The sequence below is a fragment of the Mustelus asterias genome, chromosome 11 (genome assembly GCF_964213995.1).
Source record: "Mustelus asterias chromosome 11, sMusAst1.hap1.1, whole genome shotgun sequence".
Lineage (NCBI taxonomy): Eukaryota > Metazoa > Chordata > Chondrichthyes > Carcharhiniformes > Triakidae > Mustelus > Mustelus asterias.
Genome location: NC_135811.1, coordinates 70,104,653 through 70,175,624, shown reverse-complemented (window position 1 = coordinate 70,175,624; position 70,972 = coordinate 70,104,653). Strand labels below are relative to the sequence as shown.

General features: G+C 47.9%; 2 protein-coding genes across 3 annotated transcripts; both read left to right on the top strand.

Moving 5' to 3' along the window:
- Positions 1-809: 809 nt before the first annotated feature.
- LOC144500576 (1-phosphatidylinositol 4,5-bisphosphate phosphodiesterase delta-3-like) lies at positions 810-4,167 on the top strand. Its single transcript, XM_078223716.1, has 2 exons — positions 810-1,044; positions 2,687-4,167. Exons 1-2 carry the CDS (start codon positions 825-827, stop codon positions 2,773-2,775), a joined length of 309 nt encoding a protein of 102 aa, XP_078079842.1. The 5' UTR covers positions 810-824; the 3' UTR covers positions 2,776-4,167.
- Positions 4,168-11,327: 7,160 nt separating this feature from the next.
- rnf113a (ring finger protein 113A) lies at positions 11,328-50,552 on the top strand. 2 transcript variants are annotated; one of them, XM_078223714.1, is made up of 10 exons: positions 11,328-11,564; positions 18,501-18,580; positions 20,184-20,279; positions 21,698-21,805; positions 27,358-27,467; positions 29,285-29,391; positions 32,808-32,897; positions 45,895-45,988; positions 48,732-48,838; positions 50,386-50,552. In XM_078223714.1, the coding sequence occupies exons 1-10, from the start codon at positions 11,429-11,431 to the stop codon at positions 50,469-50,471; spliced, it is 1,014 nt and encodes a 337-aa protein (XP_078079840.1). In that variant the 5' UTR covers positions 11,328-11,428; the 3' UTR covers positions 50,472-50,552. The 2 variants fall into 2 exon arrangements, with proteins under 2 accessions (XP_078079840.1, XP_078079841.1); XM_078223715.1 differs by having other exon boundaries at positions 11,423-11,564; positions 29,285-29,395; positions 32,812-32,897.
- The last annotated feature ends 20,420 nt before the right edge of the window (positions 50,553-70,972 follow it).

Below are 70,972 nucleotides of genomic sequence, written 5' to 3'. Positions count from 1 at the left end.
TCATGTATTGTAAATAAGGGACATCAGGAGGGTCATGTGACCCAATCACCCAATGGGAAACGAGCATGGGGATCTTGGTGCAGAGCAGGGCCTTTTGCAGCCTGATCTGCAAAGTATCAACATCCATTTGTAAATAAATCCTTATCGTTCATTAAATTCCAACTGCTGGTCGCCAATCCTTCCAGTTACTACAGGAAGCGTGGTTTCCACAGTCAGGGTGGCAGGGCGACAGACACCAAGACCGGCTCCACAGAGATCAGGGTCCCATCCTTAAAGGGTGACACCATCTGCGCTTAAACAATGCATCCCCTCCCCACAGATGTGGGGAATACCCACAAACACCAGGGCAAACCCTTGCACCACATACAGGGAACCGCTCCCACAAGCACCAGGCAACACTCACCCCCCCCGCCCCGTTACTTATCACTGGTTGTGGTGGAAGAATCACTTCAGGTTGGTCTTTTCGATTCAAGCGATTTTATTGTAAGACACTTGCTCAGTTGTACTAACCGACAGGAAGCTCTCTCCCAGTGTTCCAGCTGTCTCTGTGTATAGGGCATTCCGTGTCACCTGCTTAACCAGCAATTCCTTTAACAAGGTAATTACCATTCAATGTGATTAATAATACATTGACACACACAAACCTCTGGGCGACACGCCCTGAACCCCCAGCCATGGATACGGGGAATTTTCCCTCTCCACAAGCACTAGGGTAACCCTCCCCGCCACCATGAAATGGAGCTCGCCAAGGGCCTACCCCTCGTACTGCCCCTCACTGTTTGTGGTGAACACAGTCACAAATCCGCGCAGTTATTTCAGGGACCATGCAGGTGGTGATTAAAGGGGTAGATTGCTGTTGTCAGACATGTTCACAGTTTGTGTATATTTTTGCAGGATTTAATCCAGTGTGGAATGAGGTGCTTCGATTTACAATCAGCGTTCCCGAGCTCGCTCTTGTCCGCTTTGTGGTTGAAGATCACGATTCGACCACCAGCAATGACTTCATCGGGCAGTTCACACTCCCGTTCACCAGTCTGAAAGAAGGTAATCATCATTTTATCCCCAGCCCAACACTGCCTCTGCAACAACACTGCCCCTCCCCCTCTGACACTGCCCCGCCCCCTCTGACACTGCCCCGCCCCCTCTGACACTGCCCCACCCTGTCTGACACTGCCCCTCCCCCTGACACTGCCCCTCCCCCTCTGACACTGCCCCTCCCCCTCTGACACTGCCCCTCCCCCTCTGACACTGGCCCTCCCCCTCTGACACTGGCCCTCCCCCTCAGACACTGCCCCACCCTGTCTGACACTGCCCCTCCCCTCTGACACTGCCCCTCCCCCTCTGACACTGCCCTCCCCCTCTGACACTGCCCCTCCCCCTCTGACACTGCCCCTCCCCCTCTGACACTGCCCCACCCCGTCTGACACTGCCCCTCCCCCTCTGACACTGCCCTCCCCCTCTGACACTGCCCCTCCCCTCTGACACTGCCCCTCCCCGTCTGACACTGCCCCTCCCCCTCTGACACTGCCCCACCCCGTCTGACACTGCCCCTCCCCCTCTGACACTGCCCCTCCCCCTCTGACACTGCCCCACCCTGTCTGACACTGCCCCACCCTGTCTGACACTGCCCCTCCCCCTCTGACACTGCCCCTCCCCCTCTGACACTGCCCCTCCCCCTCTGACACTGCCCCGCCCCCTCTGACACTGCCCCACCCTGTCTGACACTGCCCCTCCCCCCTGACACTGCCCCTCCCCCTTTGACACTGCCCCTCCCCCTCTGACACTGCCCCTCCCCTCTGACACTGGCCCTCACCCTCAGACACTGCCCCACCCTGTCTGACACTGCCCTCCCCCTCTGACACTGCCCCTCCCCTCTGACACTGCCCCTCCCCTCTGACACTGCCCCTCCCCCTCTGACACTGCCCCTCCCCCTCTGACACTGCCCCACCCCGTCTGACACTGCCCCTCCCCCTCTGACACTGCCCTTGACACTGCCCCTCCCCCTCTGACACTGCCCCTCCCCCTCTGACACTGCCCCTCCCCGTCTGACACTGCCCCTCCCCCTCTGACACTGCCCCACCCCGTCTGACACTGCCCCTCCCCCTCTGACACTGCCCCTCCCCCTCTGACACTGCCCCACCCTGTCTGACACTGCCCCTCCCCCTCTGACACTGCCCCTCCCCCTCTGACACTGCCCCTCCCCCTCTGACACTGCCCCTCCCCCTCTGACACTGCCCCTCCCCCTCTGACATTGCCCCTCCCCCTGACACTGCCCCACCGTTTGCGAATGCAGGTTTGTGGGTGCAGTGAAGGGGCAGGGACAGGGGAAGGGGGGTGACTGTGGGGTGCTGTGATCTGGTCACAAAGCCCCCTGTCGGATTCTCCCTCAACCCCACATTAGCTCACAGAGCCAGATGCCCCATCCTGAGGCCATTCCCCTGGTGAATTCCTGGCACCGTGGATTTAGCAGCCTCGTCCCAACATACGTCCAGATGTGAAATTCCGTTGCCTTGGTTACGCAGTACCTCACTTTACCAGGGGGTGGCAGTGCCATCCACAGTGTTCAGCTTGAGCCATTCTGTGATGCCTGTTCCTGCTGCCACTGAGGGTGAGAAGTTGGTGAATTCCAGTCTCTCCTTGTACCCGAGTCTCCCCCTCACTGATTAACTTGTGTTTGTGTCCACAGGTTACCGACATGTCCACTTGCTGTCCAAAGATGCCGCCTCCCTCTCACCGGCAACTCTCTTCATCCGGGTGAGGATTAAGAGTGTATAGTGAGGAGTGAGCGGAGAGCCACTCTCACTCTGGCTGTGCAACGTGAACTATAACTGAGACCCACTCTGTCCCCCTGTCCAGTGCCAAGCTCAGCGAGTCAGCGGGGAGTGCAGCTGAATGAAGACGCGCCTTACACTGTGTGATTATCCATACCTCTAAAACACTTCTCTGGGACACTGATATAAGTCCCCGTTTTCAACTCAGCTCTGAAATCAGACTGTTACTGCAAAGATCAGCAATCAAGTTCCTGTCAAATCATTAACTGAATCCAAACCCTTTCGAAAACTCTAACTCACTAACTGTACATCACTGAATGTTTCTGAGTCAGTCTAACCCAGAGTGTGTGAGTGCAGAGTATGATTCAAATCTTGCAGCTTAGCTAAATTACCTCCATCTGCATAGTGCTGTTGTTTATATGATTCTGTACTCACAGCGTCGTATCAATGTATGTATATATATATATAAAATCAGCTGTTTATTTTACAAAGAACAGTACAGCACAGGAACGGGCCCTTCGGCCCTCCAAGCTTGCGCCGATCATGATGTCTGTCTAAACTAAAACCGTACGCACTTACAGAGTCCGTATCCTTCCATTCCCATCCTATTCATGTATTCATCTAGATATCCCTTAAATGTCACTATTGTACCTGCTCCCACCACCACCCCGGGCAGCGCGTTCCAGACATTCACCTCCCTCTGTGTAAAACATTCACCTCGCACATCTCCTCTAAACATTTCCCCACGCACCTTAAACCTACGTCCCCAAGTACTTGACTTTTCTACTCTAGGAAAAAGCATCTGACTATCCACTCTGTCCATGCCACTCATAACCTTGTAAACCTCTATCAGGTCACCCCCTCAACCTCCGTCGTTCCAGTGAGAATGGAGAGTTGGAGAATTTGTTCACTGGTCTGATCAACACAAAATCAGTCAAAGCAACTGAGCCAATGCAATGAGTGTGTCCCACACACATTTCCCACCCTTCTGTAAGGCTGGTGACCACTCAACTCACTATAAACTGGCCACAAAATGGACAGCAATGGCAGATCACCACCATGGAGAGCATTCATTCAAGGAGCTGTTAAAATGAAGCTGTCTATAGATGCAAAACACTTGGGTATGTTTAAAAGATTTTACATGATAAACAATATCAAATTCCTTCAGCACCTGACTCACAGCCACTGATAAAACAGGTGATTGGTTGAGGAGAGTTGTTTAAAGTTTCTCTCAGTGATTTGAAATCAGGTTCCTCATTCATGGGGGATTAGACACTCCTAATTCAAAATACATCTTTTTGCCTTCATTAATCAAACTGCACCGGATTATCACTCTTAAATATATCAATGTATATTTATTAATGCAAAAATAAACAACTACTTTCTGTAACACTGACCAATTGCAGTGCTTTATAGAAGATTTTACATTTCTGTTTATGCTAATAAGCCTGGAGGGAAATTTGAATCACAAACTCCCTTCAGAAAAATGGAGGGTGATTCCAAGCACAGTTTGTGATCAATTTCCTGGTTGTACCCAAAGGAGAAACAGCACCTTGTAATGTTCCTCAGGTTTACAAACTCATTCATCGAGTTCAGAATCAAAGGATGGAATTTAAATCTGAGAATCGCTGTGAAATACGGACAAATGATAGGACAGATCGAACAATCCAATCAAAGTCCATCGGGTTTATGTTCACAGAACAACTGAAGTGATTCCAGGAGCAAAGTGGAAGGAGGCCTCACTAAAAATTAGGGAAGTTTATTTGCAAAGTCTGGAGAAAGGTGGTTAAAGGGAAATTCATCGAGGTATATTTCTATCTCACCTTTAACATAATGAGACATCCCAAGGTGCTTCACGGGAGCGTTATAAAACTAAATCTGACAGCAAGACACATAAGGAGGTATGAGGTCAGGTGACCAAAAACCTGGCAAAAGAGTTTGGTTTTGAGGAGTGCCATAAAGGAGGAAAGCGAGGCCGAGAGGTCTAGGGGGAGAGTTCCAGAGCTTGGAGTCCAGCTGAAGGCACCAATCTACCTGTCACAGATGCATCTGTCCATGACAGTATTAGCAGGAATTTCCACCGTGCAGGGAAAGACTCTTAGTACTGTAGAGGATCAGAAGGATCTTGGGGTCCGGGTCCATAGGACTCTAAAATCGGCCCCGCAGGTGGAGGAGGTGGTTAAGAAGGTGTATGGTGTGCTGGCTCTTATCAATCGAGGGATTGAGTTTAGGAGTCCAGGGATAATGATGCAGCTATATAAGACCCTCGTCAGACCCCACTTGGAGTACTGTGCTCAGTTCTGGTCGCCTCATTACAGGAAGGATGTGGAAAAGATTGAAAGGGTGCAGAGGAGATTTACAAGGATGTTGCCTAGATTGAGTGGCATGCCTTATGAGGATAGGCTGAGGGAGCTCGGTCTTTTCTCCTTGAAGAGACGTAGGATGAGAGGAGACCTAATAGAGGTATATAAGATGTTGAGAGGCATAAATCGGGTGGACTCTCAGAGGCTTTTTCCCAGGGTGGAAATGTCTGCTACGAGAGGACACAGGTTTAAGGTGCTGGGGTGTAGGTACAGGGGAAATGTTAGGGGGAAGTTTTTCACACAGAGGGTGGTGGGCGAGTGGAATCGGCTGCCGTCAGTGGTGGTGGAGGCAAACTCAATAGGATCTTTTAAGAGACTCCTGGTTGAGTACATGGGACTTCATAGGATGGAGGGTTATAGGTAGGCCTAAAAGGTAGGGATATGTTCGGCACAACTTGTGGGGCCGAAGGGCCTGTTTTGTGCTGTAGTTTTCTATGTTTCTATGTTTCATTGTGGAAACAAAGTCCCATCTTCACACTGAAGATCCCCTCCATCATGTTGTGCTGAATGGGATACATTCAGAACAGATCGAGCAGCTTAAAACTTTGAAGTTTATTTATTGGTGTCATAAGTAGGCTTACATCAACACTACAGTGAAAATCCCCTCGTCGCCACACTCTGGTACCTGTTCGGGTACACTGAGGGAGAATTTACCATGGCCAATCCACCTAACCAGCACGTCTTTCGGACTGTGGGAGGAAACCCACGCAGACACGGGGAGAATGTGCAGACTCCACACAGACAGTGACCCAAGCCGTGAATCGAACCCGGGTCCTTGGAGCTGTGAGGCAGCCGTGCTAACCACTGTGCCGCCCCATCCATGAGGTGTTGTGAGCCATCGGCAGCAGCAGAATTGTATTCAATAACAATCTATAACCTCAGGGACTGGCCAGTCCCCCACTCTACCATTACTAACAAGCCAAGGGATCTGGTACAATGAAGAGTGCAGGAGGGCAGGTCAGGGGTAGCACCAAGCATTCCAAAAATGAGATTCGGGCCAGTTTACCCTGGCGTCATTAACAACATCAATGGAATATTAAGTGTTTTAAACATTTTTTTTCTTATTTATTGGATTTCTCATAGAAAATGGCTTCTCCCACCGTAACAACACGGACACATGACCAAATCTCTGAAATTCTGAGGGTTCTGTATGTAATGAGTTTGAAGAATAACAATTACTTTGCCCACCTTCCGAGCACTGGGCTGATGCATGGAGATAACTAAATGGCAAATTGTGAATTTGTCAACAATATGGAGGGAGCAAAACTTCATACGATCACTAAGCAAGTCGGAAAGATTGTGTGCAGGGTGTTCCTCTGGGAGCTGGACAGCTCCGTCAGTAGATAAAGGGACTCTTAATCAGATGGTTTCTATTTCAAATCCTGCGCTGGGCAACAGAAAATTTAATAACTTATCAAAAGATTAGGGCCAGATTCTCCCAAAAAAATTCTTAGTTCCCACCGTGCAGTAAAATGGGAGTAAATCCCAATGGTTTTTCAGCGTGATTTCCGGAGTGAATCTCCGGCATCCTGTGCTTCACAGAGTTCCTCAGTAGGATTCACTCCGGAAATCCGGGACAGGCCTATTCCCACCTGAGAGGCCGGCAGCATAACGGGAGCGGGCCACCGATCTGTCAGAGCCGAGATCACTGGCCAGCCTCACAACCTCCCCGTTGCTGGCCTTCCGACCACCCCCACCCCCCCAAACCCCACCCCCAGCCCCCGAACGAGGGCCTCCTGGACCTGCCTAGGCCCGTCCCAATATCCCCCCTCTCCCTGGCCAGCCCCAATCTCCCCACACAGCACAGCACAGAACCCTCCCCACAATCCCACTGATCAGCCCTGATGATTCCCACCCCCCGCCCCGCTAGCCCTAACCCCCCCCCACTCGGATGGCCAGGCCCGATCACCCTCTTCCCTCCCTCTCCCAATGCTACAAGTGCGGAGTGGCAGCAGGTTCCCCCCTGTCCCCCCACCCCCTGCCGATCGCACCCCCACCCCCAATCATTTTCTGACCTGAGTACTTAGTTTTCAGTCTACTGCCCTCTGACTCCTTCCAATAATGTCACACTAGCTTTCTGTTTTCAATAAGGAACCAATTCCCTCGTCCAGACAGGACATCCTGGCTGGGATTCTCCGACCTCGCCCGGGGCTGGCATTCTCTGGTCCTGCTGCAGTGAGTGGAGATTTAGTTGAGCGCCAAATTCTCTGTCCTTGCTGGCAGTAGCGGTGGGGTGTGTGAGACCGGAGAATTCCAGACCTGACTGCATTTGCTCAGGAGCAGGAAGTGGTTCCCCGATTGTTGCAGCAGCAAAAAACTCAGCCATTAACAAAGAACAGGAGGAGGAAGCTCCACGATTATCCCCATCCTCAACGATGGAGGAGCCCAGCACATCAGTGTGAAAGATAAGGCTGAAGCATTCTCAGCAATCTTCAGCCAGAAGTGCCGAGTGGATGATCCATCTCGGCCTCTTCCAGAGATCCCCAGCATCTCAGATGCCAGTCCTGAGGCAATTTGTGATACTCGGAACTGGCTGAAGACACTGGATACTGCAAAGGCCACAGGCCCTGACAAAATTCTGGAAATATTTGATTTGATTTATTATTGTCACATGTATTAACATACAGTGAAAAGTATTGTTGCTTGCGCGCTATACAGACAAAGCATACCATTCATAGAGAAGGAAAGGAGAGAGTGCAGAATGTAGTGTTACAGTCATAGCTAGGGTGTAGAGAAAGATCAACTTAATGCAAGGTAGGTCCATTCAAAAGTCTAACAGCAGCAGGGAAGAAGCTGTTCTTGAGTCGGTTGGTACGTGACCTCAGACTTTTCTATCTTTTTCCCGAAGGAAGAAGGTGGAAGAGAGAATGTCCGAGGTTCGTGGGGTCCTTAATTATGCTGGCTGCTTTGCCAAGGTAGCAGGAAGTGTAGACAGAGTCAGTGGATGGGAGGCTGGTTTGAGGATGGACTGGGCTTCGTTCACGAACCTTTGTGGTTTCTTGCGTTCTTGGCTAGAGCAGGAGCCATGCCAAGTACCAGATAGTACTGAAGACCTGTGCTCCAGAACTTGCCATGCCCCGAGCCGAGCTGTTCCAGTACAGCTGCAGGGAGCTCTCAATTAAAGTTGTGGTTGCACCCCTGAAAATCACAGGTGGCAACACAGGTGGAGAAGGTGGTGAAGAAGGCATATGGTATGCTTGCCTTTATAGGACGGGGTATAGAGTATAAAAGCTGGAGTCTGATGTTGCAGCTGTATAGAACGCTGGTTAGGCCACATTTGGAGCATTGCGTCCAGTTCTGGTCGCCGCACTACCAGAAGGACGTGGAGGCGTTAGAGAGAGTGCAGAGAAGGTTTACCAGGATGTTGCCTGGTATGGAGGGTCTTAGCTATGAGGAGAGATTGGGTAAACTGGGGTTGTTCTCCCTGGAAAGACGGAGAATGAGGGGAGATCTAATAGAGATGTACAAGATTATAAAGGGGATAGATAGGGTGAACGGTGGGAAGCTTTTTCCCAGATCAGAAGTGACGATCACGAGGGGTCACGGGCTCAAGGTGAGAGGGGCGAAGTATAACTCAGATATTAGAGGGATGTTTTTTACACAGATGGTGGTGGGGGCCTGGAATGCGCTGCCAAGTAGGGTGGTGGAGGCAGACACGCTGACATCATTTAAGACTTACCTGGATAGTCACATGAGCAGCCTGGGAATGGAGGGATACAAACGATTGGTCTAGTTGGACCAAGGAGCGGCACAGGCTTGGAGGGCCGAAGGGCCTGTTTCCTGTGCTGTACTGTTCTTTGTTCTTTGTTCTTTGTTCCCAGCGGGATCAAAGTTAATGCTAGAATTTGGGTTTTTTTCAGGAAAGAAATCTATGAAGAAACCTATGCACAAGTTGACATACTTTATCATACATGTGCGGTACTGTGCATTCCTAGCTGAAATAACTTCCAAAGTAAAACATATAATTCAATACAAAAGAATACACTCCATGCTATAATTTTTAAAATTACACTCACCTCAGTAATTTTAAGATTAACCAGGCTCCATCGAGGGGAAGGTGTTGGTTGGTGACGAAAACTACCGGAATCCAGGGGTTACCTAGATGGAACTAGATAGGCTGATTGGCCGTGCTATATTGCCAATTAGTGCCCCAGGATATGCGGGTTAGGGGGATTAATGGGGTAAATGTGTGGGGTTACGATGATAGGGGGCCTGGGTAAGATGCTTTGTTGGAGAGTTAGTGTAGCCTCGATGGGCCGAATGGCCTCCTTCTGCACTGTGGGGATCCAGGAGCTTTAGTTCGGAACCAGAGTCAGGAGCAAGGCAAGGCCGGTCGGTGAGGGGAGGTTTGGCTGAAGAGCAAAGGTGGGAGGCAAGGGCAGCAGTGGGGGAGGGGGGACTGAGGGACTGGGAACGTGAGTGGAAAGGCTGCAGAAAGGTTTTGTGAGCAGGAAAGCCACAGGTGAGGAAGCCCAGGACAAATGACATTAAAATGAAACTGGCCACATTGAACAGATTTACTCACACTGCTTGCTGTGGACTTTGGTGTTCAGCCTTTCAATTTGTTCCTTTCAAGTAACCAGACCAAGTCACAGAGTTCTCTTAAACACTTGGTTTAATTCAAGCTATAGCAAGGACACGGGAAACACAGGCAATGTCGGTAACTAGCCAGAACCCAGAATTCAGGAATACACAAGCAGTTATAGTTTCAAATTCGATTACAAGGTTAGCTCATTGGCATATCATAAATCATCAATTGTTTCATTAATAGTTTGATGGTTTTCAGTATTTAACACCTTTAAGCATGGCATCACAGTGGTTAGCACGGCTGCCTCACAGCGCCAGGGACCCGGGTTCGATTCCCAGCTTGGGTCACTGTCTATGGGGTGTTTGCACATTCTCTCTATGTCTGCGTGGGTTTCCTCCGGGTGCTCCAGTTTCCTCCCACACTCCAAAGATGTGCGGGTTAAGTGGATTGGCCATGCTAAATTTCCCCTTAGTGTTGGGGGACTAGCTAGGGTAAATGCATGGGATTATGGGATAGGGCCTGGGTGGCATTGTGGTCGGTGCAGACTCGATGGGCCGAATGGCCTCCTCTTGCACTGTAGGGATTCTATGATTCTAGAAGTGGAATGCATGTTTGTCCATCTTTAGGGCCATGATGTGGAGTTGCCAGCGTTGGACTGGGGTAGACACAGTAAGTAATTTCACAACAGCAGGTTAAAGTCCAACAGGTTTATTTGGTAGCACAAGCTTTCGGAGCGCTGCTCCTTCATCAGGTGAGTCTTCAGGGCAAAGGCAGACACTGATTCAGTTTCTGAATTAGTTCCTCAAACACACAGACTGGGAAACCAGACCTCCAGCATCTTGTCACACATTATCCTCTTTAAAAGAAAACATCAGTTCAAAGATTCCATGTTGAACAAAGTTTGTATTCGAAATCATGAGGGGTCTGGACAGAGTAGATCGGGAGAAACTGTTCCCACTGGTAAAAGGATCGAGAACGAGAGGGCACAGATTTAAAGGGCACAGGTTTAAAGGGCACAGATTTAAAGGGCACAGATTTAAAGGGCACAGGTTTAAAGGGCACAGATTTAAAGGGCACAGGTTTAAAGGGCACAGATTTAAAGGGCACAGATTTAAAGGGCACAGGTTTAAAGGGCACAGGTTTAAAAGGCACAGATTTAAAGGGCACAGGTTTAAAGGGCACAGGTTTAATGGGCACAGATTTAAAGTGATTTGCAAAACAAGCAAATGTGATGTGAGAAAAAAACTTTTTCGCAATGCCAGTGGTTGGGGTGTGGAACACTGCCTGGTGGTGGAGGCAGGCTCAATCGAGGCCCACGCAGATAATAATTTGAATAGAATCAATGTGCAGGGGAAAAGACAGGGGAATGGCACTAAGTTATGATGCTGATTTAGAGAGCAGGTGCAGACACGATGGGCCAAATGGCCTCCTCCTGCATTGTAACAATTGTGTGATTCTATATTTTAAAAATTAAGAATGTGACATATCTTTAGTGTACATGACACCCTTCCACCATACAAGAAAAAAGACACTTGATTACATTTTTTAACATTGTTTTTATGGTAAAGCTGTGGGATCTCCTCAACCCCCTACATCAGTCAGCAGCTACTGGGGGGTCGCTGCAGTGCGGCTCCGGGCCGCTGGCTGTCGCTGCAGCCCGAGCCGTCTGGGATCGCTGTTGCAGTGCGGCTCCAGGCCGCTGGGGGCTGGTGCCGGGTGGCGGCCGCTATGGCTCCTCATGCCGCCCGGGCTGTCTTGTTGTTAAGATGGCGGAGGCGGGGGAAGCTGCTGCCGGTCCCGGTGCGGCTCCAGGTCCCGCCGCCCCGGTTTGCACTTTCCTCTTTAAAAAATCCAGCAGGAAATTTAAGGGACGGAAGCGGACAGCGAGCGGCAGCGACAAAGGTACCGGCGCGAGTCCCGCCGCTAGGGGTTAAAATGGGGCGCAGTTCCCGCCGCCACAACAACAGGGGGTTTGCATTGATATAGCGCCTCCCCCCCCCTCCATGGGGCCACTGAGCGGAAACCCGGCAGCCAGACTGCACAGCAAGATCCCACAAACAGACTGATGGCCCAATAACCTGTTCCCACAGGGAGAAACATTGTTTATTTTGATTTGGTTTATTATTGTCACGGGTATTAACATACAGTGAAAAGTATTGTTTCTTGCAGACAAAGCATACCATTCATAGAGAAGGAAACGAGGGTGCAGAATGTCATGTTACAGTCATAGCAAGGGTGTAGAGAAAGATCAACTTAATGCGAGGTAGGTCCATTCAAAAGTCTGACAGCAGCAGGGAAGAAGCAGCAGTAAAAATATATTCCTGTGATAAAAAAGGAATGTAAGAAAAGGGATAATGATGTGGAGATGCCGGCGTTGGACTGGGGTAAACACAGTAAGAAGTTTAACAACACCAGGTTAAAGTCCAACAGGTTTATTTGGTAGCAAAAGCCACACAAGCTTTCGAGGCTCTGAGCCCCTTCTTCAGGTGAGTGGGAATTCTGTTCACAAACAGAACTTATAAGACACAGACTCAATTTACATGAATAATGGTTGGAATGCGAATACTTACAACTAATCCAGTCTTTAAGAAACAATGGCATTGTTTTGTTTCTTAAAGACTGGATTAGTTGTAAGTATTCGCATTCCAACCATTATTCATGTAAATTGAGTCTGTGTCTTATAAGTTCTGTTTGTGAACAGAATTCCCACTCACCTGAAGAAGGGGCTCAGAGCCTCGAAAGCTTGTGTGGCTTTTGCTACCAAATAAACCTGTTGGACTTTAACCTGGTGTTGTTAAACTTCTTACTGAGAAAAGGGATAACCAGCCGTGGATAACAAAGGGAATAAAGGAGAGTATTAAATTAAAAACCGATGTGTACAGAGTGGCCAAAACTAGAGGGGAATTAGAAGATTGGGAAAGCTTTAAAAAACAACAAAGAACGACTAAGAAAGCGATAAAGAAAGGAAAGATAGATTATGAAACTAAACTAGCACAAAATATAAAAACTGTTAGTAAAAGTTTTTACAAATATATAAAAAGGAAAAGAGTAGCTAAAGTAAATGTTGGACCCTTAGGAGATGAGAAGGGGGATTTAATAATAGGAAACGAGGAAATGGCCGAGGCCTTAAACAAGTTTTTTGTGTTGGTCTTCACGGTAGAGGACACAAATAGCTTACCAAAAATTGATGGTCGTGGGACTGTAGGGGGTGAGGACCTTAAAACGATTACTATTACTAAAGAGGTAGTGCTTGGTAGGCTAATGGAACCAAAGGTAGACAAGTCCCCGGGCCCGGATGGAATGCATCCCAGGGTACTGAAAGAAATGGCAGAAGTAATAGCGGATGCGTTGGTTGTAATTTATCAAAATTCGCTGGACTCTGGGGAAGTGCCGGCTGATTGGAAAACAGCTAATGTGACTCCACTGTTTAAAAAAAGGAGGTAGACAAAAGGCGGGTAACCACCGGCCGGTTAGCTTAACGTCCGTAGTTGGGAAATTGCTGGAATCAATCATTAAAGAAGAAATAGCAGGACACCTGGAAAAAAATGGTTCGATCAAGCAAACGCAGCATGGATTCATGAAGGGAAAGTTGTGTTTGACGAATTTACTGGATTTTTATGAAAATATAACGAGTGCGGTTGACAGAGGGGAACGGGTGGATGTGGTGTTTTTGGATTTCCAGAAGGCATTCGATAAGGTGTCTCACAAAAGGTTGCTGCATAAGATAAAGGTACACGGAGTTGGGGGTAAAGTGTTAGCGTGGATTGAGGATTGGCTATCTAACAGGAAGCAGAGAGTTGGAATAAATGGGTGCTTTTCTGGTTGGCAGTTGGTGACTAGTGGCGTGCCGCAGGGATCGATGCTGGGATCTCAACTGTTTACCATATACACAGACGATCTGGAGGAGGGGACCGAGTGTAGGGTAACAAAGTTTGCGAATGATACAAAGATGAGTGGGAAAGCGAATTGTGTGGAGGATGCGGAAAGTCTGCAGAGAGATTTGGATAGGCTAAGTGAGTGGGCGAGGATCTGGCAGATGGAGTATAACGTTGACAAGTGTGAGGTCATCCACTTTGGAAGGAATAATAGTAAAATGGACTATTATTTAAACGGTGAAAAATTACAACATGCTACTGTGCAGAGGGACCTGGGAGTCCTTGTGCATGAATCGCAAAAGCTCAGTTTGCAGGTGCAGCAGGTAATCAAGAAGGCAAATGGAATGTTGGCCTTTATCGCGAAGGGGATGGAGTATAAAAGCAGGAAGGTCATGCTGCAACTGTACAGGGTACTGGTGAGGCCGCACCTAGAGTACTGTGTACAATTTTGGTCCCCTTATTTGCGGAAGGATGTATTGGCCTTGGAGGGAGTGCAGAGAAGGTTCACCAGGTTGATACCAGAGATGAGGGGGTTAGCTTATGAGTGGATTGGGCCTGTACTCGTCAGAGTTTAGAAGGCTGAGGGGAGATCTTCTAGAGACATATAAGATAATGAAGGGGCTCGACAGGGTAGAGGCAGAGAGATTCTTTCCACTTAGAAAGGAAACAAGAACTAGAGGACACGGCCTCAAAATAAGGGGGAATCAGTTTAGGACAGAGTTGAGGAGGAACTACTTCTCTGAGAATCTCTGGAATTCTCTGCCCATTGAAGCAGTGGAGGCTACCTTGTTAAATATGTTTAAGCCACAGATAGATAGATTTCTGATTTCTAAGGGATTAAGGGTTATGGGGAGCGGGCGGGTAAGTGGAACTAAACCACTATCAGATCAGCCATGATCTTATTGAATGGCGGGGCAGGCTCGAGGGGCTAGATGGCCTACTCCTGCTCCTATTTCTTATGTTCTTAAGAAGCTGTTCTTGAGTCGGTTGGTACGTGACCTCAGACTTTTGTATCTTTTTCCCCACGGAAGAAGGTGGAAGAGAGAATGTCCGGGTGCGTGGGGTCCTTAATTATGCTGACTGCTTTGCCATGGCAACGGGAAGTGTAAACACAGTAAGAAGTTTAACAACACCAGGTTAAAGTCCAACAAGTTTATTTGGTAGCAAAAGTCACACAAGCTTTCGGAGCTCTAAGCCCCTTCTTCAGGTGAGTGGGAATTCTGTTCACAAACAGGGCATATAAAGACACAGACTCAATTATCATGAATAATGGTTGGAATGTGAATACTTACAGCTAATCAAGTCTTTAAGATACAAACAACGTGAGTGGAGAGAGCATCAAGACAGGCTAAAAAAGATGTGTATTGTCTCCAGACAGGGGCTGTCCTGTTGGACTTTAACCTGGTGTTGTTAAACTTCTTACTGTGTTTACCCCAGTCCAACGCCGACATCTCCACATCACGGGAAGTGTGACAGAGTCAATGGATGGGACGGGTTGGTTTGCGTGATGAACTGGGCTTCATTCACGACCTTTTGTAGTTTCTTGCAGTCTTGGAGCCATACCAAGCTGTGATACAACCAGAAAGAATGCTTTCCATGGTGCATCTGTAAAAGTTGGTGAGAGTCGTAGCTGACATGCCAAATTTCCTTAGTCTTCTGAGAAAGTAGAGGCGCTGCTGGGCTTTTTTTAACTATAGTGTTCAGGACATTTGCAGTGAAAATCCCCCAGTCGCCACACTCCGACGTCTGTTCGGGTACACTGAGGGAGAATTTAACATGACCAACGCACCTAAACTGCATGTCTTTCGGACTGTGGGAGGAAACCGGAGCACCGGAGGAAACCCACGCAGACACTGAGAACATGCAGACTCCGCACAGACAGTGACCCAAGCCGGGAATCAAACCCAGGTCCCTGGCGCTGTGAGGCATCAGTGCTCAGCACTGTACTATCCCTTTGCAAACTCTCTGTATCGTTATCTAAATTTGTTTTCCTACTATTCCTTGTATCATTGGCAAATTTGGGTACAATATATTTGGTCCCTTCATCCAAGCCATTCATATAAATTGTTAATAGTTAAGGCCCCAGCATTGATCCCTGTGACACCCCACTAGTTAGCAACCTGCAAATGACCGATTTATCCCAACTGTTTCCTGTTACTTAGCCAATCTCCTATCCATGCCAATATATCCCCAAAACCATGAACTCTTGGGCAATAGTTTTGAAGCCGGACATCCAAACTTGGAAACATTGGCTCTACTCTCTCTTCACAGATGCTGTCAGACCTGCTGAGATTTTCCAGCATTTTCTGTTTTTGTTTCCCTTTCACAAAGGCGATCTCTGCCTGATTATATTATGATTTTCTAAATGTCCTGCTATTACCTCCTTAATAATGGATTCTAAGTTTCCCAGTGACAGATATTAGACTAACTAGGCTATGTTCTCCTGTTTTCTATCTCTCACCTTTCTTGAATATAGGTGTTACATTTGTGGTTTTACAATCCACTTGGACCTTTCCAGAATCCACGGCATTTTGGAAGATTGCAACCTATTCTAATATCTTTGCCACCATTTTTACCACCTTAAAATGCAAGTTATGACATCCAGGAGACATATTGGCCTTCTAGTTCATTTTCTCTAGTGGCCATGATTGTTTTAAGTTCCTCCTTCCCTTTTGTCACTTGATCTTTCTACTATTCTTGGGATGATTTTTGTGTCTTCTACGAAGACAAATACAAAATACTTTTTCCAAGTCTCTGGCATTTGTCAAAGCTAGGAGGCTGGGAACACATGAAGCAAGTGTGGAATACAAGGAAATTAGAAAGGGACTTAAGCAAGGAGTAAGGAGGGCTAAAATGGGTCACAAAGCATTGGCCAGCAGGATTAAGGAAAATCCCAAGGCTTTTTATACATATATAAAGAGCAAGAGGGCAGCCAGGGAGAGGGTTGGCCCGCTCCAGGGCGAGGGAGGGAATCAATGTGTGGAGCCAGAGGGAATGAGCGAGATATTAAATGAGTACTTTGCATCAGTATTCACCAAAGAGAAGGACTTGGTGGATGATGAGTCTGGGAAAGGATGTGCAGATAGTTTGAGTCATGTTGAGATCAAAAAGGAGGAGGTAGTGGGGTTCTTGAGAAACATTAAGGTCGACAAGTCCCCAGGGCCTGATGGGATATACCCCAGAATACTGAGAGAGGCAAGGGAGGAAATTGCTGGGGCCTTGAGAGAAATCCTCATTGGCAACAGGGAGGTCCCAGGGGATTGGAGAATAGCCAATGTTGTTCCTTTGTTTAAGAAGGGTAGCAAGAATAATCCAGGTAATTACAGGCCGGTGAGCATTACATCAGTGGTAGGGAAATTATTGGAGAGGATTCTTCGAGACAGGATTTATTCCCACTTGGAAATAAGTGGATGTATTAGTGAGAAGCAACATGGTTTTGTGAAGGGGAGGTCGTGTCTCACTAACTTGATTGAATTTTTTGAGGAAGTGACGAAGATGATTGATGAGGGTAGGGCAGTGGATGTTGTCTACATGGACTTCAGTAAGGCCTTTGACAAGGTCCCTCATGGCAGACTGGTGCAGAAGGTGAAGTCGCATGGGATCAGAGGTGAGCTGGCAAGGTGGATACAGAACTGGCTCGGTCAAAGAAGACAGAGGGTAGCAGTGGAAGGGTGAGTTTCTGAATGGAGGGCTGTGACAAGTGGAGTTCCTCAGGGATCAGTGCTGGGACCTTTGCTGTTTGTAATATATATATAAATGATTTGGAGCAAAATGTAACTGGTTTGATTAGTAAGTTTGCGGACGACACAAAGGTTGGTGGAATTGTGTCCTTTCTCGTCACACTCTGGTTATCATCACCTGTATCACTACCCTACACTCTCTTCTTGTCCATTCTCCTTAACTTTACAAATCTTCCTGCAATTGAATCCCCCCCCCCCCCCCCCCCACCACCGGCTGTCCCGCCACCCGGTCCGCCCCCACCCCACCCCCTCGCCCCGGATCTCTCTCTCTCTCCCCCCCCCCGGCCCCTATGATTAACCAGGACACTGATCCCAGTGTTGTTCTGTGGTTCAGCTGAAGGGCACCCTAATGGTACTGCTCCCTCTCTCCCCAGTGCTGTTCAAAACAAACTAAGCTGTGGATAGTTGCCAATAATTGAAGTTTTTAAGTCTGTGATCAAGCGATTTGTATCCAGTAAGTGTATAACAAGCGATGAAGACAAGGCGGGTAACTGGGGTCAAGGTTCAGATAAACAAAGATCTGATTGAATGGTGAAACACGCTCAAAGCCCTTCGAAACGTGAAAAATAGAAGCAGGAAGCGGCCAATGGCCTCCGAGCCTGCTCCACATTCATTACGATCATCCAACTCAACAACCTGATTCTGTCTCCCGCCCCCCCACCCCCCTATATCCTTTGATCCCCTTTGCCCCAAGAGCTGTATCTAATTCCTTCCTGAAAACATTCAATGTTTTGGCCTTAACTGCTCTATGTGGTAGTGAATTCCACAGGCTGGGTGAAGAAATTTCTCCTCATCTTGGTCCTAAATGGTTCGCCCCGTATCCTTACACTGTGGCCCATGGGCCTGGACTCCCCGCCATTGGGAACATCCAGCATCTACCCTGCCTCGTCCTGTTGGAATATTATAGCTTAGTGTTCTTAAATTACAACAGTCACCACACTTAAATTACTCGAAAGCATTTGGGGGCATGAGGGTGTGAAAAGTGGTATATAAATATAAATTCTCTTTATAGATCTCTAAAACTGCTGGGTTTGATCGTCTGCTTTTGCCTCTGGGCTGAAACCTCCTGAGAATGTGTCAGGATAAACAATAGCCGTATCACTTTGTAACGGTTCCCATTGTGAGGTGTTCTCTTACTAACCTGTTACTATAATAAAGGGACTCGGGGCGGCTCTCACTGAGGGTATCTCGATACTTACTGCATTTTCCCTTCTGCTGCACAGACAGCAGTGGAGACGATGATGGGAATACTGCAGTGCGGAGACAAAAGAGAACAACCGTGTCGAACCCCATGATACAGAAGGTGGGTGAGGCAGTACATGGCCATCCTGTGGTTTTAAAATTGTGGAATCTTGCAATTGTACAGCACTACGGGGGGGGGCATGTGGCTCATGGTGCCAGCTCTGTGGAAAAGTAATTCTGTTTGCCTTGCTGTTCCCCATTTCCATCTCGATGTTTCCATTGCCAGTATACCATAGACCAGTACAGACAGACCGGATGGAACTTTCCCATCCCGCCCACCGCGGGAATCGCAGCGGGCGATGGACTATGCGAAGCACTGTTGATCTCGGCTGGGATTTTCCGGCTTTGGGGCGAGCACGTCTGGAAAATCCCGTCCAATGTGTCTGTTCCAGCTCTTTCTATAAACAACCCCAGTTAGACTTTCCCCATAATCCCGATAATTTCTTCTCCTCAAATATTTATCCGATTCCTTTTTGAAAGTTAGTTTGGAATCTTTATACACCCGCCTTTCGAGGGCAATGCTTTCCAAATCCGAACCAGCCAGTGCCTAAAAAAGATTTCCTCCTCGCCTCTGGATCTTTTTAAAATCACCTTCAACCCGTGCTCCCTGGTTATTGAGCCTTCAGCCACTGGAAACAGTTTATCTTTATTTACTTCAACCCGCCATGTTTTTAATGCAGCCAATATACATGCAATTTGAAAATTCCGGTTGAATCTGCTCCCTTTCAGACGGCACGTTCCAGGTCACAACAACTTGCAATAAAGTTACCTCACCTCTCTCTCAATTCTTTTACCAGTTACTTTAAACCTGTGTCACACTGATTACCAACCTTCCTAACACTCAGCGATAGTTTCATGATCATCATCAGCTTTCAGTTCTAGACTCTTTATTAATTCAATGTGAATGCCATGGTGGGGTTTGAACCCATGCCCCTAGAACATTACCCTGGGCTGCTGGATTATCACCACCTTCCTTGAATTACTCCATCACAAGCCCTCGTTGTTTTAAACACATCAGCTACATTTTTCTTTACCCTTCGCTGTTCCGAGGAGAACAACTCCAGCTTTTCCGCATAATTCATAGCCCTCACCCCCAGTACCATTAAATACCTTTCTGTGTCCTATCCAAGACCTCGACATTCTCCAGCTGGGGCTGAGCCAGTTCGCACAATGTCCTTGCTTTTGTACTTTATTCCTCTGTTTATAAAGTCAAGGATTCTGTATGTTGTTGGAACAAATTCCTCAACTTGTCTTGTGGCATACAAAGATTTGTGTACCCAGAGGTCTCTTACATCCCCTTTAAAACTGTTCTCTATACTTATTGGAAACTGCTACTAGCGGCTTGTCTCCCGACCAGCCACATGTCCAGGTGCTGGAGTCCAGGGAAACTTTTAGCAGTTCATGGGTCCGTGCTGATTGCAGCAAGGTTATGATTCCACCCCCCCACTGTGGTTGAATAGTCTGCTGGCGCTCACTGCTCAGCCTTTAACATGAGGAGCAGCTGCGTGAGGCTCTTGAAGGTTGGTGCCCTGCAGCGCTGCCCGAGGAGGGGAATGGTCAGTTCCTGGCCCAGTCGGTGCACTGTGATATTAGTGAACAGCCTGTCCTGTGTGGTTTTCAGACGTAGGCTGATACTTTCTGACTGTTTACCTGATTGTTTCCAGACTGCCAAACCAGCAGGAGCCAGAGAGCAGTACAGTGACAGTGACAGCGATGAAGCTGAAAAAATCACCGTGTCCTACAAATCCACACGATCAGCGGTAAGGAGCAGCATCAAACACAAAACATCAAGGCCCATCGTGTCTAGAACTATACCATAGAATCCCTACCATCCAGAAAGAGGCCATTCGGCCCATCGAGTCTGCACTGACTCTTCAAAGGAGCAGCCCATCCAGACCCTCCTCTCCCCCTATCCCCATAACCCCACTCATTTACCATGGCTAATCCCCTAACCGACACATCTTTGGACACGAAGCATCAATTTAGCATAGCCAATCCACCTAACCTCCACATCTTCAACTGTGGGAGGAAACCGACACAGACACAAGGAGAACATGCAAGCTCCATGCAGACAGTCACCCGAGGGCAGAATTGAACCCAGGTCCCTGGTGCTGTGAGGCACCAGTGCTAACTACTATTCCACCCATCAGTCACACACTGTGCCCCAATGGGCAACAGGAGGTCCGGTCTTTGTCTCTGCAGTTGGAGGGGGTTTCAGTCCCTGGAAGCACAGGGCTGGGGCTGTCCAGTCTCTGTTCCCACAGTAGGTTGGAGCAGTCTTTACCCTGCAGGGGTAGGGGTGCGTTCTCTCGGTCTGTCACTGCAGTGGGAGGGGAGTGGGCTCTCTGCATCTGTGAGGCAATAAGGGATGTCTTTGTTTTTCTGAAATGCTAAAGTCTGTCCCAGCCCCAATCGGGGAGGGCTCTGCTCACCTGGACTGGAGGGGGATTCCCTGTGTTTCCAAAGTTGTCGATTGTTGTCGAAACCCATCCGCTTCACTAATGTCCTTTTAGGGAAGGAAATCTGCCCTCCTTACCTGGCCTGGCCTACATGTGACTCCACACCCACAACAATGACTCTGAACTGCTCTCTGAAATGACCTAGCAAGCCATTCAATTCAAGGGCATTTGGGGATGGCCTTTCCAGTGACACACATCCTGTGATACAATAAAGAAAAGATGTTTAGACTAAGACAGTGTCTCTGAACTGAGAGTGAGAAAATTGACGGGACTTCCCTCTCTGCTCACTATCTGGAGGAGAATCATGCAGTGATTGTTACTCTGTGGCTGTTTGGTGGAGATTGAGTTCAGCTGGACAGTCTAAACAAAGAAAAGTACAGCACAGGAGCAGGCCCTTCGGCCCTCCAAGCCTGTGCCGATCATGATGCCCTAATTAAATTAAAGAAGTTTCACTTTAGGAAGATATTTTGCTGACACTTAGTGTCCGTTTAACATTCCATCCCTCAATGCACGTATCTCCCCACGCATGAGATATCAAGAATGACAGTGGGCATCACAATATCATAAGACACTTCTTTCAGGAGTGAGATGATTTACAGATAGTGGGATAGTGACGGGAGTGGGTTGGAGGAATGGGAGTCTGAAAGACAAATGCATGAACTGTTTAATTGTGAAATGACTATGCTGGTTAGCAGCTAATATCCATCTGTGCTTCACAGAAACCTGTTGGTCCAGAGGACATGGGAGCAACAGCTGTGTATCAACTGGACACCGAGAAAGATAAAGACATGCAAGCAATCTTCGAACGGAGTCAGAAGATCCAAGAAGTGAGAAGGCAGCGGGAGCAAGTTATTGGTGTATACACTGGAACAGGGAGGGATGGAGGCATTGGTGTACACACTGGAACAGGGAGGGATGGAGGCACTGGTGTACACACTGGGACAGGGAGGGATGGAGGCACTGGTGTACACACTGGAACAGGGAGGGATGGAGGCACTGGTGTACACACTGGGACAGGGAGGTAATTACAGGCGCATGAGGGAGGAACTGACAAAAATCGACTGGAAGCAGAGCCTAATGGGAAAGACAGTAGAACAGCAATGGCAGGAGTTTCTGGGAGTAATTGAGGACACAGTGCAGAGGTTCATCCCAAACAAAAGAAAGGTTACCAGAGGGGGGATTAGGCAGCCATGGCTGACAAAGGAAGTCAGGGAATGCATCAAGGCAAAAGAGCGAGCCTATAATGTGGCAAAGAGTAGTGGGAAGTCAGAAGATTGGGAAGGCTATAAAAACAAACAGAGGATAACAAAGAGAGAAATAAGGAAGGAGAGGATCAAATATGAAGGTAGGCTAGCCAGTAACATTAGGAATGATAGTAAAAGTTTCTTTAAATACATTAAAAACAAACGGGAGGCAAAAGTAGACATTGGGCCGCTCCAAAATGACGCTGGTAATCTAGTGATGGGAGACAAGGAAATAGCTGAGGAACTTAATAAGTACTTTGCGTCAGTCTTCACAGTAGAAGACATGAGTAATATCCCAACAATTCAGGAAAGTCAGGGGGCAGAGTTGAATATGGTTGCCATCACAAAGGAGAAAGTGCTAGAGAAACTAAAAGGTCTGAAAATTGATAAATCTCCGGGCCCAGATGGGCTACATCCTAGAGTTCTAAAGGAGATAGCTGAAGAAATAGTGGAGGCGTTAGTTATGATCTTTCAAAAGTCACTGGAGTCAGGGAAAGTCCCAGAGGATTGGAAAATCGCTGTTGTAACCCCACTGTTCAAGAAGGGAACAAGAAAAAAGATGGAAAATTATAGGCCAATTAGCCTAACCTCAGTTGTTGGCAAAATTCTAGAATCCATCGTTAAGGATGAGATTTCTAAATTCTTGGAAGTGCAGGGTCGGATTAAGACAAGTCAGCATGGATTTAGTAAGGGGAGGTCGTGCCTGACAAACCTGTTGGAGTTCTTTGAAGAGATAACAAATAGGTTAGACCAAGGAGAGCCAATGGATGTTATCTATCTTGACTTCCAAAAGGCCTTTGACAAGGTGCCTCACGGGAGACTGCTGAGTAAAATAAGGGCCCATGGTATTCGAGGCAAGGTACTAACATGGATTGACGATTGGCTGTCAGACAGAAGGCAGAGAGTTGGGATAAAAGGTTCTTTCTCAGAATGGCAACCGGTGACAAGTGGTGTCCCGCAGGGTTCAGTGTTGGGGCCACAGCTGTTCTCTTTATATATTAACGATCTAGATGACGGGACTGGGAGCATTCTGGCCAAGTTTGCCGATGATACAAAGATAGGTGGAGGGGCAGGTAGTATTGAGGAGGTGGGGAGGCTGCAGAAAGATTTAGACAGTTTAGGAGAGTGGTCCAAGAAGTGGCTGATGAAATTCAACGTGGGCAAGTGCGAGGTCGTACACTTTGGAAAAAAGAATAGAGGCATGGACTATTTTCTAAACGGTGACAAAATTCATAATGCTAAAGTGCAAAGGGACTTGGGAGTCCTAGTCCAGGATTCTCTAAAGGTAAACTTGCAGGTTGAGTCCGTAATTAAGAAAGCAAATGTAATGTTGTCATTTATCTCAAGAGGGTTGGAATACAAAAGCAGGGATGTACTTCTGAGGCTTTATAAAGCACTGGTTAGGCCCCATTTGGAGTACTGTGAGCAATTTTGGGCCCCACACCTCAGGAAGGACATACTGGCACTGGAGCGGGTCCAGCGGAGATTCACACGGATGATCCCAGGAATGGTAGGCCTGACATACGATGAACGTCTGAGGATCGTGGGATTATATTCATTGGAGTTTAGGAGGTTGAGGGGAGATCTGATAGAAACTTACAAGATAATGAACGGCTTAGATAGGATGGACGTAGGGAAGTTGTTTCCATTAACAGGGGAGACTAGGACGCGGGGGCACAGCCTTAGAATAAAAGGGAGTCACTTTAGAACAGAGATGAGGAGAAATTTCTTCAGCCAGAGAGTGGTGGGTCTGTGGAATTCATTGCCACAGAGGGCTGTGGAGGCCGAGACGTTGAGCGTCTTCAAGACAGAAATTGATAAATTCTTGATTTCTGGAGGAATTAAGGGCTATGGGGAGAGAGCGGGTAAATGGAGTTGAAATCAACCATGATTGAATGGTGGAGTGGACTCGATGGGCCGAATGGCCTTACTTCCGCTCCTATGTCTTAGGGTCTTATGGATGGAGGCACTGGTGTACACACTGGGACAGGGAGGGATGGAGGCACTGGTGTACACACTGGAACAGGGAGGGATGGAGACACTGGTGTACACACTGGGACAGGGAGGGATGGAGGCACTGGTGTACACACTGGAACAGGGAGGGATGGAGGCACTGGTGTACACACTGGAACAGGGAGGGATGGAGGCACTGGTGTACACACTGGGACAGAGGAGATGGAGACACTGGTGTACACACTGGGACAGGGGAGATGGAGGCACTGGTGTACACACTGGGACAGGGGAGATGGAGGCACTGGTGTACACACTGGGACAGGGAGGGATGGAGACACTGGTGTACACACTGGGACAGGGAGGGATGGAGACACTGGTGTACACACTGGGACAGGGGAGATGGAGGCACTGGTGTACACACTGGGACAGGGAGGGATGGAGGCACTGGTGTACACACTGGGACAGGGAGGGATGGAGACACTGGTGTACACACTGGGACAGGGGAGATGGAGACACTGGTGTACACACTGGGACAGGGAGGGATGGAGACACTGGTGTACACACTGGGACAGGGAGGGATGGAGACACTGGTGTACACACTGGGACAGGGAGGGATGGAGACACTGGTGTACACACTGGGACAGGGAGGGATGGAGACACTGGTGTACACACTGGGACAGGGGAGATGGAGACACTGGTGTACACACTGGGACAGGGGAGATGGAGACACTGGTGTACACACTGGGACAGGGAGGGATGGAGACACTGGTGTACACACTGGGACAGGGGAGATGGAGACACTGGTGTACACACTGGGACAGGGGAGATGGAGACACTGGTGTACACACTGGGACAGGGGAGATGGAGACACTGGTGTACACACTGGGACAGGGGAGATGGAGGCACTGGTGTACACACTGGGACAGGGGAGATGGAGACACTGGTGTACACACTGGGACAGGGGAGATGGAGACACTGGTGTACACACTGGGACAGGGAGGGATGGAGGCACTGGTGTACACACTGGGACAGGGGAGATGGAGACACTGGTGTACACACTGGGACAGGGAGGGATGGAGACACTGGTGTACACACTGGGACAGGGGAGATGGAGACACTGGTGTACACACTGGGACAGGGGAGATGGAGACACTGGTGTACACACTGGGACAGAGGAGATGGAGACACTGGTGTACACACTGGGACAGGGGAGATGGAGGCACTGGTGTACACACTGGGACAGGGAGGGATGGAGGCACTGGTGTACACACTGGGACAGAGGAGATGGAGACACTGGTGTACACACTGGGACAGGGAGGGATGGAGACACTGGTGTACACACTGGGACAGGGGAGATGGAGGCACTGGTGTACACACTGGGACAGGGGAGATGGAGACACTGGTGTACACACTGGGACAGGGGAGATGGAGACACTGGTGTACACACTGGGACAGGGGAGATGGAGGCACTGGTGTACACACTGGGACAGGGAGGGATGGAGACACTGGTGTACACACTGGGACAGGGAGGGATGGAGACACTGGTGTACACACTGGGACAGAGGAGATGGAGACACTGGTGTACACACTGGGACAGGGGAGATGGAGGCACTGGTGTACACACTGGGACAGGGAGGGACGGAGACACTGGTGTACACACTGGGACAGAGGAGATGGAGACACTGGTGTACACACTGGGACAGGGAGGGATGGAGACACTGGTGTACACACTGGGACAGAGGAGATGGAGACACTGGTGTACACACTGGGACAGGGAGGGATGGAGACACTGGTGTACACACTGGGACAGGGGAGATGGAGACACTGGTGTACACACTGGGACAGGGGAGATGGAGACACTGGTGTACACACTGGGACAGGGGAGATGGAGACACTGGTGTACACACTGGGACAGGGGAGATGGAGACACTGGTGTACACACTGGGACAGGGGAGATGGAGACACTGGTGTACACACTGGGACAGGGGAGATGGAGACACTGGTGTACACACTGGGACAGGGGAGATGGAGACACTGGTGTACACACTGGGACAGGGAGGGATGGAGACACTGGTGTACACACTGGGACAGAGGAGATGGAGACACTGGTGTACACACTGGGACAGGGAGGGATGGAGACACTGGTGTACACACTGGGACAGGGAGGGATGGAGACACTGGTGTACACACTGGGACAGAGGAGATGGAGACACTGGTGTACACACTGGGACAGGGGAGATGGAGACACTGGTGTACACACTGGGACAGGGAGGGATGGAGACACTGGTGTACACACTGGGACAGGGGAGATGGAGACACTGGTGTACACACTGGGACAGGGGAGATGGAGACACTGGTGTACACACTGGGACAGGGAGGGATGGAGACACTGGTGTACACACTGGGACAGAGGAGATGGAGACACTGGTGTACACACTGGGACAGGGGGAGATGGAGACACTGGTGTACACACTGGGACAGGGGAGATGGAGACACTGGTGTACACACTGGGACAGGGGAGATGGAGGCACTGGTGTACACACTGGGACAGGGGAGATGGAGACACTGGTGTACACACTGGGACAGGGGAGATGGAGACACTGGTGTACACACTGGGACAGGGGAGATGGAGACACTGGTGTACACACTGGGACAGGGGAGATGGAGGCACTGGTGTACACACTGGGACAGGGGAGATGGAGACACTGGTGTACACACTGGGACAGGGGAGATGGAGACACTGGTGTACACACTGGGACAGGGGAGATGGAGACACTGGTGTACACACTGGGACAGGGGAGATGGAGACACTGGTGTACACACTGGGACAGGGGAGAGCTTTGCGAGAAATAGTCAGCCACACACACGAGGGGAAGAGAAAGAGTAACTAAGAAGTAATGGACAATTTGTACCGGGACATAGAGATGCACACTAGCAGAAGAGGGAGAGATGGCGAGAGCAGAGGGAGAAGAGTCAGACACTGACACAGACGAAGATCATGAAGAAACTGAGTTATAGAAGCCCAAATTAAAACACATGATAAATAACAAGCAGTCCCAACATTGAAATGATTAGACCACAGTTTGTGCAGGATTTCTGAACCGTTACCAGGTTGTGCTGTCACCATGGCTGGCTGCACAAGGTGAGGGATTACGCTTAAACACCCTCTGTGTATCTGACAGGAGCTGAAAGGGAAAGACGATGAGAAAATCTACCGAGGTATCAACAACTACATCAAGTACGTCAAACCCAAAGATACATCCATGGCCAATGCAGCTTCAGGAATGGTGAGGTGAGTGAAACATTTCGCTGTCTGCAGCACAGAGACATTCACACCAACTGCTCCAGTGTGTTGTTCACGCTCCTTATTCCTCCCCTTCATCTAACCCCATCGGTATATCTTCCTATTCTCGCTGCACTCGTATTCATCTCGTTTCCCCTCAAACATATCGATGCGATTCACCTTAACTTTTCTGGATACGTTTTTAAGTTTATTTATTAGTCACAAGTAGGCTTACATTAACACTACAATGAAGTTACTGTGAAACTTCCCCTAGTCACCACACTCCGGCTCTTGTTCGGGTACACTGAGGGAGAATTTAGCATGGCCAATGCACCCTAACCAGCCCGTCTTTCGAATTGTGGGAGGAAACTGGAGCACCTGGAGGAAACCCACGCAGACACGGGGAGAGCGTGCAAACTCCGCATAGACAGTGACCCAAGCCAGGAAACGAACCAGGGACCCTGGCGCTATGAGGCAGCAGTGCTAACCACTGTGCCACCGTGTATGTACCGAGTTCCACATTTTTACAGGTTCTGGAGGTAATTTCTACTGATTTCCTTTTGGATTTCTGTGACAATCTTTTATTTGGTATTACATAGTGGGAATTACTATAGTTCTTGCAATCTGATTCATGCTTCGGAATCTGTTTGGTGAAACATTGTGAGCAGTATCTCCTCTCCCCCCCTCCCCCCCCCCCCCCCCCCCCCACATCAGAGACCTCAGCTGCAGGGAAACATTCACCCAGTCCCTCCTTGGTGGATCACATTGTGCTCCAGGCCCTCCTCAGTGGATCACATTGCTGATCCCAGCCCCTCCTTCAGTGGATCACACCGCTGATCCCAGCCCCCCCCCCCCCCTTGGTGGATTGCATCGTTGCTCTCAATCTCAGTGGATCACATTGTTGATCCCAGTCCCTCCTCAGTGGACCACATCGCTGATTCCAGTCCCTCCTCAGTGGATCACACCACTGATCCCAGCTCCCCCTCAGTGGATCTCATCGTTGATCCCAGTCCCTCCTCAGTGGATCACATCGCTGATTCCAGTCCTTCCTCAGTGGGTCACATCGCTGATTCCAGTCCCTCCTCAGTGGATCACATCGCTGATTCCAGTCCCTCCTCAGTGGATCACATCGCTGATTCCAGTCCCTCCTCAGTGGATCACACCACTGATCCCAGCTCCCCCTCAGTGGATCTCATCGTTGATCCCAGTCCCTCCTCAGTGGATCTCATTGTTGATCCCAGTCCCTCCTCAGTGGATCACATCGCCAATTCCAGTCCCTCCTCAGTGGGTCACATTGCTGATTCCACTCCCTCCTCAGTGGATCACGCCACTGATCCCAGTCCCCCCTCAGTGGATCACATTGTTGATCACAGTCCCTCCTCAGTGGATCACATTGTTGATCCCAGTCCCTCCTCAGTGGATCACATCACTGATTCCAGTCCCTCCTCAGTGGATCACATTGTTGATCCCAGTCCCTCCTCAGTGGATCACATTGTTGATCCCAGTCCCTCCTCAGTGGATCACATCGCTGATTCCAGTCCCTCCTCAGTGGATCACATCGCTGATTCCAGTCCCTCCTCAGTGGATCACATCGCTGATTCCAGTCCCTCCTCAGTGGATCACATCTCTGATCCGAGTTCCTGGGCAATGGGCTGGAGGATGATGATTTTTTAATGGAATGCTTACAAACACTGCTGTGAATTGTGGGAGCTTTCTGTGCCCCTTCCTCCCACCCAGCTCCCACTCTCCCTCCCCATTGGCTCTCAATGTGTTTTGTGATTTGCTGACTGTCACTGTAAGTTTGAACAGTGTTTATTATTAATCAGGAAAGGACCAATACGAGCCCCCGAACACCTCCGAGCGACTGTGCGGTGGGACTACCAGCCCGACATCTGTAAAGATTACAAAGAAACCGGCTTCTGTGGCTTTGGAGGCAAGTTCATCTTTTCAGGGTGGATTTTGTTGTTAGGTCGAGTATTCACAACTCCTGTGTGCATGGGGTTCTGATCTCCAGACTGCGCTGTTAGCTGATTGTAACCAGGGTGGTCTTTGGGTTGCTGATTTAGAATATTATGCACAATTCTGGCCGCCACATTCCAGAAGGATGTGGATGCTTTGGAGAGCATACAGAAGAGATTTACCAGGATGGTATTAGCTATGAGGAGAGGCTGAAGAAACTTGGTTTGTTCTCACTGAAACAACGGATGTTGAGGGGTGCCTGATAGAGGTTTACAAGATTATGAGTGGCATGGACAGAGTGGATAGTCAGATGCTTTTTCCTAGGGTAGAAAAGTCAAGTACGAGGGGACATAGGTTTAAGGTGCGTGGGGAAAAGTTTAGAGGAGATGTGCGAGGCAAGTGTTTTACACAGAGGGTGGTGAATGTCTGGAATGCGCTGCCCGGGGAGGTGGTGGGAGCGGGTACAATAGCGGCATTTAAGGGGCAACGAGACAAATACATGAATAGGATGGGAATGGAAGGATACGGACTCTAAGTCCACACATTTTAGTTCAGGCAGATATCATGATCAACACAGGCTTAGAGGGCCGAAGGACCTGTTCCTGTGCTGTACTGTTCTTTGTTCTTTGCTATAGCTGGTCTCAGTGCCAGGGTGAGAGAATCAGCAGAATTACATTGATGTGAAGATGCTGGCGTTGGACTGGGGTAGGCACAGTAAGAAGTCTCAATACCAGCTTAAAGTCCAACAGGTTAACTCGGCATCACCACCAGCAGCAACCAAGCCTCCCTCGGTACCACAGTAGAAAACAGTACAACTTCAGGGAAATCCATTGTCAACTTGTTAGGCTACACACTTCAACCAGACAGAATCGAAATTCTCAGCCGAGGGCTCAATTTCTGTCTCACCACCAAAATGGACCTCGCAGCAAACACAGAGGAATTCATCAGGTGAATGAGGCTGCGTGAGTTCTTCCACAAACCCCAAGAGGCCAACAGCGAACCCGATGAGACAGCCAATAAACCGGAGCAGCAGACAGAGAGATCCACAGTGCAGCAACCGAAGAGGAAAGAGTCGAATTGGAGCCCTCCGGAAGGCCGCTGCCCTTGAGTCGACATGTATGCCCAAGCCATCAGGAGGTGCATCAATGCCAGATTCGTCAGCCGCACTCACAAGACAGCCCCGAATGTCACCCAAGCACAACGCACGCCATCCGCGCTCTCAAGACCAACCGCAACATTGTCATCAAAGCAGCAGACAAAGGAGGGGCCATCGTCATACTGAACAAAACGGATTACTGCAAAGAAGTGTACCGACAACTGAACAAGGAACACTACAGATCCGACCAAAGAACACACCCATCAACAGACTGATCAAGACCTTTAATCTGGACCTTCAGAGCACCTTTCGTGCTCTCATCCCACGTACTCCCCACGTTGGAGATCTCTACTGCCTCTTGAAGATACACAAGGCCAACACACCCGAACAATCACTGAAGCAACTATATGATGACATCAACAAGTTCCATCCCACCATCAGACTCACCATGGACTACTCTCCGGAATCGGTTGCATTCTTGGGCACACACATCTCCATCAAGGACAGTCTCCTCAGCAGTTCACTGTACCACAAGCCCACGGATAACCTCATGGTACTCCACTTCTCCAGCTTCCACCCTAAACACGTCAAAGAAGCCATCCCCTATGGACAAGCCGTCTGTATACACAGGATCTGCTCAGATGAGGAGGATCGCAACAGACACTGAAAGACGCTCTTGTAAGAACCGGATATGGCATTCGACTCATCGATCGACAGTTCCGACGCGCCACAGCGAGAAACTGCACCGACCTCCTCAGAAGACAAACACAGGACACAGCGGACAGAGTATCCTTCATCGTCCAGTACTTCCCCGGAGCGGAGAAGCTACGACATCTTCTCCGGAGCCTTCAACATGTCATCGATGAAGACAAACATCTCACCAAGGCCATCCCCACTACTTATCTTCAAACAACCGCGCAATCTCAAACAGACCATTGTACGCAGCAAACTACCCAGCCTTCAGGAGAACAGTGACCACGACACCACACAACCCTGCCACAGCAACCTCTGTAAGTCGTGCCGGATCAGTGACACAGATGCCATCATCTCACATGAGAACACCATCCGCCAGGTACACAGTACATACTCTTGTGACTTGGCCAATGTTGTCTACCTGATACGCTGCAGGAAAGGATGTCCCGAGGCATGGTACATTGGGGAGACCATGCAGACACTACGACAACGGATGAATAAACACTGCTCGACAATCACCAGGCAAGAGTGTTCCCTTCCTGTCGTGGAACATTTCAGCAGTCAAGGGCATTCAGCCTCCGATCTTCGGGTAAGCGTTCTCCAAGGCGGCCTTCAAGACACACGACAACGCAGAATCGCTGAGCAGAAACTGGGGCACACATGAGGACGGCCTCAACCGGGATCTTGGGTTCATGTCACACTATCTGTAACCCCCACGACTTGCCTGGACTTGCAAAATCTCACTAACTGTCCTGGCCGGAGACAATTCACATCTCTCTAATCTGTGCTTAACCCTCTCTCCACTCACATTGTCTGTACCTTTAAGACTTGATTACCTGTAAAGACTCGCATTCCAACCATTATCTTGTAATTGAGTCTGTGTCCATATATGCCCTGTTTGTGAACCCAACTCCCACTCAACTGATGAAGGAGCCGCGCTCTGTAAGCTTGTGCTACCAAATAAACCTGTTGGATTTTAACCTGATGTTGTGAGACTTACTGTGCCTGGAATTACATTGACATTGGTTGAGGACCAGCCTCAGCTGTCTGCAATCTCCATTTTGTTATTCTTTCATAGGATGTGCACATCCCTGATTGCCTTTGAGCAGATGGTGGTGAACCACTGCAGCCCATGTGGTGTAGGTACACTGACCGTGCTGTTAGGGATGGGGTTCCAGGACTTTGACCCAGTGGCATTGAAAGAAGGGTGATATATTTCCAAGTCAAGACAATGTGTGGCTTGGAGGGGAACTTGCGGGTGGTGGTGTTTGCGTATGTCTGTTATCCTTGTCCTTTCAGGTGATAGAGATTGCAGATTTGGAATGTGCCGTCGAAAGAGCCTTGGCAAATAGCTGCAGTGCAACTTGATGGTGCACAGAATTCCCAGCCTCTGAACTGCGCTTGTAGCCACAGTGTTTAGCTGATTGATCCAGTTAAGTTTCTTGAAGACTGGACGAGGAATTGGGAGGACAGGTGCCATCTCTGACTTCCCATCGCATTAATCAGAAAGGCAGTGAGAAAACGGGGCAAGAAAGATAAGTTTTCAGGGTTATACGTTCTCCCCCTGGACGCTGACTGGAATTTTCTTCTCTCTCTCATAGACAGCTGTAAGTTTCTACATGATCGCTCAGACTATAAGCACGGCTGGCAGATAGAACGGGAACTGGACGAAGGCCGATACGGTGTTAATGGTGAGTTTCTTTCTTTCATTCGTGGGATGTGGGCGTCGCTGGTTGGCCAGCATTTATTGCCCATCCCTGGTTGCCCTTGAGAAGGAGGTGGTGAGCTGCCTTCTTGCAACTCAGTGGCTTGCCAGACCATTTCAGAGGCCAGTTGAGAATCAAACACATTGCTGTGGCCCTGGAGTCACATGTAGGCCAGACCAGGTAAAGACAGCGGATTTCCTTCCCTAAAGGACATTAGTGAACCAGATGGGATTTTCCGACAATCGGCAATGGTTTCATGATCATCAATAGATTCTTAATTCCAGATATTTTTTTTATTGAATTCAAATTTCACCATCTGCTGTGGCAGGATTTGAACCCAGGTCCCCAGAACATTAGCTGAGTTGTAACAGAAAGCTCAGCGTTGGCCTTATCTGTTCCAATGTAATAAGAGTTATCACTGGCGGCAAAAGATTGTGTCGCGTGCTAAGCTACCTGCATCACCCAACAACATCAGAATACAATGTGATGTGAGGTTCGCAGTGATTTCAATCACTCATTCTACCAAATGTGGAAATTTGTGGTTAATTTGAAGTTTCCGCTCTTCAGATTCAGCTAATCAGAACAAGGGCTGCAGTTGCATTGTTGCAGTGCCTCTGTGCCAGGATATTGGGGGGCGGGGTTATCGCTAAGATTCCTACTCGTTGTCAGAATGCATTGATGAGGAGGCGCCTGTGTGGATGCCTGGCAGAGTCAGGATAGCACTCAACTGTGGTCGAATTGCCTAAATTCACACAATGCCTGGACATGGGACCGTTCCTCGGTGACAGTGCTACATGGGGTTAGGAGAGCATGAGAGGAGATGTGCTCTTGAGTTAAGAGGTTTGGAGACAACTCAAAACAAAGCTCACTAGTTTACCCTGGATTTTTTACTGGGGTCACTCATTGGACCAATCAAAACTGTTTGACCTTCAATGCCATTCCCTCACCCGTTTTATACAATGGGGGGAAAAAAAAGCAAATTTCTTATTTTTTTAAACCCAACATCAGATGAAGCCCTCAAGATGCACAATATGGTGAGAGCAGCACACGCTATGTCACACTGACCTCACTGGCACAGTGTACAGGTATATCTGGACCTAGTTTCTGGCAGGAAAAGAAATGGAGGCTGTGCCATTCTTTTGAACCATTTTTAGACCCCATGTAGGAACTACACTCATTGTCCTGTGACAGAGGATCAGTATTTCACTCCCAGTTGGAAATGGAACAAGAACTGACACAGTTCACAGAGCTAGTCCTGGTGACTGAGGATCCACAGCAATGCAGCAAGCTGTGTGTGCCAATGTTTTATTAACACACTGTCATGGTAACAGGTGAGCGAGTGAAAGCAATATCCATAAATGTAGACTTATTAATTTCCAAAGTAATAAGATTGACAATCAGTAAGGGTATGAAAGTGAACTCAATGTGAAAGTGAACTCCCAGCTTATCCCAGGTGTATTTTCATTAGCTGGTGCTAATTTCGTTAAATTTACCCAGGCTTGAGGTTCAGTTTTTACCCAGAGATTTTTAAAAAAATTTAATGTTGAAGCCTAGCTTCAAAAACCAGTGACTTATTGGCAATAAAAATTGAAAATATTGACCTTTACATGTAATACAATCCTCTGTTGTACAACTTAGCTTATTGGCTGAAAGAAAGAGCTTGAATTTGCACAATATCTTTCAAGCTGTCGGGGTATCCAGATCTGATTCCAATGTTTTTTTGTTCATTCATGAAACATGGGTGTCGCTGGCTGGCCAGCATTTATTGCCCATCCCTAGTTGCCCTTCAGAAGGTGGTGCTGAGCTGCCTTCTTGGATCGCTGCAGTCATGTGCTGTGAGTTGACCCACATTACTGTGAGGGAGGGAATTCCACGATTTTGACCCAGCAACTGCGAAGGAACGGCGATATCTTTCCAAGTCAGGAGGGTGAGTGGCTTGGAGGGGAACTTGCAGGTGGTGGTGTTCCCATGTATTTGCTGCTCTTATCCTTTTAGATAGAAGTGGTCGTGGGTTTGGAAGGTGCTGTCTAAGGATCTTTGGTGAATTGCTGCAGTGCATCTTGTAGATTGTACACACTGCTGCTACTGAGCGTCAGTGGTGGGGGGAATGCATGTTTGTAGATGTGGTGCCAATCAAGCGGGCTGCTTTGTCCTGGATGGTGTCAAGCTTCTTGAGTGTTATTGGAGCTGCACCCATCCAGGCAAATAGGGGTGCATTCCATCACACCTGACTTGTGCCTTGTAGATGGTGGATAGGCTCTGGGGAGTCAGGAGGTGAGTTACAGTATTCCTAGCCTCTGACCTCGTGTAGCTGTGTTACTGTGGTGTGTCCAGTTGAGTTTCCGGTCATTGGTAACCCCAATGGGGGAATTCAGTGATGGTTACACCATTGAATGTCATGGGGTGGTGGTTAGAGTGTCTCTTATTGGTGATGGTCATTGTCTGGCTTTTGTGTGGTGTGAATGTTACTTGCTAGTTGTCAGCCCAAGCCTGGATATTGTCCAGATCTTGTTGCATTTGAACATAGACTGCTTCAGTACCTGAGGAGTCACGAATGGTGCTGAATATTGTGCAATCATTGGCAAACATCCCCACTTCTGACTTTATGATGAAAGGAATGTCATTGATGAAGCAGCTAAAGATGGTTGGGCCGAGGACACTACCCTGAGGGACTCCAGATGTCCTGGAGCTGAGATGACTGACCCTCCAGAACCAGAACTATCTTCCTATGTACCAAATATGACTCCAACCAGCGGAGATTTTGCCCCCAATAGCCATTGATTCCAGTTTTGCTAGGGCCCCTTGATACCACACTCGGTCGAACATGGCCTTGATGTCAAGGGCTGTCACTCTCACCTCACCTCTGGAATTCAGCTCTTTTGTCCATGTTTGAACCAAGGCTGTAATGAGGTCAGGAGCTGAGTGACCCTGGCGAAACCCAAACTGGGCGTCACTGAGCAGGTTATTGCTGAGCAGGTGCTGCTTGATAGCACTGTTGGTGACCCCTTCCATCACTTTACTGATGATCGAGAGTAGACTGAAGGGGCGGTAATTGGCTGGGTTGGATTTGTCCTGCTTTTTGTGTACAGGATATACCTGGGCAATTTTCCACATTACCTAGAATTATAGAAACTAGAAACAGGAGTAGGCCATTAGGCTCTTCGAGCCTGCTCCGCCATTTATGGCTGATCATCGAATTCAATATCCTGATCCCCCTTTCCTCCCATATCCCTTGATCTCTTTAGCCCCAAGAGCTATATCTAATTTCTTCTCCAAATCAGACAACGTTTTGGCCTCAGCTACATTCTGTGGTAGTGAATTCCACACATTCACCACCCTCTGGGTGAAGAAATTTCTCCTCACCTCAGTTCTAAAAGGTTTACCGCTCATCCTCAAATTATGCCCCTAGTTCTGGACTCCCCCACCATTGGGAACATTCTTTCTGAATCTACCCTGTCTAACCCTGTTAGAATTTTATAAGTTTCTATGAGATCTCCTCTCACTCTTCTAAACTCCAGTGAATATAATTCTAACCAACTTAGTCTCTCCTCATATGACAGACCTGCCATCCCAGGAATCAGCCTGATAAACCTTCTCTGTACTCCTTCTATAACAAGGATATCCTTGCTCAGATAAAGACACCAAAACTGCACAAAACTCCAGGTGTGGCCTCACCAACACCCTATACAATTGCAGGAAAACATCCCTATAGTCAAATCCTCTCGCTATGAAGGTCAATATACCATTTGCCTTCTTCACTGCCTGCTGTACCTGCGTGCTTGCTTACTGCGACTGATGTGCGAGGACTCCAAGGTCTCATTGAATATCTACCTCCCTCAATTTACACCCATTCAAGTAATAATCTGTTTTCCTATTATTGCTATCAAAGTGGATAACCTCACATTTATCCACATTATACTGCATCTGCCATGCAGATGCCCACACACTCAGCCTGTCCAAATCACACTGAAGCATCTCTGCATCCTCCTCACAGCTCACCCTCCCACCCAACTTTGTATCATTTGCAAATTTGGAGATAATACATTCAGTTCCCTCTTCCAAATCATTAATATATAATGTGAACAGTTGGGGGCCTCGCACAGATCCCTGTGGAACCCCACTAGTCACTAACTGCCAATCAGAAAAAGACCCATTTATGCCAACTCTTTGCTTCCTACCTGCTAACCAGCTTTCTATCCATCTCAAGGCATTACCTGCAGTCCCGTGCGTTTTAACTAACATTGTAGTCTGTTATGTGACACCTTACTGAAAGCCTTCTGAAAGTCTAAATAAACCACATCCACTGGTTCTCCTCAGTCAACTCTACTAGTTACATCCTCAAAAAATTCCAATAGATTCGTCAAGTATGATAAAAGCGAATGCTGGAATCTGAAACCAAAAGAGAAAATGCTGGAAAATCTCAGCAGGTCTGGCAGCATCTGTAAGGAGAGAAAAGAGCTGACGTTTCGAGTCCAGACAACCCTTTGCCAAAGCTCTGACAAATGGCTGTCTGGATTCGAAATGTCAGCTCTTTTCTCTCCTTACAGATGCTGCCAGTCCAGCTGAGATTTTCCAGCATTTCCTCTTTTCGTCAAGCATGATTTTCCTTTTGTAAATCCACGCTGACCTTGTCTGATTATACCAGTGCCTTCCAAATGCTGAGTTATGAAATCCTCGATAATGGACTCTCGCAACTTCCCCAGCACTGACGTTAGACTCACTGGTCTATAGTTCCCTGTTTTCTCTCTACCTCCCTTTTGGAATAGCGGGCTTATATTAGCTACCCTCCGATCTTTAGGAACTATTCCAATGTCCAAAGAATTTTGGAAAATAACCCTCAATGGGTCTACTATTTCCAGGGCCACTTCCTTAAGTACTCTGGGATGAAGATTATCAGGACCTGGAGATTTATCCACCTTCAATCCCATCAATTTCCCCAAAACCATTTCTCTACAAATGCTGATTTCCTTCAGCTCCTCACTAAAACATGCTTCTCTCAGCACTTCTGGAACATTATTCATGTCTTCCTTTGTGAAGACTGAATCAAAATACAAATTTAATTCCTCAGCCATTTCTTTATTCCCCGTTATGAATTCTCCCGTTTCTGACTGTAAGGGTCTTGCATTCATTTTTGTCAATCTTTTTCTCTTTACATACCGATAGAAACTTTTGCAGTTAATTTTTATGTTCCCTGCTAGCTTACTTTCATACTCCATTCTTCCCTTCTTAATCGATCCCTTGGTCCTCCTTTGCTAAATTTTAAACTGCTCCCAATCCTCAGGCCTATTGCTTTTTCTTGCCAATTTGAATGCTTCTTCCTTGAATCTGATATTATCTCTTATTTCGCCTGTAAGCAATGGTTTGGCCACAATTCCCTGACCACTCTTGCACCAAACAGGAGTAAACAGCTTCTGGAGTTCACCTATTCATTCTTTAAATGCCTGCCATTGCCTGTCCACTGTCTTTACTTTCAGTAATGTTTCCCAGTCCATCATGGCCTCATACCTTCATAGTTACCTTTTATTGAGATTAAGGACCCTGGTCTCAGAATCAACTACATCATTATCATTGACAAAAAATTCTACCATATTATGGGCACTCGTCCCCAAGGGTTCTCTCACAACAAGATTACCAACTAATCCTTTCTCATTGCACAACACCCAGTCCAAGGTGCCCTGCTTCCTTGTTGGTTCCTCAACGTATTGCTCCAGAAAACTATCTCCCCGTGTGCGCTCCAGAAATTCCTCCTCTATTGTACTGTGACTAATATGACTCTCCCAATCTATATGCAGATTAAAGTCGCCCATAATCACAGATGTTCCTTTAACATCTGCATCTCTGATTTCCTGTCGAATGTTTTTCCCAAAATTACCCCTACAGTTTAGTGGTCTGTAAACCACCCCCACCACCAATGTTTTTTGCCCCTTGGTGTTTCTTAACTCGACCCACTTCATCTATGCTAATATGTTTCCTCAATATCGTATCAATATCATCTTTAATCAACAATGCAACTCCACCATCTTTTCCTTTCCGTCTGTCCTTCCTAAACACTGAATAGCCCTCAATGTTTAGTTCCCGTCCTTGCTCACCTTGGAGCCACGTCTCCGTAATGTCAACTATATCATACCCCTTTACATCTATCTGTGCAACTAATTCACCCATTTTGTTTCAAATGTTCCAAGCATTCAGGTACAAAACCTTAAGGTGGGCACTTAGAACATAGAATAGTACAGCACAGAACAGGCACTTCGGCCCACGATGTTGTGCCGAGCTTTATCTGAAACCAAGATCAAGCTATCCCACTCCCTATCATCCTGGTGTGCTCCATGTGCCTATCCAATAACCGCTTAAATGTTCCTAAAGTGTCTGACTCCACTATCACTGCAGGCAGTCCATTCCACACCCCAACCACTCTCTGCGTAAAGAAGCTACCTCTGACATCCTTCCTATATCTCCCACCATGAACCCTATAGTTATGCCCCCTTGTAATAGCTCCATCCACCCGAGGAAATAGTCTTTGAACGTTCACTCTATCTATCCCCTTCATCATTTTATAAACCTCTATTAAGTCTCCTCTCAGCCTCCTCCGCTCCAGAGAGAACAGCCCTAGCTCCCTCAACCTTTCCTCATAAGACCTACCCTCCAAACCAGGCAGCATCCTGGTAAATCTCCTCTGCACTCTTTCCAGCGCTTCCACATCCTTCTTATAGTGAGGTGACCAGAACTGCACACAATATTCCAAATGTGGTCTCACCAAGGTCCTGTGCAGTTGCAGCATAACCCCACGGCTCTTAAACTCCAACCCCCTGTTAATAAAAGCTAACACACTATAGGCCTTCTTCACAGCTCTATCCACTTGAGTGGCAACCTTTCGAGATCTATGGATATGGACCCCAAGATCTCTCTGTTCCTCCACAGTCTTCAGAACCCTACCGTTGACCCTGTAATCCACATTTAATTTAGTCCTACCAAAATGAATCACCTCACATTTATCAGGGTTAAACTCCATTTGTCATTTTTCAGCCCAGCTTTGCATCCTATCTATGTCTCTTTGCAGCCTACAACAGCCCTCCACCTCATCCACTACTCCACCAATATTGGTGTCATCAGCAAATTTACTGATCCACCCTTCAGCCCCCTCCTCTAAGTCATTAATAAAAATCACAAAAGAGCAGAGGACCAAGCACTGATCCCTGTGGCACTCCGCTAGCAACCTGTCTCCAGTCCGAAAATTTTCCATCCACCACCACCCTCTGTCTTCGATCAGACAGCCAGTTACCTATCCAATCGGCCAACTTTCCCTCTATCCCACACCTCCTTACTTTCATCATAAGTCGACCATGGGGGACCTTATCAAACGCCTTACTAAAATCCATGTATATGACATCAACTGCCCTACCTTCATCAACACACTTAGTTACCTCCTCAAAAAATTCAATCAAATTTGTGAGGCACGACTTGCCCTTCACGAATCTGTGCTGACTATCCCAGATTAATCCGCATCTTTCTAAATGGTCGTAAATCCCATCCCCAAGGACCTTTTCCATCAATTTACAAACCACCGAAGTAAGACTAACCGGTCTATAATTACCAGGGTCATTTCTATTCCCTTTCTTAAACAGAGGAACAACATTCGCCACTCTCCAGTCCTTTGGCATCATCCCCGTGGACAGTGAGGACCCAAAGATCAAAGCCAAAGGCTCTGCAATCTCATCCCTTGCCTCCCAAAGAATCCTAGGATATATTTCATCAGGCTCAGGGGACTTATCGACCTTCAGTTTATTCAAAACTGCCAGTACATCCTCCCTCCGAACATCTATTTCCTCCAGCCTATTAGCCTGTAACACCTTCTCTTCCTCAAAAACATGGCTCCTCTCCTTGGTGAACACTGAAGAAAAGTATTCATTCATCACCTCGCCTATCTCTACTGACTCCATACACAAGTTCCCACTACTGTCCTTGACCGGCCCTAACCTCACCCTGGTCATTCTTTTATTCCTCACATAAGAGTAAAAAGCCTTGGGGTTTTCCGTGATCAGGCCCGCCAAGGACTTCTCGTGTCCCCTCCTAGCTCTCCTCAGCCCCTTATTCAGCTCATTCCTTGCTAACTTGTAACCCTCAATCGAGCCATCTGAACCTTGTTTCCTCATCCCTACATAAGCTTCCCTCTTCCTTTTCACAAGACATTCCACCTCTTTTGTGAACCATGGTTCCCTCACTCGGCCATTTCCTCCCTGCCTGACAGGGACATACCTATCAAGGACACCCAGTATTTGTTCCTTGAAAAAGTTCCACTTTTCATTAGTGCCTTCCCCTGACAGTTTCTGTTCCCATCTTATGCCCCCTAGTTCTTGCCTAATCACATCATAATTACCTCTCCCCCAATTGTAAACCTTGCCCTGCCATACGGCCCTATCCCTCTCCATTGCAATAACAAAAGACACCGAATTGTGGTCACTATCTCCAAAGTGCTCTCCCACAACCAAATCTAACACTTGGCCCGGTTCATTTCCCAGTACCAAATCCAATGTGGCCTCACCTCTTTTAATGTTTTTTTTCTTTCCTATTTTTCACTCGGTCCTTATCTGACTCTGGCCCTTGATTTCTCTGCCCAGCACTTTCCTTATTCTCCTTACTGTCTTTTCCTCTTGTTCTTAATTCCCCCTGCTCTGTATCCTTGCAAAGGTTCCCATCCCCCTGCCATATTAGTTTAAACCCTCCCCAACCACTCGAGGAAGTACCCCTCCCCCAAGGACATCAGTCCCGATCCTGCCCAGGTGTAACCGTCCAATTTGTACAGGTTCTACCTCCCCCAGAACTGGTCCTAATGCCCTAGGAATCTGAAACTCTCCCTCTCACACAATCTTTTCAGCCACGTATTCATCCTATGTATCCTGCTGTTTCTACTCTGACTAGCAAGTGGCTCAGGAGTAATCCTGAGATCACTATCTTTGAGGTCCTACTTGTCAGCTTGCTTCCTGGCTCCCTATATTCTGCTTTTAGCACCTCATCCCTATTTTTAACCTATGTCGTTTGTACCGTGTACTATGACCACTGGCTGTTTGTCCTCCACCTTCAGCCACTCCGAGACATCCTTGACCCTAGCACCAGGGAGGCAACAGACCATCCTGGGGTCTTGTTTGCGGCCACAAAAACGCCTATCTATTCTTCTTACAGTTGAATCCCCTACAACTATTGATTCCCACATTTTTTATTCCTCCCCTCTGCAGCAGAACCAACCATGGTGCAACGGATTTGGCTGTTGCTGGGTTTCCCCGAAAGGCCATTCCCCTCAACAGTATCCAAAGCGGCATATTTGTTTTGCAGTGGAATAGCCACAGGAGATTCCTGCACTGCCTGCCTGCCTAGGTCTCTTGCTCTGCCTAGTGGCCACCTATTCCCTTTCTGCCTGTGGAGTCTGAGCCTGTGGTGTGACCACCTCCCTATATGTGTTATCCACAATACTCTCCTCCTCACGGATGCTCCACAGCTGCTGCTCCAGCTCTGAAAAGCAGGCTTCCAGGAGCTGCAGCCGGAGACACTTCCTGCACACATGCTGGCCCCGGGCACTGGAAATGTTCTCACATGGAGCCCAAAGAGCAGACCACAGCTTGGAGCTCTCCTGTCATGTCTTACCCCTTTAAATCGTCGGGTCGATGCCAGTGTTGTAATTGTACTGGAAGAGCTTGGCTAGGGGAGAGGCAAGTTCTGGAGCACAAGTCTTCAGTACTATAGCCGGAATGTGATCAGGGCCCATTGCCTTTGCAGTATCCAGTGCCTCCAACCGTTTCTTGATATCACGTGGAGTGAATCGAATTGGCTGGAGACTGGCATCTGAGATGCTGGGGACCACTGGAGGATCATCCACTCGGCACTTCTGGCTGAAGATTGCTGCGAATGCTTCAGCCTTATCTTTTGCTCTGTTGTGCTGGGCTCTTCCATCATTGAGGATGGGGATATCTGTGGAGCCGCCTCCTCCAGTGAGTTGTTTAATTGTCCACCACCATTCACGACTGGATGTAGCAGAACTGCAGAGCTTAGATCTGATCCATTGGTTGTGGGATTGCTTAGCTCTGTCCATCACTTGCTGTTTATGCCATTTAGCATGCAAGGAGTCAGTCCTGTTTGGTAGCTTCACCAGGTTGAGACCTCATTTTTAGGTATGCCTGGTGCTGCTCCTGGCATGCCCTCCTGCACTCTCCATTGAACCAGGGTTGATCCCCTGGCTTGATGGTAATGGTTGAGTGGGGAACATGCCGGGCCACGAGGTTACAGATTGTGCTGGAGTACAATTCCGCTGCTGTTGGCCCACAGTGATAGCGTTGCTAGCTCTATTCGAAGTCTGTCGCATTTAGTACAGGGATAATGCCGCACAACAGGATGGAGATTATTCTCAATGTGAAGGTGGGACATTTTATGCAGTGTGTTGTTTGTTTTTGAGACTGAACTCAAAAAAATGGCACAGCCTCCATTTCTTTTCCTGCCAGAAACTAGGTCCAGTATATGTGTGCATTGTACCAACCTGAGCTGAAACAGTATGTAGATAGTCCAACTAGGGAAGGGGTCATACTGGACCTGGTATTGGGGAATGAGCCCGGCCAGGTGGTCGATGTCTCCCGAACTTCATGAGCAGTTCAGGAACGGTGACCACAATTCAGTAAGCAGTAAGGTACTGATGGATAAAGATAAGTGTAGTCCTCAAGTTGAGGTGCTAAATTGGGGGAAGGCTAATTACAACAATGTTAGGCAGGAACTGAAGAATGTAATTGGGGGCAGATGTTTGAGGGCAAATCAACATCTGACATGTGGGAGGCTTTCAAGTGTAAGTTGATAGGGATTCAGGACCGGTACATTCCTGTAAGGATGAAGGATAAGTATGGCAAATTTTGGGAACCTGGGATAACAAGAGATATTGTGAGCCTAGTCAAAGAGAAAAAGGAAACATTTGTCAAAGCTAGGAGGCAGGGAACACACGAAGCAAGTGTGGAATACAAGGAAAGTAGAAAGAAACTTAAGCAAGGAGTAAGAAGGGCTAAAAGGGGTCATGAAAAAGCATTGGCCAGCAGGATTAAGGAAAATCCCAAGGCTTTTTATACATATATAAAGAGCAAGAGGGAGAGGGTTGGCCCACTCAAGGTCAGGGGAGGGAATTATGTGTGGAGCTAGAGGAAATGGGTGAGGTATTAAATGAGTACTTTGCTTCAATATTCACCAAAGAGAAGGACTTGGTGGATGATGAGTCTGGGAAAGGATGTGTAGATAGTTTGAGTCATGTTGAGATCAAAAAGGAGGAGGTATTGGTTTTCTTGAGAAACATTAAGGTAGACAAGTCTCCAGGGCCTGATGGGATATGCCCCAGAATACTGAGAGAGGCAAGGGAGGAAATTGCTGGGGCCTTGAGAGAAATCTTTGTATCCTCACTGGCTACAGGGGAGGTCCCAAAGGATTGGAGAATAGCCAATGTTGTTCCTTTGTTTAAGAAGGGTAGCAAGAATAATCCAGGTAATTACAGGCCGGTGAGCCTTACATCAGTGGTAGGGAAATTATTGGAGAGGATTCTTCAAGACAGGATTTATTCCCACTTGGAAATAACTGGACATATTAGTGAGAGGCCACATGGTTTTGTGAAGGGGAGGTCGTGTCTCACGAACTTGATCGAGTTTTTCGAGGAAGTGACGAAGATGATTGATATGGGTAGGGCAGAGAATGTTGTCTACATGGTCTTCAGTAAGGCCTTTGACAAGGTCCCTCATGGCAGACTGGTACAGAAGGTGAAGTCGCATGGGATCAGAGGTGAGCTGGCAAGGTGGGTACAAAATTGGCTCGGTCAAAGAAGACAGCGGGTAGCAGTGGAAGGGTGCGTTTCTGAATGGAGGGCTGTGACAAGTGGCATTCCTGAGGGATCAGTGCTGGGACCTTTGCTGTTTGTAATATATATAAATGATTTGGAGGAAAATGTAACTGGATTGATTAGTAAGTTTGCGGACGACACAAAGATTGGTAGATTTGTGGATAGCGATGAGGACCATCAGAGGATACAGCAGGATATAGATCAGTTGGAGACTTGGGCAGAGAGATGGCAGATGGAGTTTAATCCGGACAAATGTGAGGTAATGCATTTTGGAAGGTCTAATACAGATAGGAAATATACAGTAAATGGCAGAACCCTTAGGAGTATTGATAGGCAAAGGGATCTGGGTGTACAGGTACACAGGTCACTGAAAGTGGCAATGCAGATGGAGAAGATAGTCAAGAAGGCATACAGCATGCTTGCCTTCATCGGCCGGGGTACTGAGTTTAAAAATTGGCAAGTCATATTGCAGCTTTATAGAACCTTAGTTAGGCCGCACTTCGAATATAGTGTTCAATTCTGGTCGCCACACTACCAGAAGGATGTGGAGGCTTTGGAGAGGGTACAGAAAAGATTTACCAGGATATTGCCTGGTATGGAGGGCATTAGCTCTGAGGAGAGGTCGGAGAAACGTGGTTTGTTCTCACTGGAGCGACGGAGGTTGAGGGGAGACCTGATAGAAGTCTACAAGATTATGAGAGGCGTGGTTAGTCAGAATCTTTTTCCCAGGGTGGAAGAGTCAATTACTAGGGGACATAGGTTTAAGGTTTAAAAGAGATGTACGTGACAGATTTTTTACACAGAGAGTGGTGGGTGCCTGGAACACGTTGCTGGGGGAGGTAGTGGAAGCGGATACGGTAGTGACTTTTAAGGGGCGTCTTGACAAGTACATGAATGAGATGGGAATAGAGGGATATGGTCCCGGAAGGATAGGGGGTTTTAGTTAAGTCGGGCAGCATGGTCGGTGCAGGCTCAGAGGGCCAAAGGGCCTGTTCCTGTGCTGTAATTTTCTTTGTTCTTTGCCTATGAGGTTCCATTTTGCGATACTGAAGTGTAGACCTCAGTATTCCTGGGGGGAAGGTGGGGTGGTGGTATGATGGCTTCTCACCAGTATGTACCTTTCATTTGCAGATGATGAGAACTATGAAGTCAGCAGTGATGAGGATGACGTTCCCTTTAAGTGTTTCATCTGCAGGACCTCTTTTACGAACCCAGTAATCACCAAGTAAGTTGCTTTGTCACAAAGACCACAAGATTTTTGCATTATAAATCTTTGGTTAGGTCGCAGTTAAGAGCATTGTGTTCAATTCCGGTCGCCACATCACAGGAAAGATGTTCTACAGGACAACGTTCCGAGCAGACAGGGGGGTGTTGGTAGGTTAAAGGAACCGTAGTGCACGAAAGCTGTGCGGGACCTAGTTGCGAAGAAAAGGAAAGTGTACAAAAGGTTCAGAGAGCTTGGCAAAGATAGGGATCTAGCTGAGTATACGGCTTGTAGGAAGGGACTAAAGAAGGAAATTAGGAGAGCCAGAATGGGCCACGAGAAGGCCTTGGCAGGTAGGATTAAGGAGAACCCTAAGGCGTTCTATAAATATGTGAAAAGTAAAAGGATGAGATGTGAAGGAATAGGGCCTATAAAAGGTGAAGGCGGGAAAGTCTGTATGGAACCAGTAGAAATGGCAGAGGTGCTTAATGAGTATTTTGCCTCGGTTTTCACAGAGGAAAAGGACCTGGGTGGATGTACTGCGGGCTTGCGGTGGACTGAAAAGATTGAGTATGTGGACTTTAAGAAAGAGGTTGTGTTGAAATCTTTGAATGGCATCAAGATAGATAAGTCACTGGGTCCGGATGGGATGTACCCCAGGTTACTGTGGGAGGCAAGGGAAGAGATTGCAGAACCTCTGGCGATGATCTTTGCGTCGTCGATGGAGACGGGAGAGGTGCCGGAGGATTGGAGGATTGCGGATGTGGTTCCTATTTTCAAGAAGGGGAATAGGGATAGCCCAGGAAATTACCGACCGGTGAGTCTAACCTCAGTGGTTGGTAAGCTGATGCAGAAGATCCTGAGGGACAGGATTTATGAGCATTTAGAGAGGTTTAGTATGCTCAAGAATACTCAGGACGGCTTTGTCAAAGGCAGATCGTGCCTTACGAGCCTGGTGGAGTTCTTCGAAAATGTGACTAAACACATTGACGAAGGGAAAGCAGTAGATGTGGTTCATTTGGATTTTAGCAAGGCATTCGATAAGGTCCCCCATGCAAGGCTTCGAGAAAAAGTGAGAGGGCATGGGATCCAAGGTGCTGCTGCCCTGTGGATCCAGAACTGGCTTGCCCAAAGGAGGCAGAGTGTGTATAGATGGCTCTTTTTCTAAATGGAGGTCGGTCACCAGTGGTGTGCCCCAGGGATCTGTTCTGGGACCCTTGCTGTTTGTCATTTTCATAAATGACCTGGATGAGGAAGAGGAGGGATGGGTTGGTAAGTTTGCCGACGACACGAAGGTTGGTGGGGTTGTGGATAGTCTGGAGGGATGTCAGAAGTTACAGAGGGACATAGATAGGATGCAAGACTGGGCGGAGAAGTGGCAGATGGACTTCAACCCAGATAAATGCGTAGTGGTCCATTTTGGCAGGCCAAATGGGATGAAGGAGTACAATATAAAGGGAAAGACACTTAGTACTGTAGAGGATCAGAAGGACCTTGGGGTCCGGGTCCATAGGACTCTAAAATCGGCCCGCAGGTGGAGGAGGTGGTTAAGAAGGCGTATGGTGTGCTGGCCTTTATCAATCGAGGGATTGAGTTTAGGAGTCCGGGGATAATGATGCAGCTATATAAGACCCTCGTCAGACCCCACTTGGAGTACTGTGCTCAGTTCTGGTCGCCTCATTACAGGAAGGATGTGGAAATGATTGAAAGGGTGCAGAGGAGATTTACAAGGATGTTGCCTGGATTGAGTGGCATGCCTTATGAGGATAGGCTGAGGGAGCTCTGTCTTTTCTCCTTGGAGAGATGTAGGATGAGAGGAGACCTAATAGAGGTGTATAAGATGTTGAGAGGCATAGATCAGGTGGACTCTCAGAGGCTTTTTCCCAGGGTGGAAATGGCTGCTACGAGAGGACACAGGTTTAAGGTGCTGGGGGGTAGGTACAGGGGAAATGTTAGGGGGGCGTTTTTCACACAGAGGGTGGTGGGCGAGTGGAATCGGCTGCCGTCAGTGGTGGTGGAGGCAAACTCAATAGGGTCGTTTACGAGACTCCTGGATGAGTACATGGGACTTAATAGGATGGAGGGTTATAGGTAGGCCTAGAAGGTAGGGATATGTTCGGCACAATTTGTGGGGCCGAAGGGCCTGTTTGTGCTGTAGTTTTTCTATGTGGAGGCTTTGGAGAGGGTGCAGAAGAGGTTTACCAGGATGCTGCCTGGATTAGTGGGTAAGCGCTATAAGGAGAGACTGGACAAACTAGGGTTGTTTTCTCTGGAGCAGCGGAGACTGAGGGGAGACCTGATAGTAATCTATAAAATTATGAGAGGCATAGATAGGGTTGAATCTTTTTCCCAGAGTTGAAATATCTAATACTAGGGGGAATGCACTTAAGGTGAGAGGGGGAAAGTTCAAAGGAGATGTGAGGGGCATGTTTTTTTTTACACAGGTGTAGGAGTCTGGAAAGTGCTGCGAGGGGTGGTGATTCAGGCAGATATGATAGGGCGTCTAAGGGGCTTTTAGATGAGCACATGAATATGCAAGGGATAGAGGGATATGGATCAAGAGCAGGCAGAAGGGATTAGTTTAATTTGGCGTCATGTTCGGCACAACATCATGGGCTGAAGGGCCTTTTCCTGTGCTGTTCTGTTCTATTCTTTAGGCAGCAAATTGATTACTGTTATGTTCTGTACGTCTGTGTTATTTAGTGATCTGCCTCTTATTTGTGGACTGTTCGCGCTATTTAACAAGCTGTCTGTTCTTTCTCAGGTGTAAGCACTATTTCTGTGAAAGTTGTGCCCTGCAGCATTACCGTAAATCACAACGCTGTTATGTGTGTAATGAACAGACCAATGGAGTCTTCAACCCCGCCAAAGGTGTGTGTTTGTGCCTTTATTAGCAGCACTGTGGCTCTTTAGAGGTGGCATTTGACACAGAAACACGACATTTGTATTTTAGGTTGAGTTTCTGTTTGAATATCACGTCCCTTTCTGAGCATCATTCCCAGCATCAGTCTCTGAACACGTAGAGTCTCAGAGAGTGGGAGTCACTGACAGGCCTGGCATATAATACTTGTCCTGAGAAGGTAATGTAGCTAATCGATATATCTGATTAGCTTGCTGGGTCTCTTCAGAGGGAGGTTAATAGTTAAACCACATTGGTGTCAGATTGGATATTGATCCAGATTGGGTAAGGGTGGCAGATTTCTATCCCTAAGAGACATTAGTCAACCCATTGGCTCTTTACACTGATGTCACTGCTTCAGAATCACTTTTACTGACACCAGCATGACTTGGATATCTTAAACTGAATCCAAATCCCTGAGTGGGATTTGAACTCATGTTTTCTGAATGATAAGTCCAAGCCTCTCAGTTACTTTTCCAGTGATGAAACACGGCCCAATCATGTCTTCTGTGATCAGTGGGACATTAAGCAGAGCCCCAGTAACAATGAACAGAGAGTTCACGAAGCTGCAAAAGCAGCTTGTCTGATCCAGGGCTAATGATCAGCCTGAGGGTTGGACAGGACTGCAGCTCAAACTCTGCAGACAGCAGATCCAAGTCCTGTTCCTGAGGCATTTTAAACAACTTGTTTAAAGTATCTGGAATCCATTACCACAAGGAACTGCTGGAACTGACTCGTGCATGATATGGATGAGAGAGTTAGATAAAGATTGAGTCAAATGTAAAGGGAATGGGGAAGTAGCGTGGAAATGGAATTCGAAGTTTGGAATGGGATTAGCTAGTTCCAGTGTGGAGCCTGTATCAGCAAAACAGTTTGACTGAGTGCCTGGAGTTATTGTCAAGTTTGTGAAAGTTTTGCCATCAGCTCCTTGAAGCCCAGTAGTGAGTTGTAGAATCGGGAGGTACCAGGATTGAGTTAAGTACTATTACCAAGGCAAAGACAAAAGAAAAGTGCTACAATCAGCTTCTATCTTGGTCTTGGGCAGATCCTCCACATCCTCTGGTACTTGATCCACTTGTCGGCCTTTCACACAGTCATCCACAGATAGGGAGCAGGCACTGTCATCAAACTGTATACAGCTGAAACGTACTGTGGCCAACAAGAGTCACGGTGTGGTGACCACGATCGGGAGCCTAGGCTTCGTTTCATCCTCCTCTCCTGAACCACGACACTGGTCAAAAGCAAAATGCTGCAGATGCTGGAAATCTGAAATAAAAAAAACAGAAAATGCTGGAAAATCCCAGCAGGTCTGGCGGCGTCTGTGCAGAGAGAGAACAGAGTTAACATTTTGAGTCCATGTGACTGAAGATCTGAAGAAGAGTCATACGGAGTGGAAACGTTAACTCTCCACAGATGCAGCAAAACCTACTGAGTTTTTCCAGCATTTTCTGTTTTCATTATTGGCCAAAATGGCTATTTGAGAATTTACCGCAATTAATTTTTATTTTGTTTATTTCAGAACTTATGGCAAAATTGGCAAAGCATAAAGCTGAGCACCCATCTGACCATTCCAACTCTGCAGATGAAGTGGAACAAACAGAATAACTCTTCCCCCTCCCCTCTGTGCAGAATGTTGTACCAAGTTTCAAATTCGTTTAGCAAAATAAACACATTTATTTTGGAAAAGGTTTTTGTGTCTGTCTTTACCAGCAATGAAATATTCTTTAATTCACATCTACTCGGAGGAATATTATAAAGCACAAAGTTAAATGATGTTGCCGGAGCTGTTTAAAATGAGAATTTCAGGCAGAGTTTTCACTGAGGGAATGATCATAAAAGCATAGAATCCTACAGTGCAGGAGGAGGCCATTCGGCCCATTGAGTCAACACTAACCACAATCCCGCCCCGGTCCTATCCCCATAACCCCATGCATTTACCCTAGCTAGTCCCCCTGACGCCAAGAGGCAATTTAGCATGGCCAATCCACCTAACCCGCACATCTTTGGATGTGGGAAGAAACCGGAGCACTCAGAGGAAACCCACACAGACACGAGGAGAATGTGCAAACTCCACACAGACAGTGACCCAAGCCGGGAATCGAACCGGGATCCCTGGTGCTGTGAGGCAGCAGTGCACCCATATATTGTGAATGATATTCACAAACAGGCCACACAACAGTTGTGAAGGCTGCGGGTAACCTCCCGTTGCACTTGAGTTCTGTTGTGGGTTGTAAGCCACAGAGTGCCTTCCCTTACAATTTTTCCACTCCAGCTGGAAGACTGTCAGAGCTCCCCATGACCCTACGCAGCACATTCACAGTAGCTTCAGCATCCTCCTAACAAAAGCTTCCGTGTACAGAAATGATAAATGCAGCCGCCAAATAGATATACTGGGAGGTCAGAACTTCACAAGGCTGTCTTATAGAATGAATTTAAATTTAAATTTAAGCAGCAGCTAGACCAGGAACTAGTGGTTAGGAAATTGTGGAAGAGAGAGATCTTAAACATTCGTTAATTTAGCCAAAGGTAAGCCAGAACGTGCCGGAATTCAGACAGCGACACAAATGAATTGGAGGTTTTCTACTTGGAAGAGGCCTTAGAGGAACCAGAAGTGTAGAACCAGAGTGTAATAGTAATCAACAGGTACTGAGAATAGACAAGGATGCAATTGACAAGAAACTAACAGTCAAACACTGGAAGAATTCTGAATAGATTAAAAAGCCAGATAGAATCCGGATTCAAAAAGGAAGCACCAAAAACTGGATATGAAGAAAGGTGAAAATGGGCATCAAGGGAATTTGAGACCAGTGAGCCTAACACCTGATGTTGAAAAATGACTAGATTCAATAGTTAAATATAGAGTGACTGAACACCTTGAGAATTTTGAGTATGAACACTGGAAGAAGACTCCTTTCTCTGAAATTTGCCATCGGATCTTTCACATTCAACTCGGGGATTTCCTCTCGTGTAAATGATAGCACCTCCCACAGTGCGGCACTGTCAGGATGTTTCCCTCAAGTGTTTGGAGTGGGGTCTTTTTTGACAGAGCCAAGAGTTCTATATGCTGAAACATAGTCATAGAGTCATACAGTACAGAAAAGGCCATCCGGCTCATCAGGTCTGCATCAACAATAACTACCACTAAGGTGGTGCTGATCCCATTTTCCAGCTCTTGCCCCATATCCTTGAATGTTATGATATTTCAAGTGCTCATCCAAATACTTTTTAAAGGTTGTAAGGTTTCCGGCCTCCCCTACTTTCCCAGGCAGTGTGTTCCAGATTCCCACCACCCTCTGGGTGAAAAAATGTTTTCTCAAATCTCTGAATGTCCTGCCCCTCACCTTAAAACTATATCAACTCGCGATTGATCCCTGAACCAAGGGGGACAGCTGCTTCCGACTCGCTATGCCCGTACCCCTCATAATCTCATACACCTCAGTCATGTCCCCCCCCTCAGCCTTCTCTGCTCTAAAGAAAACAATCCAAGCCAATCCAGCCTCTCCTTATTAGCTCAAATGCTCCATCCCGTTAGGCTGATCTGTAAAGGAGCTTGATGTAATGGAGCAAGGCCAGGGTTCCCAATGTCCCCTCTTAAATCAATTTTAGAATTCTATCAGAATTCTAGATGAGTGAAGGGTCTAGTTGAGATGACATCTGCATCGCTGACAGCCCTGCCTCCCCATTGCCTCCACTCGCCTTTATGAGAGGCTGTAGATACTGGCCAAGACCCAATACTGATACGGGTGGCACCATGGAAACTAATGGGGGCTGATCTCTTTATGTCAGTCTATTTTCCACTCATTCTTGAGATATGAGCTTTACTGGAAAGGTCAGCACTAATCGCCCATGCCCAGAGACCTCGATTAATTGGCTTCATACTTCAGGAGACAAACACATTCTTGTGGGTCTCGAGCCAAACAGTTCCAGCCAGGATAAGGACAGCAGGATTTCCTCATGAAGAACATTAATGAACCAGGTGTTCTACAATAATGCAACAGATTCACTCTCACTTTTACCAATAACAGCCCTTCATTCTCAATGGGATTTGAACTCATTTTTTGGATTATTGGTCCAGTAACAGCCCTGAATATACTATTCCCACAATTACAAAGTCAAAGGTCTTTGGCTGACATATAGACTGGAATTGAAGGTCCACTAGTAGGTGCCATGCTGTCCTCCACCTCCCCACCCCCCAGATCCCGTGATCATATCCCCATTGTCAGTGCCTGCTGACTGATCTACATATAACTTCACACCTCAGGACTGGCTGCAATAACAGCAGTGGCCACTGGTCCAGGTAGCGCTGCTGAGACTGGAGAGCTACTGATTGGCTAGCACCTCTCCGATTAGGACATGCTGTCTGGATGGAGGCAGAAATCATGATGTCAGCCATTTAACAGCCAATCAGGCGTCAAGTTAGATTGTGGCATTCCCCCTGCAGAGGTGGACTTGTCCATGAATATTCAGCTATGAAAACCACCACCACCTCTATAAAAGTCTCACTGTAGTAAGGGACCACTGTGAAGACCATTGTCCCAAGTAGGGGTGGAACTTCCAGAGCACCCATCTTAAGGAAAGGCTCTGGAATGCCCATAGGAAGACAGAAATTTTCTCTGAACAAAGAATCATAGAATCCCTACTGTGCACCGACAACAATTCCACCCAGGCCCTATCCTTGTAACCCACGTATTTACTCTGCTAATCCCCCTGACACTATGAACCTGTTCTGAAATCTTGGTACATTACAACCCAGAATTACCAATCATGCATTGTCTATAGCTCTGCAGGCAGTTTTATTTCAAGAGAGATGGCAAGCATAGACCAGTCTACTATACCTCTAGGTCACCAACAGCAACAAAACAATGACACACCACTTAAGCATCAGCAGCAAGCATAGGTGTGTGAAAGCGTGTTCTGGGATTGCGTTTCGAAATCAAATAGACCAAAAGCCACGAGTCACCCTTCTGAACATGAAAGAAATAATGAACGTGCCACTCAGAATCTAGCAGTTCAGACTAATCCCATAATCATGAGATATGATTCCATTACAGAGTATGTGCAAGATAAGTATCAAACAATGGTGGACACACTGTAGTGAATATCATCAGAAAAAACTAAAGAACAAAGAACAGTATAGCACAGGAAACAGGCCCTTCGGCCCTCCAAGCCTGTGCCGCTCCTTGGTCCAACTAGACCAATCGTTTGTATCCCTCCATTCCCAGGCTGCTCATGTGACTATCCAGGTAAGTCTTAAACGATGTCAGCGTGCCTGCCTCCACCACCCTACTTGGCAGCGCATTCCAGGCCCCCACCACCCTCTGTGTAAAAAACATCCCTCTAATATCTGAGTCATACTTCGCCCCTCTCACCTTGAGCCCGTGACCCCTCGTGAACGTCACTTCTGATCTGGGAAAAAGCTTCCCACCGTTCACCCTATCTATCCCCTTCATAATCTTGTACACCTCTATTAGATCTCCCCTCATTCTCCGTCTTTCCAGGGAGAACAACCCCAGTTTACCCAATCTCTCCTCATAGCTAAGACCCTCCATACCAGGCAACATCCTGGTAAACCTTCTCTGCACTCTCTCTAACGCCTCCACGTCCTTCTGGTAGTGCGGCGACCAGAACTGGACGCAGTACTCCAAATGTGGCCTAACCAGCGTTCTATACAGCTGCATCATCAGACTCCAGCTTTTATACTCTATACCCCGTCCTATAAAGGCAAGCATACCATATGCCTTCTTCACCACCTTCTCCACCTGTGTTGCCACCTTCAAGGATTTGTGGACTTGCACATCTAGGTCCCTCTGTGTTTCTATACTCCTGATGACTCTGCCATTTATTGTATAACTCCTCCCTACATTATTTCTTCCAAAATGCATCACTTCGCATTTATCCGGATTAAACTCCATCTGCCACCTCTCCGCCCAATTTTCCAGCCTATCTATATCCTGCTGTATTGCCCGACAATGCTCTTCGCTATCCGCAAGTCCAGCCATCTTCGTGTCATCCGCAAACTTGCTGATTACACCAGTTACACCTTCTTCCAAATCATTTATATATATCACAAATAGCAGAGGTCCCAGTACAGAGCCCTGCGGAACACCACTGGTCACAGACCTCTAGCCGGAAAAAGACCCTTCGACCACTACCCTCTGTCTCCTATGGCCAAGCCACTTCTCCTTGTATCCCATGAGCCTTAACCTTCTTAACCAACCTGCCATGTGGGACTTTGTCAAATGCCTTACTGAAATCCATATAGACGACATCCACGGCCCTTCCTTCATCAACCGTTTTTGTCACTTCCTCAAAAAACTCCACCAAATTTGTAAGGCACGACCTCCCTCTTACAAAACCATGCTGTCTGTCACTAATGAGATTGTTCCGTTCTAAATGCACATACATCCTGTCTCTAAGAATCCTCTCCAACAACTTCCCTACCACGGACGTCAAGCTCACCGGCCTATAATTTCCTGGGTTATCCCTGCCACCCTTCTTAAACAACGGGACCACATTCACTATCCTCCAATCCTCAGGGACCTCACCCGTGTCCAAAGAAGCGACAAAGATTTCCGTCAGAGGCCCAGCAATTTCATCTCTCGTCTCCCTGAGCAGTCAAGGATAGATGCCATCAGGCATCAAGGATCAGGCATCAGGCACAAGAGGATTTACACTTAATTGAGGAAGTTGAAGCATTTACATTTTTAATCACTCAGCAATTACACCTACTGCCCAAAAGTTGCAAAAAATAAAACAAGCTCCGCAACATGATGGAGACTGTCTCCAATTCCGAGCATATTTTGTCTGGATGGATGGCCAGACTATCTCACCACTAGTCCGATACCAAAGTTGTACTTTGAGCAGTGAAAGCACCTCACAGTCACTGACCATTTACTAGTCTGCAACAAGAGAATAGTCACAACAAGGACACTTTGGCTTGATATTCTTCAAAGATTTCACCAATGTCATGTCAGATCAACAAAAACCCCTGTGCAAGCCGTAGCAATCAGTCTGGTAGCCAGGCACTACTTATGCCAGAGAAGAAATTATTTCTAATTCTCTTAACCAGCCATGAACAAAAACTGAATATCACCACAACCAACCCCAAGAGGGGTAAACAATGTGATGAGGAACAGTGAAGCAGCCTCGCTCAGAACTTTAATCACAGGCACAGAGTATGGGTTTCCTGTGCTGAGGCCCAGGGAGAGAGTCTGGGTCCGAGACCAACAGAGGGAAAGCACAATCGTTATAAAACTTCCACAACCAAGATCGCACAGGATTGTGACAGACCAGGGAGAAACTGCAGTCTCTTAAAATCCTTGGCGTTAAAGTCAATAGAAACTTGGGCTTACTACTCAGCAGAAGAAGGAAGATTTACAACAAGCTCTGTAGTCACCCAGGAGAAGAACATTTACTGACAGGAAAGAGAGTACGGAATATCCTCAACCTCAAAAGGAGATCAGAATGAGATCTGGGGATCAATGAAGACACCTCCGAGTGTAAGCTGCAAAGTCTGATACAATGTGAGGGGGAGAATCTACGAGGATGCAAATATCATAGGGATAAGGACTTGGGTTAACATCAAAAGGAAGGAGGAGAAACTCCAACCTCGTGCAGAGGTCCAAGTGTGTAAATACTCGCTGCAAGTAAAACGTAATGGTTTTGAGAAACTAGAGACTCGAGCAACATCCTTTAGGAGAATAGACAATCCACAAATCCCACATCTAAACCCCAACCACATTAGGAGGCACAGGGGTTAGCACTGCACGGTGGCACAGAGGTTGGCAGAGTGCTTCACAGCGACAGGGACCCGGGTTCGATTCCCAGCTTGGGTGACTGTGCAGAGTCTGCATGTTCTCTGCGTGGGTTTCCTCCGGGTGCTCCAGTTTCCTCCCACAGTCCAAAAGACGTGCTGGTTAGGTGCATTGGCCATGCTAAATTCTCCCTCAGTGTACCCGAACAGGCGCCGGAGTGTGGCGACTAGGGGATTTTCACAGTAACTTCATTGCAGCGTTAATGTAAGCCTACTTGTGACTCAAATAAATAAACTTTAACATTTAAAAAACTTTAAACTGAAGCCCTGATGTCAGGCTAGCTGTGTTGTGTGTGTCACTGGAAAGGCCATCCTGACCATACTTATGTCAGGCTAAGTGGCCTGTCGTTCCCTGTTTTCTGTCTCCCTCCTTTGCTGAAGAGTGAGGTCACATTTGCTTCTTTCCAATCCATGAGCATTGATCCAAAAGCTAGGGAATCCTGGAGGATCAAAACCAGAGTAACCACTATTTCTGCAGCCATCTCTGATAAAACCCCAGAATGTAGACTGATCTGGGGGGACTCATTGTTCTTTAGCCCCATGAATTTCATCAGTATTTTTAAATTACTGATATTACTTATTTAATCTCCTCAGTCTTGGCTGAAAGATTTGATTTAACATCTTATTTTTGATTTCCAGCATCTGCAATTTTCTGCCTTCTTTCCACTGCATTTGGGGCGGCACGGTGGCAAAGTGGTTAGCACTGCTACCTCACAGCGTCAGGGATCCGGGTTCAATTCTGGCCTCGGGTCACTGTCTGTGTGGAGTTTGCACATTTTCCCTGTGTCTGCATGGGTTTCCTCCGGGTGCTCCGGTTTCCTCCCACAGTCCAAAGGTTAGGGTTAGGTTGATTGGCCATGCTAAATTAACCCTAGTGTCAGGGGGATTAGCAAGGTAAATATGAGGGGTTACAGGAATAGGCCTGGGTGGGATTGTGGTCGGTGCAGACTCGATGGACCGAATGGCCTCCTTCTGCACTGTGGGGATTCTATGATCTCTTTTTGATATCAAACTCAGAATAGTGACGGGCTGTGTTGGTGACATGTTTCTTGGATTCTGTGTAATTAGATTTTCAATGTCAATGCTTTGTAAATGAATCAGTGGAACTTTGTTTAACATCAGATCCAGGATAAATCCAGGATCCTGGTTATTGTATGGGTAATCAGAACATTCATTAGTTCTATCTCACATTTAAAAGGGTTCTGCTGAGATTTTATCAGCGAGTATTCATTTGCTGCCTCAGGATTTATTATCCAATTTTTAGCCTTTTTCTAACTTGGCTTGAGATAAAATCATAAAAAAAAAATTGCCCTCAGCTCGATAACCGTAATCAACTGCCAATGTTTTGCAAATACAGGGCAGTCTGTCAACATTAGGGTGAAAACCCAGGATAATGTTTGAAGTACAGTCTTCAACTCTTGCTGAACTTTGTCACAGAGGTTATCACAGCACGGAAAGGGATGGTGTTATTGAGGGATTAAAGAGCCTTTTCAAATTCACCAACAACAAAGGAGCTGTTATCCCACTGGGGTGCAGACAGGAAAGAAAGATTTGCATTTATATAGCACCTTTCATGACCTCAGGACTACTCAAAGTGCTTTACGACCAATGAGATATTTTTGAGGAGTAGTTCCTGTTACATTGTCAGTGTGGGAAACACAGCAGCCAATTTGTGCACAGGGAGTTCCCAGAAGCAGCAAGGTTTAAGTTTTAAGTTTATTTATTCGTGTCACAAGTAGGCGTACATTAACACTGCAATGAAGTTACTGTGAAAATCCCCTGCTCGCCACACTCCGGCGCCTATTCGGGTACACTGAGGGAGAATTTAGAATGGCCAATGGACCTCTCCAGGACGTCTTTCAGACTGTGGGAGGAAACCGGAGGAAACGCACGCCGACACAGGGAGAATGTGCAAACTCTGCACAGACAGTGACCCAAGCAGGGAATTGAACCCGGGTCTCTGGCGCTGTGAGGCAACAGTGCTAACTACAGTGCCATCATGCTGCCCGTGGGATGATAACCAGATAATCTACTTTTGAGATGTTGACTGAGAGGTAAAGATTGGTCATTATTCTGGGGAGAACAGCCCTGCTCTTCTTCAAAATAAAATCTTTGACATCAACCTGAAAGAGCACTTTACATCTCATCCAAAAGACAGCGGCTGGGATTCACCCTGCTGTCGCTGCCAGTGAGGAGAATTTGGCGCTCAACCAAAACTCCATTCACTGCAGTGGGACTGGAGAATCCCAGCCACGGGCGAGGCCAGGGAATTCCAGCCAGCATCTTCAGCAGTGCCGCACTCCCTCCGTCCTGCACTGGATTGTCAGTTTTGATATTTCATACTTAAATTCTTGGAGTGGGACTTAAACCAACAACCTTCCAACTCAGAGGCAAAGAATGCTACACACTGAGCCATGATTGACACTGGGCCACGGTTGAGGAAAGGAGAGAAGGGAAACATTTGCAGAAAAAATGCAACAATTAGTGATACACTCCAACTGAACAAAGATGGTGGCCTAGTTGTATTGTCACTGGACGGTAGTCGAGAGGCCCAGGGTAATGCTCTGAGGACCTGGGTTTGAATCCCACCACAGCAGATGGTGAAATTTGAATTCAATAAAAATAAAGTTAAAGTATTAGTCACAAGCAAGGCTCATATTAACACTGCACTGAAGTTACTGTGAAATTCCCCTAGTCGCCACAGTCCGGGTCAATGCACCTAACCAGCACGTCTTTCAGAATGTGGGAGGAAACCCACGCAGACACAGGGAGAATGTGCAGACTCCACACAGACAGTGACCCAAGCCAGGAATCGAACCCAGGTCCCTGGCGCTGTGAAGCAGCAGTGCTAACCACTGCGCTACCATGCCGCCTCAATCTGGAATTAAAAGTCTAATGATGACCAAGAAACCATTGTCGATTGTTGTAAAAACCCACCTGGGTTCACTAATGTCCTTTAGGGAAGGAAATTTGCTGTCCTTACCTGGACTGGCCCACATGTGACTCCAGAGGCACCTCAATGTGGTTGACTCTTAAATGCTGTCCGAGCCAGCGATGTCCACATCCCATGAATGAACAAAAACAAATTGCAGAGTAGTGATAAAGGCAAACTTCAATTTTCCAATTTAGACAGGGATAGTAACAACCTAAACAGTAAGGTGGAAAAATTCCTGAAATGTGTACAAGAGAACTTTCTCGCTCAGTGTTGGTTTAGCCCTATGGGTGAAGAATGCAGTCGCTGTATCTAGTCCTGGGGAATGAAGTGGGGGCAGGAGGAGCAATATTTTAGTGAAGGAGCTGTGGGGATTGGCAATCATAACATCATCAGGTTTCGAATAGTAATGAAAAAGAAATAGAGGGGAGTGAATTTCAGTGAGTTTAAAGGGTGGCTTGGAATCCAGGCATGGTGGGTCAAACAGTAATTGAACAATGATAGTCCGAGAGTGGGAGAAAGTGACCCAGGGCCAGATTTAAAATATGACCACAGGGAGGGGAAAGAAGCTTGTGCTCCCCACAGACTAACTTCCGATAGATGTTAGGCTGGGAACGTGATATATTTGATACCCTCCCTGTGGGTGTGTAAGTGGATGGAATTGTGTAGGGTGGGAACCCCGCCATATTCTGGATTCCACCCCGATTAAGTCGATGATGGGAAGGTCCACGGGCTTCCATCCTCACCCATCATCAATTGAGGCCTTTAGCTGGACAATTAATGCCCATTTAAGAGCCTCATCCCACCACCATTGGTATTAACTCAGCAGCAGGTGGGCCTGTCACCACATGGGGTGCACAACAAGCAATACAGTGCAGGTGGTTTATTTAGTTTATTTATTAGTGTCACAAGTAGTGTTACATTAAAACTGCAATGAAGTCACTGTGAAAATGTGGTCTCCCAAGTCAGTCCCAGTGTCTGCAGCAAGGACCTTGCTGAGAGGCACCACCCCACCCCAAACACTTTCCTCCTGTGAGCCCCACCCTGAAAATTCTCTCTCACCATTGCTTACCTCTCTAGCTGGGGTCACTCCGTGATCCTGGGCTTCCAGTGACTATACTTCCCACAGTGACAATCACATCCCCAGTGACATTGCTGAGCTAGAGTTCTGATGGTCTGTGATTGGCTGACAGCACTTGGCGGATGGGACTTCCCATCTCCAGTGTCCTGATTCCATGGATGGCCTGGCGATGACCTTTTAATTGTCTGATTGGTTTATAATTCAGCGATTTGATAAAACCTCTATCAAATCCTGAACAGGAAGAAGGTTCTCTTGTGTGCCTTCTGGAAGAATGTTTGGGGGAATGGTGTTCTGCTTTGAGGTTGGAACAAGTTTCTCAAATGTCTTGCAAATTTATTGAAGTATCCCAATTTCTTCTCTTGATTTCTTCGCCACATCAACCCGATTGATAGGCTGGAGACCTGTCGAGTGGGGAAGCACAGAGCACAAAGGCTGACACCCAGCCAGGCTGAGAACAGCGACAGCATGGGAGAGTTTTCAGGAGCTTCTCAATGTGGGGGGTGCAATGGTGGTTGGGAAGCAGTCGGACTCGAGGTTGAGGGGATGCTGGTTTGCTGATGAGAGGGCTGGTCACTGCAGGAAGGGGCTTTACTGGGTAGCTTGTTGGACTGGGAAGAAACTCCTGCTTTGCTAGGACCACAAGCAGTGCTATAAAGGTGGTGTATAATTTATATTTTGGAGCTATGTAGAGATGACACTCTGTTTCAATGTGTGTACGAACTTTATTCACAATGCTGTAAAATGGCTGCTCTCTTATGCTTCCAGTAGCTTCTATCAGCTAGCTTGGTTACATTTTTCTGAGTTCACACCCAGGCTTAACTAATCAATCACAGTGAGCGTCACTAGTAAACAGAAACATAATCGATCATAGAACTGTTGAACAATTGAACCCTAATAAACCCTTCTCACTTTGATTTACTTGCTGGATTTTCCAATGCCTGGAAAGCTTGGGCTCCTGTGCTCAAAAATAGATTCAGTCAAATGAAAACAAGCAGACCCATTCTAATATATAACATATATTGCCCTCTATTATATCATTCATTCATGAGATGTGAGCAACTCTGGCATGGCCAACATTTATTGGCCATTCCCAATTGCCCTTGAGAAGGTGGTGGTGAGGCACCACCTTGTACCATTGGAGTCCATGTGGTGTAGGTGCACCCACAGTGCTGTTAGGAAGGGAGTCACAGGATATTGACCCAACGACAATACAGGATGATGTGTGGCTAGGAGGGGACCTGAAGGTGATAATGGGTTTGAAAGCTGCTGTTGAAGGAGGTTTGGCAAATTGCTGCAGTGCATCTTATAGATGGTGCACTGAGTGCCAATGGAAGGGGATGTGAATGTTAAAGGTGGTGGTTGGGTGCTGATCAAGCGGGGCTGCTTTGTCCTGGATGGTGTCAAGCTTCTTGAGTGTTGTTGGAGCCGCACCCATCCAGGCAAGTGGGGAATATTCCACACACTCCTGACTTGTGCCTTATAGATGGTGGACAGGCTTTGGGGAGTCAGGAAGTGAGTGACTCGCCACAGTATTCCCAGCCTCTGATCTGCTCTTGTAGCCACTGTGTTTATGTGCTGAGTCCAGTTGAGTTTCTGGTCAATGGTAACCCCAAGGATGTTGACAGTGGAGGATTCAGTGATGGTCGAGGGGCGGTGGTTAGAGTGTCTCTTATTGGCGATTGCCTGGCATTTGTGTGGTGTGAATGTTATTTGCCACTTGTCAGCCCAAGCCTGGATATTGTCCAGATCTTGTTGCATTTGAACATGGACTGCTTCAGTATCTGAGGAGTTGTGAATGGTGTTGAACATTGTGCAATCATCGGCGAACATCCCCACTTCTGACCTAATGACGGAGGGAAGGTCATTGATGAAGCAGCTGAAGATTGTTGGGCCGAGGACACTACCCTGAGGGACCCCTGCAGAGATATTGTGGAGCTGAGATGACTGACCACAACCACAACCATCGTCCTATGTACTGGGTATGACTCCAACCAGCGGAGAGTTTTCCCCCTGATACGCATTGATTCCAGTTTGGCTGGGGCTCCTTGATGTCACACTCGGTCGAATGCTGCCTTGATGTCAAGGGCTGTCACTCTCACCTCACCTCTGGAATTCAGCTCTTTTGTCCATGTTTGGACCAAGGCTGTAATGAGGTCAGGAGCTGAGTGACCCTGGCGAAACCCAAACTGGGCGTCACTGAGCAGGTTATTGCTGAGCAGGTGCTGCTTGATAGAGCTGTTGATGACCTCTTCCATCACTTTGCTGATGATCGAGTGTAGACTGATTGGACGGTAATTGGCTGGGTTGGATTTGTCCTGCTTTTTGTGTACAGGACATACCTGGGCAATTTTCCACATTGCCGGGTAGATGCCAGTGTTGTAACTGTACTGGAAGAGCTTGGCTAGGGGAGTAGCAAGTTCTGGAGCACAAGTCTTCAGTACTATTGCCGGAATGTTATCAGGGCCCATTGCCTGTGCAGTATCCAGTGCCTCCAACTGTTTTTTGATATCACGTGGAGTGAATCGAATTGGCTGGAGACTGGCATCTGAAATGCTGGGGACCACTGTGTTCTGAACACACAGAGACCTGTCACTGCCTCTACTGCTATCAGCTGGCCTCCATGGCCCAGCACCAGCAACCCCCAGCCCCCACTACGGCGGGGTCCTGCAGCCACTTGCAAACCCCACCACCCGGAATGATCATGACCACACCCTCCCCGCACACCGATAACTGTTGCAGAATGGCAGAGGTCCTCCCCCTTCCTTGCCTCACCGATCGCTGTATAGAGTGTGCAGCTGTTCCCCCCTCCACTGAACGGCCCACCCCTGGTCTGGCCCTGCCCCCTCAGTTGGTCCTTCCCCCCTCAGGCCACATCCCCTTGACACTGCCCAGTGCCCAGTGGGCATTGCCAGGGTTCCAGCCTGGCAATACCAGGGTGCCCACTGAGCAGTGCCATTGTGCCAGGATAGCAGTGCCAGGGTGCCCAGTGGGCAGTGCCAGGGTGCCATGCTGGCACTGCCCAAGGGGCAACCCACCTTGTCCCTGACCTCCCCGGGGGGGCTCAATGGCCACTGGTTCTACCGGCTAGGCCATCACATCTGGTCCCTTTTGATGGGGAGCCATACATAATCCTTCCAGAAAGATCCTTCACCAGTGAGGCCGCAGAGGCAAATCAGCCCGGACGATTGCACCCCGAGCTCACTAATTCTGTTTAAGTCACTATTTAAATATATTAAAATAAATATATTTATAGATTATGATGTATATTTTTGGGTGCAAAGCTGATTGTACTGGCTATCTGGTGCTGGTAAGATTGGGTGTGAATCTGATTTGTCAGGTCTCTCGGGATCTTACAGCTCACCCCACTGGCCGGTGGGTGGGATGAAATGGACAGATTCTGCCTGAGCGGCTGGCCAGGGTTTCCCAGTCCCTCCTCTCCCGGTGGCAAATGTCACCTCTGGGATGGAGAATCTGGAGAAGCAGCTGAAGGTTCATTGACCTGCACCAGGAATTTTGGTTTCACTGGCGGGCAGGACCAGAAAATCACGGCCATTGGGTTTTCCAGCATTTTCTGTCTTTATTTCAGATTTGCAGCTTCTGCAATATTTTGCTCATCTAAAATAACTGGACTTCATAGAATCATAGAATCATAGAATCCCTACAGTGCAGAAGGAGGCCATTCGGCCCATCGAGTCTGCACCGACCACAATCCCACCCAGGCCCTACCCCCACATATTTACCCGCTAATCCCTCTAACCTACGCATCTCAGGACTCTAAGGGGCAATTTTTAACCTGGCCAATCAACCTAACCCACACATCTTTGGACTGTGGGAGGAAACCGGAGCACCCGGAGGAAACCCATGCAGACACGAGGAGAATGTGCAAGACTTCTACACTTTACAACAACAGGAATAATTTATATTTATATAGCACCGTTAATCTATGTCATAATCGCTTTAATCAGAGAAACAGTCCAAAGATGTGCGGGTTAGGTTGATTGGCCATGCCAAAATTGCCCCTTAGTGTCCTGAGATGCGTAGGTTAGAGGGATTAGCGGGTAATATGTGTAGGGATATGGGAGTAGGGCCTGGGTGGGATTGTGGTCGGTGCAGATTTGATGGGCCGAATGGCCTCTTTCTGCACTGGAGGGTTTCTATGATTCTATGAAAATGCTTCATCGTCAAGGACAAAGGGCATTCTGGGGGATTTTGTGTTTTTGAAATGACACTGTCCCTTAAAGGGTTAATGCAAGGTCTCTGGTCACTGCTGTTCCTGGAAAAAGCAGCATTTCACAAGAAAAGGTAACTAAGCAGTTTTAAAGGGGCTGGAAAGCTCTTGACCCTGGTGGACTGTTTACAACAGGGGTCACATGGCAATTGATGGCTTTGGGAAAAAACATGCCTGGAAAAGTGTGCTTAAAAAGCTGGTTTTGGTTTTGCTTTGAGAGGAAAACAAGAAGGTCAAGTAGACGCCAGCTCTGGACCCAGTCCAATGCAGAGTGAATGGAAGTTGCTCTGAAATCGACTGACCAGAAGTTTGCCTCAAAGTTTGCCTGAAAAGTGGTGTAAGAGGCATTGATTGTTTCCCAGACCAGCACCGAGAAACCAACCATATAACCCGGAGACCACGGCCCGGATTCTCCCGGCCCCCCTGCTCGAGTCTCCCAAGTGCTTTTTTTTGTGCAATCAGCTCCACACCGGAAATTGGCGGGGAGCTGACTATCATTTTGAAATTTGAATTTCAATTTGATTGGGGGCCCTGGGACAGTATTCAATGGGCCTGCTAGCAGCTTCCCCTCCCCCCCCCCCCCCCCCCCACCTCCCCTCCCACCGGCAGGAGTGGTTCCCTTCAGCAACGTTTATGACTGCTCCCCACCAATGGGGAAACATGGGTCCTGACCCCGCCAGAGGGAATGGAGGCCATTGAGGCCCACCAGGGTGGTCAGGGCTAAGGGGGGTTGACCCTTGGGAAGTGCCAGCCTAGCAATGCCAACCTGGCACTCTGGCACTGCCCAAGGGGCAAACTGGCCCTGACCACGAGGCACCAGGCTGTGCCAAGAGGGTTTGGCCAGAGGGGGTTGGGAATACAGGGGGCGATTGGTGGGGGGGAACCCATGGCCACTCGGCTATTGGGATTAGTGGGGGAGGGAGAGAGTGAGGGCTTTCGGGGCTGGCCGTCAGGGTGGGGGAGATCAGGTCTGGCCGGGGGGTCTCAGGTGACGAGGAGATATTGGGCTGGCCTGGGGTGGTCTGGTAGGTTAGCAATCGGGGGAGAGGGGGATTGCGGGACTGGCCAGCGATCAGGAGGCCAGCGATTGGGAGGCCAGCGATCAGGAGGTTGGCAACGCGGGGCTACTGTGAATGCGCCGATCTCCGTGCTGACAAATCGGCCTCTCGGGTGGGAATAGGCCCCGCTCCCCACCCCCCACTTACCAGAGTGAATCATGCTGAGGCACTCTGCAGTGCTTGGAGATTTGCTCTGGTGAGTACACCCAAAAAACAGAAGGGAAAGATTCCCGTTTTCCCACCCGCTGGGCACTTAGTTTTTTTTGGGGAGAATCCCGGCCCATATCAAGGACTCCATTACTTACATAGAACATAGAACAGTACAGCACAGTACAGGCCCTTCGACCCTCGATGTTGTGCCGAGCTTTGTCCGAAACCAAGATCAAGCTATCCCATTCCCTATCATTCTGGTGCGCTCCATGTGCCTATCCAATAACCGCTTGAAAGTTCCTAAAGTGTCCGACTCCACTATCACAGCAGGCAGTCCATTCCACAGCCCAACCACTCTCTGAGTAAAGAACCTACCTCGGACATCCCTCCTATATCTCCCACCATGAACCTTATAGTTATGCCCCCTAGTAACAGCTACATCTAACCGAGGAAATAGTCTCTGAACGTCCACTCTATCTATCCCCCTCATCATCTTATAAACCTCTATTAAGTCGCCTCTCAACCTCGTCTGCTCTAAAGAGAAAAGCCCTAGCTCCCTCAACCTTTCCTCATAAGACCTACCCTCGAAACCAGGCAGCATCCTGGTAAATCTCCTTTGCACTCTCTCCAATGCTTCTACATCCTTCTTATAGTGAGGTGACCAGAACTGCACACAATATTCCAAATGTGGTCTCACCAAGGTCCTGTACAGTTGCAGCATAACCCCACGGCTCTTAAACTCCAACCCCCTGTAAATAAATGCTAACACGCTATAGGCCTTCTTCACACCTCTATCCACTTGAGTGGCAACCATCAGAGATCTGTGGAAATGAACCCCAAGATCTCTCTGTTCCTCCACATTCCTCAGAACCCTACCGTTGACCCTGTAATCCGTATTCAAATTTGTCCTACCAAAATGAATCACCTCGCACTTATCAGTGTTAAACTCCATCTGCCATTTTTCAGCCCAGCTCTGCATCCTATCAATGTCTCTTTGCAGCCTACAACAGCCCTCCACCTCATCCACTACTCCACCAATCTTGGTGTCATCAGCGAATTTACTGACCCACCCTTCAGCCCCCTCCTCCAAGTCATTGATAAAAATCACAAATAGCAGAGGACCCAGAACTGATCCCTGTGGTACACCGCTGGTAACTGGTCTCCAGTCTGAAAATTTTCCATCCACCACCCTCTGTCTTCTATGAGATAGCCAGGTACTTATCCAATCGGCCAACTTTCCCTCTATCCAACACCTCCTTACTTTCTTCATGAGCCGACCATGGGGGACCTTATCAAACGCCTTACTAAAATCCATGTATATGAAATCAACTGCTCTACCTTCATCAACACACTTAGTTACCTCCTCAAGGAATTCAATCAAATTTGTGAGGCAAGACTTACCCTTCACAAATCCGTGTTGACTATCCCGGATTAAGCTGCATCTTTCTAAATGGTCATTAATCCTATCCTTCAGGACCTTTTCCATTAACATACCGACCACCGAAGTAAGACTAACTGGCCTATAATTACCAGGGTCATTCCTATTTCCTTTCTTGAACAGAGGAACAACATTCGCCACTCTCCAGTCCTCTGGCACTATCCCCGTGGACAGTGAGGACCCAAAGATCAAAGCCAAAGGCTCTGCAATCTTATCCCTTGCCTCCTCAAAATCGCTAATACATCTTCCCTCAGAACATCTACCTCCTCCAGCCTATCAACCTGCATCACACTCTCATCCTCAAAAACATGGCCCCTCTCTTTGGTGAACACTGAAGAAAAGTATTCATTCATCGCCTCTCCTATCTCTTCTGACTCCATGCACAAGTTCCCACTACTGTCCTTGACCGGCCCTAACCTCACCCTGGTCATTCTTTTATGTCTCACATAAGAGTAAAAAGCCTTGGGGTTTTCCTTGATCCGACCCGCCAATGACTTCTCATGCCCCCTCCTCGCTCTCCTAAGCCCTTTTTTTAGCTCATTCCTTGCTAACTTGTAACCCTCAATCGACCCAACTGAACCTTGTTTTGTCATCCTTACATACGCCTCCTTTTTCTTCTTGACAAGACATTTAACCTCTTTTGTGAACCATGGTTCCCTCACTCGGCCATTTCCTCCCTGCCTGACAGGGACATACCTATCAAGGACATGCAGTATTTGTTCCTTGAACGAGCTCCACTTTTCATTTGTGCCTTTCCCTGACAGTTTCTGTTCCCATCTTATGCTCCCTAATTCTTGCCTAATCGCATCATAATTACCCCTCCCCCAATTATAAACCTTGCCCTGCCGTACGGCCCTATCCCTCTCCATTGCAATAATGAAAGACACCGAATTGTGGTCACTATCTCCAAAGTGCTCTCCCACAACCAAATCTAACACTTGGCCCTTTTCATCTTGAGCCATCGACTTTTAGCTTTTTGGCAGAATTGCCCTATTATCTTTGTTGGTGTGTGTTTGTGAGTTGGGGTATTTAGAAAGAGTAATTATTATGCTTCCATATTTCATACTGTTAATAAGCATTATCTTTCTATTTGAATTGGTAGTGATTGTCCCTTTAAGGGCAACACAGCAGAGTAAGGGTCCCCTGGCTTGGGAGACTAACTGGGCCTCAGAGTGGGGAATCACCCCGGGGGTGGAGTCCTCTCTGAGGCATAAGAACATAGGAACTAGGAGCAGAAGTAGGCAATTCAGCCCTTCGAGCCTGCTCCGCCATTCAATCAGATCACGGCTGATCTCTCCCTGGTCTATAAGGTAAAAGACAGGTAGGGACCTAGGTGCAGCCATGCTGAATAATTCTTATTCATAAATCCTTTTTGTTTTCATTCTGAGAGTAAGAGGTAAAGCACATGTTTGGTTGTTTAGCCAACTGGAGAAATTATTTAAATACACATTGTGACTCATGGAGTAATGGAACTGGAGACAGACAGCACAGTCCCCCCATCTCATTAGTAACACATAAAGCATCCCAAAGTACTTCACAGAGCCATTCTCAAACAAAAAATGACACCAAGCATGAGATAACCCAAGATTCACCTGTCCAAGAGGAAGGTTTTAAAGGAAGAAAGCAATGAGGAAGCAACTGAAGACATGGCCACCAACGGTGAAGAAAAGAAAATCAGGGAGCTCACGAGGCCAGAATGAGAGGAGCCTCAGGGAGGTGAGGGGCTGGGGGAGATTACAGAGAGAGGGAGGGGAGAGGAATTAGAGGAGCCTCAGGGAGGTGAGGGGCTGGGGGAGATTACAGAGAGAGGGAGGGGAGAGGAATGAGAGGAGCCTCAGGGAGGTGAGGGGCTGGGGGAGATTACAGAGAGAGGGAGGGGAGATGAATGAGAGGAGCCTCAGGGAGGTGAGGGGCTGGGGGAGATTACAGAGAGAGGGAGGGGAGAGGAATTAGAGGAGCCTCAGGGAGGTGAGGGGCTGGGGGAGATTACAGAGAGAGGGAGGGGAGAGGAATTAGAGGAGCCTCAGGGAGTTGAGGGGCTGGGGGAGATTACAGAGAGAGGGATGGGTGAGGAATTAGAGGAGCCTCAGGGAGGTGAGGGGCTGGGGGAGATTACAGAGAGAGGGAGGGGAGAGGAATTAGAGGAGCCTCAGGGAGGTGAGGGGCTGGGGGAGATTACAGAGAGAGGGAGGGGTGAGGAATTAGAGGAGCCTCAGGGAGTTGAGGGTCTGGGGGAGATTACAGAGAGAGGGAGGGGTGAGGAATTAGAGGAGCCTCAGGGAGGTGAGGGTCTGGGGGAGATTACAGAGAGAGGGAGGGGTGAGGAATTAGAGGAGCCTCAGGGAGGTGAGGGGCTGGGGGAGATTACAGAGAGAGGGAGGGGAGAGGAATTAGAGGAGCCTCAGGGAGGTGAGGGGCTGGGGGAGATTACAGAGAGAGGGAGGGGAGAGGAATTAGAGGAGCCTCAGGGAGTTGAGGGTCTGGGGGAGATTACAGAGAGAGGGAGGGGTGAGGAATTAGAGGAGCCTCAGGGAGGTGAGGGGCTGGGGGAGATTACAGAGAGAGGGAGGGGTGAGGAATTAGAGGAGCCTCAGGGAGGTGAGGGTCTGGGGGAGATTACAGAGAGAGGGAGGGGTGAGGCCATGAAGCATTTTGAAAACGAAGATGAAAATTTTCAAATCGAGGTGTTGCTTTGAATAAACTGGTGCCGGTGTAAGTCAGCGAGCAAAAGGGTGACAGGAGAATTGGACACGAGAGGCAGAGTTTTGGATGACCTCAAGTTTGCAAAGGGTAGAATGTGCGCGACCAGCCTTTCCAAATAGTCGAGAAGAGAAGTGTAAATTCATGAACTGATCTGATAATGATGATGAAGGAAATAGTTTGTGTCTCAATTAACCATCTATTCCAATTGAATATTTTGAGGACCAAGGAAGTTACCGAAAGCCAGATCGAATTTACATGTCAGCTGGTGGTTCTTCCCCCAGAGAATCGTGGTCAGGCTTCCAGTTTGTGCCGAGGACACAGATTGATTGAATTCCTTCGAGCAAATGTTGGAGTCTTTTCTAACTGGGAATGAACTTCACGGATAATAGATCGATACTGCAGTGGGTTGTCAGTAGCAGTGTGATCTCCTGCACTGGTTTCAGTTGATCATGGGCAGGAAAAAGTGATCAGAGTGGAATTCCCCAGACATTTTTCCACCAAATTGCTCTGGGTTATTATCGAGGGGACGATTCTCCTGGGCTACGAGCCCCGCCAGCATTCCCGATGTCCGGTTGAATCGGGTGTGTGGGTTGAATCGGGATTTTTGCCAGGTACCAAACCCATTGCGTGTTTCCTGGCCCGCTGTGCCTGACCAGATCAGATTCTCATCCAGAGTGGGCGAGAACCTGCTTAGGACTAATTA

What these genes read in the sequence shown, in the direction of transcription:
- LOC144500576 (XM_078223716.1), top strand. Translation starts at nt 825, where the DNA reads ATGCAGGTGGTGATTAAAGGGGTAGATTGCTGTTGTCAGACATGTTCA. An exon ending in GTTCACCAGTCTGAAAGAAG is followed by an intron (nt 1,045 to 2,686) that starts GTAATCATCATT and finishes TTGTGTCCACAG; the next exon opens with GTTACCGACATGTCCACTTG.
- rnf113a (XM_078223714.1), top strand. Translation starts at nt 11,429, where the DNA reads ATGGCGGAGGCGGGGGAAGCTGCTGCCGGTCCCGGTGCGGCTCCAGGT. An exon ending in ACAAATCCACACGATCAGCG is followed by an intron (nt 20,280 to 21,697) that starts GTAAGGAGCAGC and finishes TGTGCTTCACAG; the next exon opens with AAACCTGTTGGTCCAGAGGA. An exon ending in GGAGTCAGAAGATCCAAGAA is followed by an intron (nt 21,806 to 27,357) that starts GTGAGAAGGCAG and finishes TGTATCTGACAG; the next exon opens with GAGCTGAAAGGGAAAGACGA.